Here is a 72,089-nt window from a genome sequence, read left to right as displayed (position 1 = left end):
CCGTGCATATTAAATGATATATACCGACTTGCTTGGTCCATAACTATAGCACAAATGTAAAGGAACATTGACAACTAGGTTCAGTCGTGTTCCGAATTATTTAACCTGTTTAAACTGTCTGTACCATATTTTAACACGGTTGAAGAGTTGTCTAAAAGCTGGAGAGAAATGCGGTTGCAATGGACCAAATGACACAGTTCTTTGTAGTTTTATACCATCTGCTACAAATATTAAGTTTTCTGTTCGTTTTGAAATGCGAATATATATGTGTTTAGAAAACATTTTTTTTTTCGAAGTTATATACATTTTGTTTCTTTTGTTTGTTTTTCTATTGCATAAAAAGATGCTAGGTTTTTCAACTATTTGTCTTGCATAGCTGTCAGGTGAGTCACAGCAAAGAATGAAGGCATCACCTATAAACGTTTACAGCCAATTGCATTGAGTGTGTAGAGAAAGGTAGAATCCTTGATTAACTTGCTTGTTAGCTGAACCGTGAAGTCATTGTTAGGTTAGGTAAACTATCCTCCTATGAGAGTAGACTAGTCCAACAGATAACCAATCTATCTGTCTGTAAGACTAGACTCCTTCGAAAGGAGGGTAGTATACCTTACCTTATAATGACTTCACAGTACAGCTCCAAGCAAGCTAACCAAAGATTCTACTTTTTCCTACACACTTAATGAAATCGGCTGTAACACCAAGTAAAAGTCACTCTGATGTTGTTAGTTTTTTTTTCTTTTTATCAAATTCAAGGCAAAGGAAAGTCTTAATTGAATAATAATAGTATTTGTAAAATTAGAAGTCTATTACAAAAAAATTGTTTTTGTTTGAAATTTATATCGGAATTTGCGATTGATACTTTTGACCTCTGGCTGTATTTGCAGTATTTTGCTTTGAGACATATGAATCTTGTTATTGTTTTGATAATCTTTGTAATCCTTGATATATTTATCTGTAGAATTTTTTGCTGCCTTTTTCAACCCTGACGTATGATCAGGCACATAGAGTTACAACTACCAGTTTATATACCTTTAGGATAACGATGCATCGTCATATCATAACATGTGGAGCAGGATATGCTTACCATTCCGGAACACTTGAGCCTGAGCACCTCTAGTTTTTGGTGGGGTTCGTGTTGCTTAGTCTTAAGTTTTCTATGTTGTATCTTGTGTATTATTGTTTTTCTGTTTGTCTTTTTTTTGTTAGCCATGGCGTTGTCAGGTTTATTTTTGATCTATGAGTTTGAATGTCTCTCTGGTATCTTTTGTCTCTATTTTATAAACCATGATATTAAGTAGTTGTTATTTTCGAAACAACTATTATTTGATTCCATATTGAACCAAGTTTTTTAAAGTATATATTGAATACTGTTATAAAAAAGGTGAGGGTATCAATCTATAATATGAGAGCCGTGGTGTAGACTAAAGTGGTTATAGTGCATCAGACTACTAGCACAAAGGTTCCTGGTTCGATTCCCGTTGCGGGATAAAAAATTCAGGGACTGAATTTTCGGCTCTTCCTTGACACCATTTGCGAGTATGGTCTTGAGGAAACGATGATAGTCTGTCGGAAGGTGACGGTAAATGGCTGACCCGTGTTAAGAGAGAACAATATCTCGATCTTGCACGTTAAAGACACTCTTGTAGATTAAAAAAAAAGAGCAGAAAGGGAATAATATTAGTTGCAAAACTTGTTTCGCAATCCACTATAAATAAATATGTTTAAACTAATCTATTAAATGTATAAATAAATATGTTTAAACTAATCTATTAAATGAAAGGGCATACCTCAGAGAAAAACAGATGAATATCATATCCAAAAGGATAACGACAAAAGTATGAACATTAGTCCACAATACACATCACAGAAAATTGCATTCGTCACAACTCAACCGAATCCGTGCCTTTATCTGGAAGAATAGCGGATTCACCCGAGGATTGCCGATTGAGAAAATTGAAGATGGAGCAATACAAACTCAACATAAACAAATAGAAGAGGATCTAAAGTATTTCCGAAGGGTCAACAGTTCCTGCTCTACTCATGACACCCTTTATATAAAGTTAAGTTTTGCCATCAATGATCATTATTTGTACTGTATTCCCGACATGTTGTCTTTTTTAAGCGGTATATTTAAGATTGACATAAAGCGCGAGGTTTGGTTAGCCACAAAACCAAGTTCAACCCATATTTTTTCATAAAATGGCCTGTACCAAGCTAGGAATATGGCAGTTGTTATCTGATAGTTCGTTTCTATGTATGTTACATTGACGTGTGTTTTTTTGTAGCACTTCAGTGTTCTGTCCTCTATAGTTGATGTGTTTCCCTGGGTTTTAGTACGGAAGCGTATTAGCGCCACACACTTTTTTTTTAATTTTTCTTCCTATGTTTGCGTTGTAACGCAAACCTTTTAACGTTTTGCGTTATAACGCAAACCTTTGCGTTAAAACGCAAACCTTTGCGTTGTAACGCAAACCTTTGCGATATAACGCAAACATTTGTTTTATCTTATTTCTTATTCAAGATTCAAATGAAACAGTAGTTATTAATGGAGGAGGCTGTATATATTAAAATGTATCACCTTTGTAGTCATTGCAAAGTAAAATGCTTGAATAATTATATCATGTCATTGACTAATAATGAGCAGAATAATATAAGAAGATGTGGTATGAGTGCCAATAAGAAAAATCTCCATCTAAGTCACTATTCGTAAAAGTAAACCATCATAGGCTAAAGTACGGTCTTCAACACGGAGCATTGGCTCACACTGAACAACAAACTATAAAGGCCCCCCAAAACGATATCCATGTTACTACTAGTATATATATTACAAAGAAAATTGAGTAAATTGATGTTATACCTGAGAAAAAAAAATCAACCCTGCTAATATAGGTATTACCGAATATAAATATACTTCAAAAGTAAGCTCTGGTTTGAGAACTGTGTAAAGTAGGTTAGATTCAAACAAGCTACCCTGTGACAATAAATGTATAGAATGAAGATGTTTTATTAACAAAATTATGTTCTCTCTATTCAAATTGCTACCCAAGCATCTTAAAAATACTTCATTATATTGAAATGAAAATTCAATGACTTTCTATCAAAGAATCTTGATCATATTCTGAGATTTAAAAAAAATGTTTCCTTATTAATAATTCATTTTAAAGCAGAAAGATCATTTTGTCTATTTGACCTGGAGGTTTCACAATTGTATGACATTATGTTTGATCTTTCGATTTAAATATGACTATATACTATAAAACTATATCTATTTTCTTGTTAAATTATATACTTTTCTGATGCACAAATCAGTCTTAATTTGTGTATAATTGCACTTCAAGTATTCCATTATTCCTATGCATATTTATTATAATGATTTGGCCTTGTATGTATGTTTCTTTTTTTTTTTTTTATCTACTAGTTTAATCACATCCGAAATGAATGGCAGACGGACATATATACGAAAACTTAATGAATAATTGAAATCAAGATATTTGCGTTATATCGCAAAGGTTTGCGTTATAACGCAAACATAGGAAGAAAAAAAAATGTGTGGCGCTAATACGCTTCCGTATTTTAGTTTAATTTGTAACCATGATTTGTTTTCTTTCAATCGATTTATGACTTTTGTTGCCTTTATTAATGACGTGTGAATTGAGTCTAGTCTTTGCACTTATATTTTTTTTATTATACAATTTCTCAAGAAAAATTCGGGCAAACTGGGACGCTACTCAACTACAAAACATTTCTATGATCAGAATGAACATCCATATGATATACTATGAAAGGTTTAGGCGGGATGAGTTATTACGGACATTACAAGACTATTTTGAGATAACATGTGTTAAGGCGATGCCAAATTGACTTCTACTCAACAACTCCTTTCATTCACATTAATATGCCAAATGATTTTTGTTATTATAATTGTAATTATTATAAGTGTCTACCTGTTTGTTTAATTTTTTAGGTGTATAACTTTATAAAGAAAAATATAGGTTTAACAAAAATTTGTATGTACTGAAGTTTTAATTTCTGGATATTATAATTATTTTTATTAGTATATGTCACTGCACTCATGTATGTTTCTTGTGGCACCTGTGAATTGGGCGAAAACAGACATAAGTGAGGTATACCGAATAAACCAGTTTCTGTGCCATTGATGGCAGCTGATGTGTTCTACTTTCTACGTTCTACGTTCTACGTTCTTCACATGATTTTGAAAATTATCGAGTTTTGAAAATTCATTCGAAAAAAAATCAACTCTTCTATAAAAATAAGGAGATGTGGTATGATTGCCAATGAGACAACAAAGTTCAAATAAAGTGAATGTAAGCAATCATAGACAACCGTACGGCCTTGTACGGTCCTGATCCCGAATTCCCGGGCTTAGAAACACTAAATCCCGAGGTCCCGAATTTAAATAAATCTAAATCCCGACATCCCGAAATTCGAAAAAAGTATTCCCGGATCCTGAAAGGGTCAATCCCGAAATCCCGAGCTTAAAAACACCCGATCCCGGAGTCCCGATAAAGGTCCTATCCCCCCTCATAAAATGCCCCGACAAATTTTAATTTAAATTATTTTTAAGGAGTCAGCTGGATATCCTCGCTGCGTTGAAAACCCATTCTGGTCCTATGGCTGTTTTCTGCTCTTTATCTATTTGACACACTCCCTGTTTCAATTCTCAATTCTACTGTAAAAAGTTGAATGTTTACATAACCGATTTGATCTTTTAGAAAACAAGGTGAACAAACGATCTTTTAAATGCCTCTTGAATATTTATATTCATATTCTTATATTTTGTTTATATGTTATGATTATTTTGTCGAGTGAATGTGTATACTTTGAATTCCTCAAATAAACAAGATCAACACTTTTCCATGTATTGTATGCATCTGATGCCAATTACTTATGAATGCCATGACGGCAATCTGTCCTGTAGGAATTTATAGTATCATTGAGAAACAGGTTATTGCAACAATGCCATGCTTGAACCTTAACCTCCTAAGTCTTATAGGGACTTATTATACAATTGAGAAACAGGTTATTGCAACAATGCCATGTTTGAACATTAACCTCCTAAGTCTTATATAGGGACTTATTATACAATTGAGAAACAGGTTATTGCAACAATGCCATGCTTGAACCTTAACCTCCTAAGTTCTATAGGGATTATTATACAATTGAGAAACAGGTTATTGCAACAATGCCATGCTTGAACCTTGGTCTCTGAACCTTGTGTGTTACTATATTGTAATACAGAATTTCTGATCCTAATTATCTCCCAACCAGAAAAGTTAGTAAATGGCACTGAGCTTCACAGGTTTATCCAACAGGATGTCAAAGAGACAACAACCGGACCAAAAAGCAGAAAACAGCACATGGCAACCAATGGGTCTTCAAGACAGTCGGAAAAACGCGCAACCGGAGGCGGGCTTCATCTGACTGCTAGATAAAAGTGTGTGACAGTTAAGTGAAAATATATTTATGATGCCACTATATTCTTTTTTCCACGTAGTGCAGCAATGAAACATTTAGACGTCTATTTGAAGCCAGAGCTCATTTGTTTTCACTTTATAGCGAGGCAAACTATTAACCAAAAAGTGCAAGTAACCTGTTTTTTTAACGATTAGCGTGAAAAAAAGAAGAATTATAACTTAATAATCACACTTATAATTATATAACGCAAACACAGAACGGCTGAAATATGTATTATTACATTATTCACAACACGCGAAAACATCATCATAAAATACAACTAATGGTACCATTTATTAAACCATTTTTACAATAAAATATGAAAACAAGGTTAACAAATGATCGCTGAATTCCAATCTGTAATCATTCTCCAATATATTGTTAAGATGTTACAATTGTTTTGCGAGTGAATGTATGATGTTGGAATTTCTAATTAGATAGGCAAGATCATGAAAATAGCATATATATCATCAAACTGATAAAACCATATGCTTTTGTATTTTGTTTGTTGTTTTCGGAATCTTCTTAAAATCTGTTTAATTGGAAATAGGTCAAGGTATTTATTTTCAAGGTAGAAATGCATGTGTTTATGTTTAAGGAAATATGGTTTGAAATTCCCAGAATTGTTTTAAATTGTAATACATTATCATGTATTTTACCAATCGACTATAACACCTGTGCGGGTCCAAGATTTTGAAAAAATAGGCTGGGAGTGGGACTTGGCATGTATGTTACTTTGTAGCGTCACAAAGTGGACCGGTACCCCTCCCCTAAATTCGCATCAGCAGCAACTTAGACTATAATTATATGAACATAGAAGAGTATTTAGTGTTATAGTTTTGTTTGACGTCCATTTTCACTGAACAAGTACATCATTTTATTTAGGGGCCAGCTGAGGACCACCTGCGGGTGCGAAATTTTCTCACTGCTTTGAAACCAAATGGTAGCCTTCGGCTGTTGTCTGCTGTTTGGTCGAGTTGTTGTCTCTATGACATATTCCCCATTTCTATTCTCAATTTTATGTCAATTAAACGATTTCGATAGAGAACCCCTCTTCCATCGAGTGGCATATAGTAGCGTGCTAGCTTCGATTACAGGATGTCCTATTAGGTCAAATCCTCACCCAGCCGTAAAGCAAAGACGACGAAATTGACTTATTGCTGGTAGACTAAGCAGGTTGCATTTAAGAATAAGAGAAATTGTTGGTCGTTTCGGGGTCAGTTTAAAACGTTACTTGTCATTGGTGCAAGGAACCAAATAAAAAATCTGAAAAATAATACGAGACATTGAAATGATCCTGTGATATTTTTCGCTGGACGTTAACAACCAGTTGAGTGAACTCATATGATGAAATTATGTATAAATTTGAAATAGAAAACTTCAAAAATTGTTCAATCCTGTAGATGTTGACTTATTGGTGAGCAAATTAAATTGGAGGCGCATTAAATACAAAGCATTGTGAAATTAAAACGTTATGATATAAATAAGTTTACTGTACTTTGAAATACCAACAATTATGGTTAAAATGAATTATAATTGTAATGATGACTTCTAAAAAAAAAATTATAAGTATTTATTTATTTATGAATTATTTCTTAATTTACCTAATTTATAGAACAGACTGAGAGAACCGTTCAAATATAACTAAAAATTCCACAAATCATAACAAAATACCTTAGATATTAATGCCTGCAATATAGAACTTATAACAAGATATATCAACATGAAATAGAGGAAAAAGAACAGGTGTGTGCAATTTCGCCGTGACGCAAACTAATAGCAAACTAATACATAAAATAAGTTTATCAAATTATGTTACGAAACGGAATATAGAATTAAAAGTGAAAGTACGATTGTATGTTACTTTTATGAAATAGACTATATCTACAGGTAGTGTTACAGCCGTGCCATATAAGTCGGCTATGACGTAGGCATTGGTAATCATTCTCATCTAGAATGGCGGACAAAATCAAGCAAATACTACCTATCAGTAGAAGAATACTTAAGATTTCTGAGTAATTAACTAAATAGCCTTCTTGTACACGCTATGTAATGAGAAATAATTCAGTCATAATTATATTTTATTGCGATATTGCTGTGCTTTAAAGATAGTGAAAATTAGGTTGTTATGTCGTTAAACTTGTTTTGTTTATAGTTTTTGTGACTTTACTCAAGAAATGTAAGACGATGTTATTGACTTTGAAAATTCATACATTAACTGCTTTGTGGTTAAGTTGCTTAAAAATTGTGTTTCTTGGAAGGATTTTTATATTTTGTGATGAACACTGAACAACAGACCCAATGGGAGTGGTTAGACAAGTTTTGCGCGAAAAAAGTAAGTAGATTTATGCAAATGCGAAATGATGAAACATGCATGTAAATTGCGTTTTGATAGTATACATAGATAAAATGCACACCAAAAATATATAAATTCTAAGAACGATTAAATTGATGAATTGAACACAATTTGGAATATTTAATCATGGTAAGCTTCAAACATTTTAACACAAAATCACAACCTGATAGAAATCTGATTGCGACATATCACAATAGCTTATCGCAATCATCTTCCAATAAGTATCTCAATGGCACTATACTTATGTCAATCTGTGGACGACCAACAATGATTTCGGGTGCAAACTGATGACCTGATAGGACTGAAATATGACAAAGTTACGTATATAGATATAAGAAGATGTGGTATGAGTGCCATTTACTGTACATTGAGACAAATTTCCATCCAAGTCATAGTTTGTAAAAAAACAACAACATCAAAGGTCTAAGTGCGGTCTCCAGCACAAGCCTTGGCTCACACCGAACAAGCAAGCTGTAATGGTCTCAATAATGATCAACAATGGCATTTGTAAAACCATCCAAACAGAATAAGCATACCTACTGTAAGCATAAGAATGACATGGTTCCGAAAGCAAATCTTATAAAATAACAAGTTGCATATTGTCAAACTTAAAGGTACTAAAATCATAAAGTTGAGTTTGATCTGAGGTCTACTTCTCGTTGGATAGAACTGACACATTAGTAAAAAACAAATCAAGCATATATCATGTATATATACTACATGTATAAAGTATTGTGTAGTCTAAGAAAGACATGGTTCCGAAATCAATTCTTAAAACATAACAGGATACATATTATGATTATTTGTTTAATTGAATGATTTGTGTAATTTTTGTTATCCTTCATGTTTTATTAAAAATGGATGGATGGTGAGAAAGAGGTTCACGTTTATGCACGTGAACAAGCAACAGTACAGGTTGTTATAGGAACCAGGTTTAGAGATCTGTGTTCTTGTGACGCTTATTGCGTAAGACAATTACCAAAATGTAAACGTTAGACCATGGACGTATTATATTGACGTCAATGTAATACAGTCCGCCATGGTTAGACCGAAGACACTCCCAATATAAAAACAAAATAAGTAAATAAATAAATCTATTATTATATGTGTTATTGATTCTGATGGAAACGTACATTGTCGTAAGAACAAATGTACTAATTATACAAAAAATTAATTGGCATAACTAAGAAGATTTTTTTCTTCACCCAGACTTGGCAAGAGATATTTTTTCGAGATTATATTTTCACACAACAAATGTATTATTCATTAAGTATCATTTTGCATACATTAGGAGATAATAATTCACACGTTGTTTACATTTCACACATATATATCAAGCTTTATTGCTAAAGCAAACAAGTCAAATATTCACTTTGGTGGTCTACTTCGAATTCGATCACAAATATTTATAGACCTGGTTCATAATTGTTATTACAAGAAAATGCAGCTTGAATATAGAGAGTTTTCAAACTACACTATAGAAATTTGAACTGCTGACTTTTCGTGTTCGACTTAAAACAATCAAGCTGATCTTTGACGACATGCTTTATCTATATTCGACGTGTGTTAAAATCGCTACTAGATTTGAAAAAAAGTGACAGTCAATAAATATATAGAATTTCGCAAAATAAAAAAACCTACTAAAGCCTTTTTTGAATAAAAGGAAATATTTTGTAAACGTCAATGAGACAGCATACTGATATCAAATAGACATGATAGACATTCACTCAAACTTAAGGATGTCTGCTTGTCATGTTTCGGAATTTTTGTCAGATTTTCGAAATCCTCTGGTTTTATCCATTTGAATGCATTAAAACGGTTTGCCCATGGACCCCCATTTTTCTTTTTATTAATCTTATACATGTATAATTATAAGCCGTATGTAAAAGTCTTACAAAATCTTATTTATTTTTTAATAGTTTTTGAGAACTTTGACTGGTCAATGATAAAGCTAAGTAAAACCAAGAGAGAACATTTTCCCGCTAAAATTATGATGGCTAATATCTCGAAAACAAGCACATTGACCCCTTTTGTTTTGCTTTTTTTATTCCTCAATGAATCCTCCATCAATATATACTAGTTTTATGGAAGGTTATTTATTCTGAAACTGAGCAGCGAACTTCCTTAAGATATATTATTTATAGTGCAACACAAAAGTCATCGTATAATTTATTCCAAAACACAATATCAATTTCGTGCGTCCGAACCGCATTCTAGATTTACCTTAACCCGTAATTATCGGAGTGAGATAAAACAAGCCATTTTAGATTTAGGGGTTCGTGTTGTTTATTCTTTAGTTTTCTATGTTGTGTCGTGTGTGCTGTTGTTTGTTTGTCTTTTTCATTTTAGCCATGGCGTTGTCAGTTTCTTTTAGATTTATGAGTTCGACTGTCCCTTTGGTATCTTTCGTCCCTCTTTTTTTTTTTTAACTTAACCCGTAACGGTCGAAGTTAAATAGCAAAAAGTCCCGGCTCATATGCATAAAATTACGTCAGTTTAGAAATCCGATCGCAGTACTAATTTATCGTAAACTAGTCCACCATTCCATCTAAAGCTTCGCACAAATAGGTGAACACAACAGGGGACTCCAGTTTAAATTAATCGTAGGACTAGAAAAAGCCGTCCGTTTTGGAACAAATGTCAACTAAAGAAGCTTTATGCATACAGGCCCAGGAATATATAAATACTAGGAAACATGCGTTGTAAATATAAATGCAAATGAAAAAGCAGTGCCACTGACCATGCACCTGAAAAGATTATAAAGAATAAATATTTTGATGAAAGGTATTTACATATATATATATATATATATATATATAAGTAAAAACGTGTAATAAAAAATAAATAAAAAGTGTTTGCCAAAATGCTAGTCGCCAAATGCAAGGAAATAATATGACGCAGGACAAATTGTGAACATAAATGTATAGCCAAAATCGCCAGTCGTTTTGGTATAGTAACCAAACAATTAGACTGATGATACCAAGGGAATATGTAAAAATCACAGGTCGAAGATAAACTGAAACCTCTATGACAAAAAAATGTAACGGCGAAAAGACGAAAAAAACAACCTCAGTAAACACCGAAGACTGAGCAAACACGTATCAATAGTTTCATATAAGCCCTATATTGAACTATGAGTCCAAGAATGAAAGAGATTCATTTTAAAAACAATTCCTCAAAATAAAGATAGAATTAAAACTTCGGGACAAATTAACGCCGAGCAAAATGGAATCGAAAGTACATATACCAAGTAATTGAGTGAGTATGACCTACCAGTCAGTTTGATCAAAACGTGTTGTTGTTTTTAATCTGATGAAAAGCATACCAGTTTAACGCAGCATAGCTAAGATGTATAGCAGGGTTCAATAACATGTCACTGTTGCATATAAACAACACCCCCTCCACTCAGTAGATATGTATTGTATAATTACAAGTGACTGACAGTTTACAATGGGTTCGAATTGTATAGTAAATCTATATGTAACAACAGTAAAGTCACTCTTAACATAATCTTCGTTTAATGTTGCCTACCCATGCCTGGTAGCAGAGACGGATTTAGGAGGGGAGGGGCCCGCCCCCACTTATGAAAAATTCTGGATCCACCACTAGGTAGGTAGGTAGATAGGAAAATTAAGCGTTCACTATTTGTTTAGTCCTATCATTGAATTTGGTCCATACCTTCAGCCTGAGCTAATTTCCATAAATCTACTTGGTTAAGATTTGTTCCGAACTTGCGGATTTTCTACATGTCCTAGTAAGATAAATTAGGACAACAATTGGATATCTTAGCTTAAGTGGGTTTATGCATATCAAGCCTGTAGTCGAAATTTTGCCTGTTTATGATTCTGTTGCTGTGTGTACCAGTAACTGACTTAAAAAAAATAAGTTTTTTTCACATTTGTTAAACATTTTCTTTCAAAAGCTCTAAAAATCAAGTTTAGTTCCAACATATTCTTTAGACAAATACAAATGGATAATGTGTTCTAAACCCATTTAAGTAAGACAATGAAATATGTAAAAACTAAATATTCACTTTGAGATAACAATAAAGATATACTTTTCAGTGAAATCTATTAATTCATGTATACTAAATCTTTCAAAAAGATAGTGTCCTACAACCACCTTCAACCTATAACCTTGTATTTTCAAGAACTTATATATTTATAGATAATGAACGTGGAAATATAATTATGTATATCTAATCAGGTGTTACTATGCATATTGTTGTGCATTTTGATGCACACTGCTGCCTGATGACTCACTCCCAAGCGATTCCATTTTTATCTTATTTCTACGTTTGTGTTTATCATTAGTGCTATTTTTACAAACGTCAAATATTCAGTATATTTACGAAGGCCACCTCTACGTCTTTATAGATTAAAGCGTATAATTATTTAACAGAAGTGTTTATGACTGGCTAGAAATAGGAGTCGGTCATTTACAAGAATTAGGTTTTGAAGTAGTTGTACTATAAATCAAATGAAAACTACTTGTTTAAGTCTGTTCGTTGATTGCAATGCAGTCATTATGAAGATTTATTCTTGACTATAAATTGAGATTTTTTTAAAGGTTACTACACAGTTTCGGATCAAGGCGGTCGAGGGAGGGGTGGGGGTGGTGGTCCTGAAACACCCCTTTTTTGGACGATCTATACATATGTTTTAACCCCCTCCCTATTTTCCTGGGGTGGGAACCTTGTGTTAAAAGTGGCTGGATCTGCCCCTTCTACATGCAATATATTTTTTTTTTACTGTAAGTTGTGGCCAGCTTGAAAACTAATTATACATTTTTACTTGCCTTTGCATCTACTTGCATCATATGTGCATATTTCCAAAATACACAAACAATACCTTTTGAAAACTAAATGAACCGTTTTAAGTCTCTCCATTATATTTCTTTCCAAAATGTTGGCTGCAATATGTATATATTGATTTCTATATTCATAGCAATTTGATTTTATACGCTTTTTAGGAAAAAACTTATATACTGCATTCTAAATTCATTATTTATTCGAATTGTATTTTTTGAAGAGTTTTCTGGTATGACTTATGACCTTTTTGCATTGGTTGCTTTCAGTGTACGTTAATTGGTGAAGGTTAGTCCAGTAAAAAGTATTTCAGACGCACAAATATGGTCTGTTTTGTTACCATTGGATTATTATACACAGGGTTCTGTATCATTTGCAGTGATGACAAGTGTATAAAAGTGTGGGGTGGTGGTCTGGAGCGTTTGAATCCTCCTTTTTTCGATCAATGCTCACTCATTTTCACGTTACAGTCCAAATTATCGACTTGCAACCCAGCTGACCTCTATAAACGGACCTACCTATTGTATTTATTTGTTAATTTGTTCTCGTTCTCGTTATATGCATGCAATAGTTGCCACTGGACATTAAGCGACCAACATTCATTCAATATAGCACACATTTCCTTTTTTCATATACAACATATTCTACGTGCAGGTAATCACGCCTAGTGCAGCTGAACGAAGAATCATCGAAAGTATACATGGAACTAATTTCATCATTTGAAATAAACTTACTTAACCTGTTTTCCATAATTAGACTATTTACTTAATCGATTTTTACGTGACTGTTTTGCTTATTCCTACCCGTTTTCTGCTCTAAATCATTATAAAAGTAATGAGATGTGTATACAGAATGTATACATAGGAGAACTCATTTCGTCATTTGAAAATAAATAAACTTACTTAATCCGTTTTTCATAAAAATACTATTTTCTACTCGATTTTTATGCTACTGTTTTGCTAATTTTTACCCCTTTTCTTAACTTCTAAATGCAGTTAACTTATTCTCATTTCGGGGCAAATCAGCTGACTTTGCGGTAAGGGTTTACCTATTGTTGAAGGCCGTACAGTGACATATAGTTGTTAATTTCTGTGGAAGTTGGTATCTTGTGGAATGTTGTCTCATTGGCAATCATACCCACATAGTTTTGTATTGAACCCAAACTACGGATTTAGGAGTCCTAGATTCAAATGTTGATACCCATAGAATGAATTACTGTATAATTTCAGTATGGCACAGGCTTGAGATATTTTTCACATACCTCAAGACCACACATGACAGAAACAACATGCCAATACTTCATAATTCCTTTGGATTTTACAGTTTTTGGCTCTTGTCTCAGATTTCTACAGCACTTTTTTTTCTCGATTAATTCCTTATTTCGTGGCATTAGCATATAGTAAAGTGATGATTTGAGGAGGTCAACATTTAACCTGACTGTCAGTATCAAAACCTACATCTCATCTCATCTCATCACTTTACTGTGCTATTATTGTCCAACAAATGCCAAAGGCAATACCATTTCGAAATCTGACCTTGGGATACGTTACGGAGAAAAGCATTATAGATGTGACGTGAACGTTGCTATGGAAAATTGTGTAAACACTTACTTTGCAAATGTTACATAGCAGAAAATAAAAAGGTCGTGTGCAGGTTATGTGTTGAAAATGTGTTAAAATAATAAATTGATGCAAATGATGACTTCAGCATGAAATTATGATTTAAGCTGTCTGTTAATGTATATTTAGCAATTGTTAAAAAAAAAAGATGAAACGGAAAGGTATATGAATTTTCAGCAACAATGGAGCTTACCTGTGCATGTTAGTTGTGGCATCAATCAAAGATCTTAAAATACAACACAATAGTAACAATTGACCCAATTTCCATATGTTTTCGCAATTAAGTAAACTCCGTAGGTGGTTGAAATCACAGTGATTTATATATTCTTTGTAATATTTTTTTTACCAGCATTTTCGCGGTTAATGAATTTCAAAATATATAACATGTCTCGCTGGTGTAGTTGTTGTCGCCTCATTGTATTTTGCGTTCCTTTCAGTTGTTATAATGATAACTTTGACATTTTCTTGATCTGAAATCTACAGTTTTGATACTAGTACCTACCAAAATGTCTAGCCTAGAGAGCTACCCTTTGATTTTTATGGGGGGATTTTTATTTCTATTTTGCCTTTTTACTTTTCACTCTATTCGGTCCTGCCTTTTTATTTTTAATCCTGACTCTTTTTACATAAATTGTCATCCTTCTTGCCAAGTTATTCATCCTGTATTTCTTTATTCAAAACTCCTGTCCTGCCTTTATTTTGTTTTAGATCCCTAAATTAGCTCCCTTCGGTCCGACGCCATAATTAATGTTTATTCCTTACCTAAACTTCTGTAATGATTTTGTGACTTGGTTTATTGTATTGAAATAGAATGATTGGCCATATAGAATAAAACAATGGAATATTTGCCAGTCCAAATCCAAGCACTATTCCGTTTTCAGGAATTAAGAGCGACCACCACTTAACTTAGTCGTAACTTGAACTAAATCTTAATTACTGCTATTCCGTTTCGTACATGTATATTAGGTATCTTTTTTATACTACCCCCCCTCAAACAACAAGATTTTGTTAAAATTCAAGCGAACTATTAATTGTTTATTTGATGCATGTAATATATTTTTCATTTCCCCTAAAAAGTCACTTTACTTTCTAACACAAAATCTCAGAGGCAGATTAAGGGGTGGCAGGGTGACCGGACCCCCCTTTAGTGGGAAAAATTGGTTGGTTTTATAGGTAATAACTAAAGCATGACTGGAACGGCCCCATTTTGGAAGACAGTGATCCCTTTCCGAACATTTCTATAATAGGCCATATGTCATTTGAAAAGGCCAGCAGAAAATTCATTGTAATCTTTTTGTTAAAATTTGATTTGAATACTATATATAGTGGATCGATCTGTAGATGGAATTTGTTTCTCTTTGAAGTTTTGATTTGGACGTTGGCAATGAGAGAAAGCTGAAGGGCAAATCTTCAAAGTAACGAAAAAACGGTATATTCGACAGTAGATATTATTTCATCAAATATGTGCTTAAGGAATTTGCTTGTCATGTTTCGAACTTTTGTCAAATTTTCGGAATCCTCTGATTTTATGCCTTAAAAAAATTTCCCCATTGCCCTCCATTTTTCTTTTGATAAATCTTTTACATGTATTTGTATAAGCTATCTGTTAAAGTCTTATGAAATCGTTGTTATAGTTTTTGAGAACTTAAACTTGTCAATGATAAAGCTATGAAAAATCAAGAGATAAAATTGAGAATGGAAATGGGGAATGTGTCAAAGAGGCAACAACCCGACTATAAAACAGACAACAGCAGAAGGTCACCAACAGGTCTTCAATGCAGCGAGAATCCCGCACCCGGTAGCGTCCTTCAGCTGGCCCCTAAAAAAATATATATATACTAGTTCAGTGATAATGAACGCCATTATGAATTGATATGATCAACCAGAGAACATTTTCCTGCCAAAATTCCAATGGCTAATATCTCGAAAACAAGCACATTGACCCCTATTATTTTTGTTTCCTCAATTAACCCCCTTTCAATATATAATAGTTTTATGGAAAGCTATTTATTTTGAAACTGAGCAGTGAACTTCCGTAATATGCCGAAACATTCCGTACTATGCCGAAACATTCCGTACCATGCCGAAACATTCCGTACTATGCCGAAACATTCCGTATTATGCCGAAATATTGACAATCGTTTAGAAGATGATCTGGATGGGATTTACAGAAAATAGAAAAAAAAGAGCTTTGCACTGAGCGCCCAATACGCTGGTTGCCCGTTATAACTCCTCTTTTTGCTTTACATGAATTGATATGATCAACTAGAAATATTGTGAGCACTGTATTCTCAAGTAGACCCCTTCCCAAAACCCCAAATCACAAAAAAAGAGGTGAATATGCCCAACATCGTGGAACACATTGACACCAAACATGAATAATTTGGCATTAAGTACTGGCCACGATTTTTGAAGAAATACAATTCTATAACCGTCAAAAATGTGAAAAAATGAAGAATTTCTAACGCTTTTTCGACGATTAATGAAGTTTCAGAACTCTGCAATGACTTATCAGAAATAAAGACAAAACTAAAAGGAGCTTATTTCAGATATAAATTAGTGGCCAACTTTTCATCAAAATTAAACTGTCCAAAGCTTTTTTGATTTATTTGTCCGAAAACAACCAACGCTCGAAAACGTAGAATCAGATTTTTTTTAATCGAAAGTCTTATGTCAATACATATAAACAATCAAATCGTTATAGTTTTTGATTTTGATGTTCTCAAGAGCCATCAGTTTACAACCAATTTATGCTTTGATAGGTAAAATAATAGTACCTTGTCAAGCGCTTATACTTTAATTACTTTTTTAATTAATAACTGTGATTTTGTACATGAAACTATTTACGGATAAGTAATGTTCAAGGTTAGTTGATGTAACTCTTTTTGCGATTTAAATATCTGCATAAATTGAGATGACTGCTATGCAAAACGGGGAGGGGTTGGCTAGGCCTTATCATCTACAAAAGCCGTTACTTTTAGATATAGGACTCTGGAAATACCATGTTAAGTTATAGCAATGGGAATCTTAGATCTTTTGAAGATGATTTCCCCGTAATTTGATATGCATTTCGAAATAAAATGGAGATAAGATCCTATTCTCATTTACAGTAGAAAGAGTTGCACAAAGATTTCAATATACAGTATAGGTTTTAACTGAAAACTGTTGAAGCCTCAACGGTGACCTGCTTTGGTTAACATCTTTGGCCTTTCGCCTTCATAGGATCGATGTTTCATTTGCCATCCTACCATATCGCTTCTTTTTATAATGAAACCAGAGAACTCTCTATGTCAGACGCCACTGTCAAAACACTCAAACATACTATCCACCCTGATCTGTCTGTCCTTACTTGTACTGAAAGACTAGTAAAATGGTTGACAAAATAAAATACTTTTAAAGTATTAAAGAAATTAGCAAGAATAAAAACAAATGGGCTCAGACAAAGAAAGAACGCAGACGCGTCTTTATATGCAGTTGCGAATCTAGGATTTCCCCTAACTAATAAAGGGGCTCCGCTCCCATCATGCTTCAGTGATTTCCTATAAAAGCAACCAAAAGTTTCATAAAAAAGGGGGAGTCCCGACATAATCGTCCGCACTTTAGTTCGCCCTTGATATGAACGGTTGTCTAATATTGTCGGTCTGGTAAAAATCAGGATGCATATGTTCTCGTACTGAATATTGTTTAGAAAATAACTACTAGACTGTTTCACACTTAGATATTATAAACATCGTCATTTCTGATATACATACAAGTTATGAGGTGCATTTTTATTTTCTTTAACGAAATCTCAACTTTGGTTTCTTTGATGCTGGCATTTTATATTTCTTTAACGTGATTATCGTTTAATGAACACGTGGTAATAACAAGTTAACGATAGTTTGAATATAAATATCGCATATTATTAAACAATTATGTTATGACGTCATTCAAAATAAGTATATGTTTACTTTGAAGTTGTAAATTTAACTTAGAAGATTGTAGAAAATTGATGCATGCATGATGCACACTGTGTATTATCTTGTGTACATGTAACTTAATATTGCTGTTTCTGTCGTTTTTTATAATTGCGCGCAGTTTTTTTTTTGTGCAACTTCAAGATTATCAATGCGAGATTATATTTCGTTTACTTGCACTTAATTGTGTATGCAAAAATGTTTAAAGATTTTCCAAGTATGTCTAATAGCTAAAACCTCTGTGAGAGAGAATAAGAAAGGCTTAGGGGGAAAAGTGTCAATGGGTTGAAGAATTGGTAGAAATAGATCTAGATATATATAGTATATAAGAGAATTCTATGATTAGAATAGGTAATGTATAGGAGAATTCTATGAATATAATTGGTACTGTATAGGGGCGGTATATGTGATTAGAATTGGTAATGTATAGAGGTAGTCTATGAGTAGAATTGGTAATGTATAGGGGTAGTCTATGAGTAGAATTGGTAATGTTTAGGAGTATTCTATGAATAGAATTGGTACTGTATAGGGGCGGTATATGAGTAGAATTGGTAATGTATAGGAGCATGCTATGAATAGAATTGGTAATGTATAGGGGCGGTATATGAGTAGAATTGGTGATGTATAGGGGTAGTCTATGAGTAGAACTTGTAATGTATAGGATCAGTATATGAGTAGAATTTGTAATGAATAGGGACAGTTTATGAGTAGAATTGGTAATGTATAGGGGTAGTGAATTGTTAGAAATGACAAGGAATAGGAGCAGTGAACGGGTAGGATTGATAAGGATAAGGAGCAGTGAATGCGTAGGATTGATAATGAAGAGGAGCACTGACTGCATTATGGGTAGGATTTATAAGGAAAAGGAGCAGTGAATGCGTAGGTTTGATAAGGAAAAGGAGAAGTGAGTTGGAAGGATTGATAAGGAATAGGAGTGGTGAATGGGATGGATTATTAATAAATATGAGCAGTAAATGGGCTGGATTGGTAAAGAATATGAGTAGTGAATGGGCTAGATGGGTAAAGAATATGAGCAGATAATGAGCTGGATTGGTAAAGAATATGAGCAAATAATGAGCTGGATTGGTAAAGAATATGAGCAGATAATGGGCTGGATTGGTAAAGAATATGAGCAGTGAATAAGCTGGATTGGTAAAGGATATTAGCAGTTAATTGGCTGGATTGGTAAAGAATATGAGTACCGAATAAGTATAATTGATAAGGAATAGGAGCAGTGAATGGGTTGGATTGGTAAAGAATATGAGTAGTGAATGGGCTGGATTGGTGAAGAATATGAGCAGTAAATGGGCTGGATAGGTAACGAAAGTGAGCTGTGAATCGGAAAAAATTGATAAAAAATGGGATAGCAGTAGTGAATGAGTAAAATTTATAAGGAATAAGGGCATTGAAAGGGTAGAATTGATAAGGAATAGGAGCATTGAATGGGTAAAGGCATGGTTGTTAAAGAATAGTGACGTGGCAGTGAATGTACCAGATTGGTAAAGAGCAGCAAATGGGCAGGATTGGTAAAGAACAGGAGCAGTGTATTGGTGCATGGGATAGATGTAAAAGTTGAGCAGCAAAACATTCACTATTCGGTTTCCTATTCCGTACCAATCATACCGATTGATACACCTTCTCCTTAAACAATCATACTGATTGATACACTTTCTCCTTACCAATCATACCCGGGTATGATTAATAAGGAACAGAAGAAGATTTAAATGTTTGATAAGGAACACTAGCAGTGAATCTAGCAGATATGTTTAGAAATATGCGTTGGAAGGATTTTACTAAATAGGACCATCAAATTTCCAGGCTCTTGTATATTTTTGTTCAGGCTCATATATTCAAGGTCAATCATGATTCGTTAATATCGATACCCATCTGTCTACAGTATCAATTTCACCTAACATAGGAGGATTCAGAGGGGACTGACCCCCCCCCCCCCTTTTGTGGGAAACTTTGGTTGATTATTTAGGGAATCACTGAAGTCGGACTGGAACGGGACCCTCTTAGGTCAGCCAGCGCACCCCTCTTTATAAAAAGTTCTGGATCTGCCACTGAATAATAGCATATAGTGGTAGAGTTAATCGTTTTTTAATTTATCTGATATATAAGTTTAATATCATAATAACGCACAGTTTTCTGCTGTTTGGTCGGGTTGTTGTCCCTTTAGCACATTACCCATTTCCTTTCTCAATTTTATTGTTTATAATGTAAAGATAAGGGGTGTGGTATGATTGCCACGAAGGCAGCCTATCAACTAAATTTAAAATTTAAAACTATTTAGGCAACCGTATGGCCTTCAACAATGAGGAAAATTAATGCCGTATAATGGGCTGTAAAAAGACACTAACTTTTGGAAAATATTAAACATTCCAATTGAGAAAACTAACGGCCTTATTTATAACACAATTATTTACGAAAAAAAATATGACAGACATGAACTAGGAAAATAAAGAATGTGGCCGTATTAAGCATGTTTGTTAGCGCTCAACCAAAGCCTAACCTGGGGCAGTGGTGCAACACTAATTTTTTTTTCAGTCCCCCCAAAAAATAGAAAGTTACAAGAACAAAGATTCGGTAGATTTAAACATTGTCATGTTGGTCCTTGAGTAATAATGTCTTTTGTATCATGGTAACTGTATTTGTCCTTGAGTATTTATATCTTTTGTATCTCAGTAACTTAATTGTCATGATTGCATCATCATGGCAGGTCATAGAGTTAAATAAGTATTTATATATGCAAGTTATGCTATGAAAGCGCCATTCCAGATTATTTACAAGAAAAATATTTGAAGTATTCTTGTCTACTAAGAAAAGAACAAACATTGCATTGGCATGTAGGTATAAGTTTTTCTTGTTTTGATATTTAATCATGTTTTATTGGCTCGTCGTTGTTCTACTAACCTCAAAATATAAACATTGGTAATTAGTGGAATTCGATTCTGCTCAAAACAGATACAATAAATCTTAAGAAGAAATGATTTTGTTATGGTTTTTTGCCAATTTCTTAACGTCAAAGTTTGTTTTACAGAAAACGGGGTTATCAAATACTGAAAACAAAGTTAATTTATAAATTGATAATGCGTTTTTCAATGGGAAATTATCAGCAAAATTATTTCAACGAGAAAAAAATTAGACAAATAATAAATGTGAAGAGAAATTGATGTGAAAAGTGCAGATTTAATTGTAAACATTTCCCTGTAACTTTCCACAGTTTAGAATGAGTTAACGTCCTTAGTTAGAAAATAGAGTTTTCTCCCTTGCTCCAAAAAGAAGACAAAAATCAAGGTATGTTGACCAGGAGTTCGACTGACAGTACAAATTAAAATGTTGAAACAAAATCAACGTTTTCATGATAAAAGGTAACAAATAAAGAAACCTCTGAAAAATGATCTATAAATAAAAATGGAAACATATTTTTAAAATCTTAAATCTTTACAGTTATGCAATCACTGTAATATACATGATACCTAACACCAACTAAGAAAGAGGTTCATATAAAAATACTACTCTCCGCCAAATTCCAACTTCCGAAGCAAGGTCTAACGTTGTGTTAAGGTTCCACTAAAGTCAAAATATAGGACACTTCATAAACATCTAAACTTTGCCTGTATTTTTCAACCTATAATGAATAAAGTCATAAACTATGAGAACATATGTTCATTTAAACATATATACACATTGTGTAAATTATAAATAAACTTGAAATTGTTATGTTGTGGCCAAACCGGTTCTTGGGGTGAACACTAAATTTTCAAAAAAATCTGCAGGCCTGCAAGACGACTTAATTTGCTTAAAATTGGTATGGACGAATACTGTTACATGTAATGCAGAGCAAGCGCAAGCTGATTTGTCACATACATATGTTTTAATGGCATATTTGTCCAATTTCTGTATTGTACCTTCGATATTCGTTCACTTAGATACATGAAATTAAATGAAACTCGAAAATCAATACATTTTATAAAAAATCAACATGCGCTTGCCCTGCATTACATGTAATAGTATTCGTCCATACCAATTTTAAGCAAATTAAGTCGTCTTGCAGGCCTCCAGATTTTTTTGAAAATTTATTGTTCACCCAAAGAACCGGTTTGGACACAACATAACAATTTCAAGTTTATTTACAATTTACACAGTGTGTATATGTAAAGTATGTTTAAATGAACATATGTTCTCATAGTTTATGACTTTATTCATTATAGGTTGAAAAAGACAGGCAAAGTTTAGATGTTTATGAAGTGTCCTATATTTTGACTTTAGTGGAACCTTAACGAGATCCCAAGCTTTACTCTGTGCTTGGAAGATGGGTCTTATCTACTTAGAAGTCCTGGCTTTAAAAATCAAGCATTTTTTACGTTATGTCTTTAATTTAATTTGGTCTGTAAGTTAATGGCAGTGACTTGTGAGAACGCTTTTGCGTTTCGTTTTGGATGACTTTTTTTTAATTAATGTTTTAATTCAATAGGAAAATCTTCTGTAAAAAATAGGTTAGAATCCTTTATAGATATTACTGTACTGTATTGTTCGAAAAACCACATGTGGATATAATACATTATCGCAAAAATCCTAAGGTTAAAACCCGATATAAAACTATATGGTTAATCTAAATACGGATGGCTAAATGAGGAATGATAGCTGACTAATTTCAGTGTCGAATTTTTTGTTTGTCGTAAAAGTTGAATGTACTCTTTAGTGAAAATGTCATTACCTGTTTGTAATCTAGATTTGTTTGAATGATTTTAATCAAAATTAGCAGGACACCATAGATGAATTATTAATTCAACAGAGTGTGATCTTGTCTGGAAGTCATTAAACTTTGGAGTCAGTTTATTGTACTCATACTCCGTAATCATCTATTCAAAATGCTGGATTTCCTGTTTCCAGCACGATTGTTGTGCTCCGAGCATTGAACATAGTTTTATGACTTTAACTCCTGTTTGTGATAAAAAAAAAATTATAATAATCATAGGGATGAAATTTAATCCCGTTTGTCCGAACGCACTCTTCGGTGAACTTCGCACGTGGACAGATGATGATCTGAAATGTCAGAATCCGATTGAGTTATAATTTGTTGGAATGTATTTCTATGTACAGCTATTACAACTGTTGACATTCCTGCTACCATTCCAATCAACATATTTATCTAGTATAGCATAAATATACATATCAAAATAATTGTATGCATTACTTATAGATGTAATTTAACAACACCCTGCTGCACAAGTATTCCGACATGAAAACAAGAACTTAAAACCTACATGACCTTTTATTCGCATATAAATATCCAAATATTCATTAACACAGGCACTACTACATGACCGTTTTGTTCCGGCCCCCTTTCATTCTTTTTTTACCAAATCTATTGGTTTCATGATTTTTATGCCCCCGCCAATTAGAAGGGGACATTAAGTTTCACCTTTGTCCGTCGCGTACGTCCCAAAGTTGGTTTCCGTTCTCTATAAACTTTAGTTCGCCGTAAAAATATATTATGGAACTTACACATAATGCTTATTACCACAAAACACAGATCAAGTTTGAGTTTTGGTGGTGTCACTTTATAGATATTATAACCGTTCTAGAGTTATGCCCCTTTACAAAGGATAAAGATGCTCAATTTTTCTTTTCTGCTCTCTAACTTAAGTATGCCTCAATCAAATGTAATTAAATTTATACACAATGCTAATTACCACAAAATACAGATCATGTTTGAAATTTTGTGGTATAACTTTTACTGTTCTAGAGTTATGCCCCTTTGCAAATGGAAACAATGCTGGGTTCCGTTTTCTAACTTATTAATAAGTTTGCCTACACCAAATGTTGTGACACTCTTACACATTGCTAGTTACCAGAAAACTCAGACCCTTTAACTGACTTCAAGTCCAGATATTTCGGTTTTTTTTCTTGGGGTCGTTGGGTTGATATATCATTGACTAACGTAGATATCCCAATTGTGTTTTTATTCATATCGATTAGCCTACTACGGTAGTGTTTAACGACCTTGACTTGCTATAAAGCCGTCGGAGATAGTTCTGATACATGTTATATTTTATTTTTGATTGCATTGAAAAATCAAAAACAGGTTTAATACATTGTTACCAGTATCTTTTTCTTAAAATGTATACTGAGAATACAAAGCCAGCGCCTGTTTATTTCTTAGTTTTATTAAGTATCTACAAGTTTTATCTAAAATGTTCATCATAAAATCCATAACTCAAAAATGTTGTTTTTTTTTTTATTAAAAAGTTGTAAACATATCCGGGGCTAGAAGTTTACATAAAGGACAGCTTATGTTTCGAGGATGACCCAGATGTGATTATGGAGATATTATCATCTGGTTATCGGTCATTTTATGTCATGGGATTGTCCAGCCCTGGGCACTAATAGTGTTAATAAGTACACAAATATGTAGTTACACATTTTGATATATATATTCACGGCTTCAAAAGGGAAACTGAGTCAGAAGAAAAATCTTTCTTTTATCCAATTTATTTGTAAAAAAAAAAGTAGTTTTTAGGAAGAAAATGTAATGTGTTGTCCTGAATCAACCTGTAAAAAATATTTATTGTCAGTGATGATAAATATACATAATGAATGTACGAAGATGAAACATGTTTTTTAGACTTTGAAGAAAAAATTAAGTTTCAAATTCATATAAATAACAAGATTTTAGAATAAAGAAAAAAGGTCAGTTATTTTCTTAAAACAAACTGCAATAGTGCTTTCCCAAATTCAAATGCAATAATCGTCACAAAAATTGTGGTTCCAACTAAACCCCCCCCCACCCCCGGTTCCGCCACTGTAACCCCATAACTCTTAGAGAAACTTGAGAGATTTTAAAGTGGGACCAGAGCTATCTGTCCGGTCTTCACTTGCGATGCAGCCTCGAGGGTGTAGCTTATCTCAAACAAAACCGTTTCGTTTTTCATTTTTTACAATCGTGACAAACCATAGAACAATATCACATGGGTTAATTGTTCAAACAAATTATCTTTTACCCACAGTTTGATGTCAAGCTTTTTTTTTACACCATTTTCTAGTATGGTCTTGAGAAACGATGATAGTCCGTCGTAAGGGGACGATAAAAGGCTGGCCTGTGTTAAGAGGGAATGAGATCTATTGCACGTTAAAGAAAACCTTGTAGATTTCGAAAGAGAACAGGCTAATGTCGCTACAAGGCAGCACAAGCCAAGTGGAAAGGAATTCATATAAGTTGCAATAACGTGTTTCCCAATCCACTATAAATAAATATGTTGAAACAAATAAAGCTTTAAAAATGAATGACGGCAAATGACTTATTTTTATACGACCGCAAAATTTGAAATTTTTTTCGTCGTATATTGCTATCACGTTGGCGTCTGCGTCGTCGTCGTCGTCGTCGTCGTCGTCGTCGTCGTCGTCGTCCGGCGTCCGAATACTTTTAGTTTTCGCACTCTAACTTTAGTAAAAGTGAATGGAAATCTATGAAATTTTAACACAAGGTTTATGACCACAAAAGGAAGGTTGGTATTGATTTTGGGAGTTTTGGTCCCAATATTTTAGGAATTAGGGGCCAAAAAGGGCCCAAATAAGCATTTTCTTGGTTTTCGCACTATAACTTTAGTTTAAGTTAATAGAAATCTATGAAATTTTGACACAAGGTTTATGACCACAAAAGGAAGGTTGGGATTGATTTTCGGGGTTTTGGTTCCAACAGTTTAGGAATTAAGGGCCAAAAAAGGGCCCAAATAAGCATTATTCTTGGTTTTCGCACAATAACTTTAGTATAAGTAAATAGAAATCTATGAAATTTAAACACAAGGTTTATGACCATAAAAGGAAGGTTGGGTTTGATTTTGGGAGTTTTGGTCCTAACAGTTTAGGAATAAGGGGCCCAAAGGGTCCAAAATTGAACTTTGTGTGATTTCATCAAAAATTGAATAATTGGGGTTCTTTGATATGCCGAATCTAACTATGTATGTAGATTCTTAATTTTTGGTCCCGTTTTCAAATTGGTCTACATTAAGGTCCAAAGGGTCCAAAATTAAACTTAGTTTGATTTTAACAAAAATTGAATCCTTGGGGTTCTTTGATATGCTGAATTTAAAAATGTACTTAGATTTTTAATTATTGGCCTAGTTTTCAAGTTGGTCCAAATGGGGGTCCAAAATTAAACTTTGTTTGATTTCATCAAAAATTGAATAAATGGGTTCTTTGATATGCCAAATCTAACTGTGTATGTAGATTCTTAATTTTTGGTCCAGTTTTCAAATTGGTCTACATTAAGGTCCAAAGGGTCCAAAATTAAACTAAGTTTGATTTTAACAAAAATTAAATTCTTGGGCTTATTTGATATGCTTTATCTAAATATGTACTTTGATTTTTGATTATGGGCCCAGTTTTCAAGTTGATCCAAATCAGGATTCCATATCAAGTATTGTGCAATAGCAAGAAATTTTCAATTGCACAGTATTGCACAATAGCAAGAAATATCTAATTGCACAATATTGTGCAATAGCAATTAATTTTCAATTGGAGTTATCTTTCTTTGTATAGAATAGTAGTTGATAATATATGTTGGAAATTTGCCAGACATGACTATGATGTCATTTTCTATTTTTATTTGCCAATAACTTTATGTAAATAACTTCATTGGAAATTTGCCAATATAAAATGTTGCTGATGAAGCTTTTTTTCCTTATCTTATCTAAAATGTTTTAGATAATGTATGTTGGAAATTTGCCAGACATGACTATGATGTCATTTTCTATTTTTATTTGCCAATATAAAATGTTGCTGATGAAGTTTTTTTTATTGTTTTATACAATAAACAATGTATATTCACTTTTACTACCAACCAATCTTTACCATTCAGTGATAACAAGCACTTTATTTTACATTTTAATATTTTATGATGTATTTAAAAGAGTAGTTATTGTTGCAAACTCCATTAGAAATTTGAATTGATATCAGTTTTGGAAAAAGGGAAACGGGTTTCATAAATAAAAAGAAAATTTCTTCAAACATTTTTTTGAGAGGATTAATATTCAACAGCATAGTGAATTGCTCAAAGGCAAAAAAAAAAACTTTTAAGTTCATTAGACCACATTCATTATGTGTCAGAAACCTATGCTGTGTCAACTATTTAATTTTAGATTTAAATAAGAAGAAATCTTTAATTGATTTGTAAAATCTTGACATTTGTTTTGTGTAAAAAAAACATGTAATGTCAAAAATTTGATCACAATCCAAATTCAGAGCTGTATCACGCTTGAATGTTTTGTCCATACTTGCCCCAACTGTTCAGGGTTCGACCTCTGCGGTCGTATAAAGCTGCGCCCTGCGGAGCACCTGGTTGAATATTTTCGTCACTGGATTTTACTGCTTACAAAATAATATTGCAAGCTATTGTGTAATTATTATGAATGAACATTTATAGCAAATCCTAAGAAATCATTCCCATCATTGAATTTTATAAATTCCGGCAAAATCGTATTTAAACCTTTTATGTACTTTGTTGGTAACAATATATAACAAAACCTTACAAATGTTTTCGTCATTGAATTTTAAAATCGTTCAAAATATGATAAAACATATATTACTGGTATTTTTTTTTTGTATAATTCATTATCCACTTATGTATTCAATTACATTTTAAGTGTATATCTACAAGATCTATGTTTGTATACCAGTATATTGATACCTTTTTGTGTTGATAATTGATTTACAAGACACTCTGAAATGTTTGTTACTCAATTTTATCACATGTTCTGTAATAGTCTCGTATCCGGAATCGCATTTGAAATAAGTCACGCGAGAGTGGAAAGTTATTTTGATGAATAACTATTAGACAGTATTATGGGTCTAAGGGTGTTAGTGAGAACAATATAATATATACTAAACAAAGGTATCGATACACAAGTCGGAACCGTATACGTAATTACCATAAAATAAAACAAATAGGAGAAAATTAAAAGTTTAAATTATCCAATGATAATCTAATCGTTTCGGACTGAGGTTTCAGAAGTAACCTGACCAAATAGGAAATGAACAAAAAAAAAACGTGTTATTAAACACACGGATCACATTTACCGGTATTTTGCAGTATATGATGATCAAATAATTCATCGAAAATGATGACAAAAGGAGTCCATTTTCACTTAACTAGTACACATTTTTGTTTAAGGTCAATCTGAAGCCTCTATCCTGGTGCTGAATTTTCTCGCTGTGTTTTAGACCCTTTTGTTGTCTTTGGCTGTTTTCTGTTCATTGGTCGGGTTCAACGGTTTCTTTCATACATTCTCCCTGTTCAAGTTCTGTTCATTGGTCGGGTTCAACGGTCTCTTTCATACATTCTCCCTGTTCAAGTTCTTTTCATTGGTCGGGTTCAACGGTCTCTTTCATACATTCTCCCTGTTTTCTGTTCATTGGTCGGGTTCAGCGGTCTCTTTCATACATTCTCCCTGTTTTCTGTTCATTGGTCGGGTTCAACGGTCTCTTTCATACATTCTCCCTGTTTTCTGTTCATTGGTCGGGTTCAGCGGTCTCTTTCATACATTCTCCCTGTTTTCTGTTCATTGGTCGGGTTCAACGGTCTCTTTCATACATTCTCCCTGTTTTCTGTTCATTGGTCGGGTTCAACGGTCTCTTTCATACATTCTCCCTGTTTTCTGTTCGTTGGTCGGGTTCAACGGTCTCTTTCATACATTCTCCCTGTTTTCTGTTCGTTGGTCGGGTTCAGCGGTCTCTTTCATACATTCTCCCTGTTTTCTGTTCGTTGGTCGGCATTGGTCGGGTTCAACGGTCTCTTTCATACATTCTCCCTGTTTTCTGTTCATTGGTCGGGTTCAACGGTCTCTTTCATACATTCTCCCTGTTTTCTGTTCGTTGGTCGGGTTCAACGGTCTCTTTCATACATTCTCCCTGTTTTCTGTTCATTGGTCGGGTTCAACGGTCTCTTTCATACATTCTCCCTGTTTTCTGTTCGTTGGTCGGGTTCAACGGTCTCTTTCATACATTCTCCATTTCCATTCTCCATTGTATTCAATTTCGCGGGAAATTATAATATCTACAACATAGCTGCATTCAAAATTACAGAAAATTTCACCATCTACGGAAAATGCCTTCAATCGTTTTTTTTTGGTGACTATTATATTCCCCCCTCTTATGTAATCGTACATAACAATGCAAATTCACAATTTATACTTTGCACTTTTAGAGCTAGTGTACTCAGTGTAAATAAACACCCTGTGCAACAAAAATATATATCAATATTTGACCAAACAGTTTATAAATAGACATTATTAGTATAAAATATATAATAGTATTTCATATGGCTCATTTAAAGAACTCTATCATTTCTCTAGCCCCTACACAGAACGTTGACATACCAAATTATGAACAATTTCGACAATTATTTCTCTTCAATTTAATTTATTCATTGAACCACTATGTATTTGTACAAGTAATTATTATTGTTATGATTTTTTCCATACCTTTATCAAACCAAAGAGGTTTTCTTTGATAATCTAGAATATCAACAAAGACTTAAAGTCACTAGTTAGTTCATCTGGATTCATTGTCAGTGTGAAATTAAAACCACAGTTTTGACACACGCAGAGCCAATTCTTCAAGATTTAAGTTAATAAGGTATTATTGTCGATTTTTTGTTGTATTTCTGAACATAGATATCGAATAAATCATAAATCGAACCAAATTAGCACGGTCAGTAGTCGCTATAATTGAGGCATTTCTAAATAGGTGTACAGGGCTTTTAAAATGAGAACCTATAATTATTTTGCTCTTTAAATGTGTTTAAAATTTAAAAAAGATGTAAATTTTGTAAGAAGTATGAAGGTATCACTGAATTGTGATTTATTTAGACCAGTGACACTAGCTATACGTCTTTTTTCTTTTCTCATCTAATAAATGGCTTTTTAAGAATTCATACAACCGCTTATCCTGATCTGCTGCTGGATCCTACCCCTAACATATATATCAAGTTTTTTTTTGGGGGGGGGATACATATTCCAACCCTTATTGAATAATAAAAATTGACACACAAACGCGGATTACTTTTCATCAACTACAAACTTTTTTCCCCATATTATTTTCTGCATATCAATTTATAATCTTATTAAAAAGATTTTTTTAATCCACTGCTAAGATCAAAGATAATTCTAGTGATTAGATAACTAAGTCTATTATCAAAATCAATAAAGAGTAAACATTTCTGACAAATATGCTTAAATATATTACATCTTTTTATACCTTATTTATTTCCAACATTTACGTGTGAAATCGGATTAGAGAATTAATTTAGGATGCCATAAGTTATCGTAATTAAAACCAAATCTCGTTGTGAGTAATCAAGTTCAAACACGGCACTACTTTATTGTTTTAAATTTTAACAGCTCTATTGAATTGAGCCCTCTATTCATAATAAGCGTCAAACCGAAAAGTATTTGTTGATCCCCGTAGGAGGCCTCAATGTAATTTACTTTTTATGAATATGAGGTTCATTACATCCATTTATGTGGGTCATGCTTGAGTGACACTTTATGAAGCCTCGTTTCGCAGTTTGGTTTCGAAGCTCCGCCTCTTAAAAATATAGTATTCCTCTAACCGTATAGTTTATTCTACTAATTTTGAGCCGACATATCGTATATTAATTCAAAAATCGATTGAAGGATATTTTTGAAAACAAATACATAATAATTATTATTATGGGGAATACTCCGATAAAATAATGTGTGCATAAATAGTGTTATAACAGGAACATATAAATATAAATATTGACACATTGGAGTGGAACAGCGTTTTGTTTACCTACTATTCAATAAGGCGTGAAATAGACACCCATCTTCTGTGCGAATTTTTAAATAATATCGGATTTATAATATGTGTACATCAAATTTTAATAGTCCATCGTGAAGTGTGTGTCATAAATGTTGAAGAACGAATTTTATTTCCGTATTTAAATATCTGTTTGATAATGACCGTCCACGGTCAACAAGAAAAGCCTAATACACATCAAAATGGATTTGTTAGTAAAATGGTTTACCCAGATAGTGAAACAATGATGAACCGGTCTTGGAATGGATATATGTTTCATGTGTCCCCTCTTAGTTTGCCAAACGGGAACATTGCAACTCCCCAGAAGGCACACGGACCACCAAAATTTAGTAATGAAATGCGAGCAAACTTTTCAATGAGTTACGATGGGGATGAATCTTCGCAATTTGACAGTTTGGATTCAGAAACTGAATACGTCACTTTAGACAATAATTATTTCTTGAGGACTTTTTCTCCCCCTTCTAGACATTTATCTATTTTGGATTTTAAACGAAACGAATTGAACGATAATAAAACAAATAGTTTGACAAGACAATCACATTCACAATCATTGATCAGCGTTAAATCGCCATTAAAAGATAGGAAATGGCAGAAAAAAAGTTTGCGAAAACTTGCAACAAACATTGGTGCTGTTTTAAGCTTGAGTCCAAGAGGAGGCGAGAGTCTCCGACGATTCCCAGAGGAATACGTGCCAGTTAAGAGAGAGCGTAGCAAGTCAGTTGGGGATATAGTTGAAAATGCAAAATATGAAAAAGAGGATAGTATTGAACTCTGTTTAAGTGATGATGATGACAATGATGATTTTGGATTTATAAATTATCCAAAATGTTCTTCTTCTCTATCTTTAGCGATGAACAAGACGAAGTCACCATCTTCCACGCACAAAATTCTTCCAAAAAGATTTCGCAGCAAAACACGGCCAGTCCCTGTTGTCAATACCACGTTATGGAGCCCTGAGGTAAGTAGTTATATTTATCTAAGTTTGTGTATCAAATGTATTCGTCCTCATATTAGTAAATTTGGTTGAAATGTAGATTAAATCTACATAAAACATCCTTAAGCGAAATAATTTCCCGCCACATTTTCGATGACCGAATACATATTGCTCGGTATAGAAAGTGAATTGTCCTGGTTTGGTTCAGTTGTGTCAGTAAACCTATTATATCATCAATCAGGATAGACAAAAATCGATTGACAATTAATAGGAAGAGTTTCCTTATGTCAGGATTATACAGACAATATATTGATATGGGGGAAACAAATCATATTCCAGATGTCTACGGACAAGAGGTCGTTCACTTTTATCAATGAGTATCATTCTTAAATGATTCTATAAATAGAACCTAAAAAGAAAGTTGCTGACAAAATTCTATATTCTTAAAAAAAAAACCCATTTATTATAAAGTACTACATGCATTTAGCCATATACGGTTGGCCAAGCCTTTGCCTTTGAGTAGGTGGCGATGTTATAATTAGAATGAACACCAGATGCAAAGGAAACAGTACATTTCACTAGTTAGGAAACAACGATAGCGTATACTTATTTATAACTAAAACAGAAAAAGGTCTAAATGGAATTAACATTGTATGCCAGTACGATACATTTCCCCGTATAAAACCAGAATTTTCAAGATATTCTTTAGCATAAAGAAACATAAATAGAAAGTCATACTTGAATACTAAGTAATTGCATATTTTATGTAAATGTATATTCCAAAAACAAGTCAATTAGACATTAATTATAATTAGCTAAAATAATTGTCGTGTGCATATAACAAGACGGACAGGTTTCATTTGACAGCTGGTGTTAGAACATGGGTTGTACATTAGCCATTATTAGTGGTAAATCCAGAATTTTCTTAAGGGGATCTCATAGGCTGTCGAAAGAGGGGGTCCGGGCCGCCGGTGACCTGTCACCTACAATCCGCCTCTGATTGTATTCGAGAATCAAGTTTATACATTCACAATAGGAAATCTTTAATCTTCACAAAGGTAGCTTTTTAAATATATGTTACATGTATGACAAAATATGAAAAATGCAAAGTTTCAAATTTAGAAGACTAAAATACATTGTATAGTAGGATCAAGTCTAAACCATGTATAAGGAAACTTTATTCCTAAATAATATTGTTGATTATTATGACAATTTTTAAATGTCCTATATGAATGTGACAAAATGTGAAAAACGTATAGTTTTTAATTTTGAAGACTTAAAAACATCTGTATTCTAGAATCAAGTTTAGATAGCAACAATAGGGAAACCATATTCTTAATGAATGTAGCTGTTTATTAGGACAATTTTTAAATATCCTGTATATTAAAATATGAAAAATGCATTGTAAAAAATTTATAAGACAAAAATACATCCAAACAACGGTTGACGCCGATATAGAAAGATGGTATAGACTTCAAATGATGCTCAAACAATTGTTACTTTAAAAACTGATAAAATCAACTATTATCATATTTTGAAATTATAGGCCCTGTTCTATATTTATTCGTGACAAATGCAGTAAATCTTTCTAATCTGACAGATCTTTAAACTATGAAATAAACACCTTTATTAATTACACCATTCAAAGTATAAAATGCGAGGCAAGAATACTGTCTTCAAATTGAATATTATAATTTCATCTGTCATGCTTTTGTCTGGAAGGGCTTTCGTAAGCATTTATTTACTGTCACCAGTTTTATCAACCTGTTCAAATAAAGGCTTATCATAAGTGGTGACCTTATCACAACCCAATGTTTATATACTTATCAATATCTATTGGATCTGATAACCACCAAAGGAACATCTTTTAAATCGCATTTCAATATTTTTACATGCAAACGACATGCTTAGGAATGTCTCAGCCATGCGCATGACTCATTGAATGGTCAACGACATGAGATATCACCTGGACAACTTCAAAAGTGACATGTTGTCATCTCAAGTAGATTTTTATAGTGCATTTATATGCTGTGATAAAGATTATATACCAGAAAGCTTTCAGTAAATGACCATTCGTATTTGTAAGGTTGGATGTGGGGGTTCCCCCGTAATGAGTTGACCACACTTTTTTTCTGGCAATAGAGTTAATTAGTAAAATTATCAAATGAAAATACACTTCTGATAATATATTAAAAGCACCAATTCGGATACTAACTGTCGTGATGATCCAGATTTTTGAAAAAGAGGTCCCCTAAATATACAACCGGCAAGTCAAGTAGAACATGCATTTACTATATATATAGCCTCTTAAGGGGCCCTACTCCTGTCCCCATAGTCCGCTTCTGCCTTTTAATGTCGTCATATTCACTGGTCTTCTAAAATTAAGTGTAAGTGGTTCAATATATATACATATTGAAATTAAAAACAGAAAAAAAACCCATACTGAAACTTAATCATGTTTAGAGCTGTTGTTTTATTGTGTAACCAAACCTGCATCAATTCCAATTTATTCGATCAAATATCGATCTGATGACATAGATGTCCTTCATTTTCCAATCATTAGTAATATGAATAAATAATAAACTGGGATATCACGGTGATATGAATAAGTACAATAAATTTACAATATTAATTATCTCTTTGAAAATAAAATTTGATTAATATTCACAAAGTGTAAATAAAAAGTCTGCATTAAAAAGAAAGGCCAGAGATATAAAGTAGCTTAGGTTTATTTGATTTCTCATAAACATTCCGATAGAAAATTGTCTTTATAAAAATATGACGATGTGTATCAAAATGATAAATTGGTGTGACCCGGTCCCGTACTGTGTATTTTAATCCAGATAGAAGATGTTTAAGGTCTGTCATTTTGACAGTTATGAATTATTATATTTGATAACGTGTTGTTTCTTTATGTATTCATATAGTAGTTCTTTTGTTTGATGGTTTGATCGAAAAGACGTGTCTAAAATAAAAAATATAAAAAAGTGAAACACAGCACTTTTTGTTATAGAAAGAAGTTACCGGGTTTTTTTTTATATAGTGGTTTCACTATTTTAAACTCATCAGAGACTAGGCTTATAACTAGAATGTTTTCTGTTGATATGTCAACAACTATTAGACATAATGAATTATACTAAAATCCTGTTATTTCTCTTTCATCCCTTTGAGACTTCCGGACAAAAATGGGTTGATTGCAGTTTTGGGGTTTGAGATTATAGATGCTATACTGTGGATTAATTTATTTTCGTGGATTATGGAAAATATGCATTTTCGTAGACGAAACCATCGGAAATTAGTAGATATTTTTCAAATCACACAGCAAGATGACATATATTGAAGTCATATGTATTTAAGTATTTTGAAAGAGGAGATGTTAGCCAAACGGCAATTATTATAAATACTGCTAAAAAAGTGACCAATCTACATAACATAGAAGTATGGTTGGTCCAATGTATGCATATATATAAGAATATGTGGTATATGAGTGCCAATGAAACAATTCACCATCCAGGTTACAATTACAAAGTACGGTCTTCAACACGGAGCCTTGGCTCACACCGAAAAGCAAGCTATCATGAAAGGGGCCCCAAAATTAATAGAGTAAAACAATTCAAATGTACCTATATAGCTAGAACCAAAAGTATTTATTGCAATCTTACGACAATAGGTTAACTGAAACCCGATTTGTAGCTTGAAATAAGTGGTCACTTTTGAAATAGATTTTGTGGATGGATTTTAAATTCTGTTCGTGTATACAAATGGTACCTAGTTAACTGATGCTTAGCCAGCTGGTAGAGGCGGATTTAGGTGGGGGGCAGGGGGCCAGGGCTCCCCCTTTTTGGGAAAAAAATTGGTTGCTTATATAGGGAATCACTGAAGCGTGACTGGAGCGGGCCCCCTCTTAGGTCAGTCAGTGGGCCCCCACTTATGAAAATTTCTGGATCCGCCACTGCCTGGATCCAAGCTACCATAACCGATGAGGTCCTAATTATATTTACATATTTTCCGAACCGAATATGTCAATTTTACGCGACCATCATAAGTTTACACAGGTTTTTCGCAATATTGGCACATTAGTTCAAGATTAAATCGTTCATCGATCACATTATAAATTTACACCGGAAATAAATGTCAGATAATGTTAGACAACCGTTATTTATTTAACGGGTACTCTAAAAATCAATGCAAATATTAAAAGTATTTTTGGAATAAAGTCATAAACCATTTTCCATATTCAGTTGTGGTTAACCGTAATGTATTTTTTTTTACACAAACCACATTTTACACAAAGTTACATGAATTGTAAATCTACTGTTTTTCTCTATTTTGTTTACATTTACTATACGTCTTTCATCACATTTTCATTCGAATTTAAATGTCTAAATTTGAAAACAACGAGGAGCTTAAAATGCAGTTGAATTATCAGATAGGCTGATTAAACAATGGTAGAATTTTCTCAATCCCTGTTCTATTTAAAATATCGTACTTTGGTCAAATTTTAAAGATTTTTGGACCCATGCCGAGATTGAAACAATGATTGTAATTTTTCTTAATCTTTACTCAAATTATCAGAAATAATGACCCAATTTCTGTTACATCAGGTAAAATTAATATATTTCACGGTTTTATGAGTAATATTGTACAATCGAAGATGGTTTATAATCGATGCCTTCAAACATATAGAGATGTATATCATTGTCACATTGGCTGATTGAGTTGAAACTTTTTAATTAAACGAGGCGCCAAATGAGAGGACTTTCTCTAATTTTCGAATGTGAAGGAATTGAGACAATGTTTTAGGTTAACCCAACAAAGTAAAACAACAACCACCTGACCACAACAACCACATTCCCAAATATCAAAACAACAAAGCTCACCAAACAATCTTCTTGAACAAAATATTGAAAATGAAAATGATAAATACAAAACATGTTTTAATTAAAAAAAAATGCGTTAACACTGACATGACTGATGTTTTGTTAATTTTCATTATCATATTCTCATTATAATTTTGGTCATCTGGAAAATGTTGTTTGTGCTATTTTTAGACCCCTCTTTACCAATGATTTTGTCAGTTTTGCATGCACACGTATAAACATTGCGGTTTTTATCCAACGCAATCATAGGTTTGAACGTTGTTTTGAATTTATAATTGCATATGCCCGACAAGGACAGCTTCGCAATTAATATTGCAAAGCGTGGAAATATTCTCGAATTTGACCACCAAAGATTACACAACAGGTCAAGTCCATGCATTCCAATTGAAATTTGACATGTATATTATCAATTTTTACATGAAAAAACCTCGTCACCTGTCATGTTTTACATGTTGTAAACCACTATTTTTGCACCATAGGTCTTCGGTCTGCACTAGAAAAACCAAATCAAAATGTCAAAATACCTATGATACCTGTCACGTGTACTCTATTTAAAAAAGTAAATATGTCATTATGTGGCTATCGGCTGTTTTCGATAATAAACAATCCCAGTCATTCACTGGATGGATAGAGTGATGTGTAATGAGGAGACAGTCATTAAGATACCAGTATTCCTGTTATGTCACGTGGAGACATTATCTTGGTTCCAAATGTGCAATGGCTGCTTATTCATAACAAAATATAACTCTGCAACCTATTTACAAGACTACCTCTTGGTTCAAAATGTTCAATGGCTACCTTTTCATGACTAAATATAACTCTGCAACCTTTTTAGCAAAACGTCTCTTGGATCCAAATGTTCAATGGCCACCTTTTCATGACAAAATATAACTGTGCAACCTATTTAGCAAAATTAAAAACAAATCACAGAAAGCTCTCTTTCAAGACAGATTTTTATGTTTCGAGTTTAAAGAAAAATGCATACAAAACTGTTGTCTTTATCGCATATAGCAATCAACCATGCTTGCTAATTTTAGTAATAAGTTTTCGAAGTGTGCCAAACTTTTTTATAATACACGGCAGTTCATTGTTTTTCACGTTGTTTGAGTTCATTTCAAGTTAAAGCATTCAGATATTTTTTGTTACCTACGTGTACTTGTCTATTATAAGATAAATAGAAGATTAAGAAGATGTGGTATATATGCATGAGTGCCAATTAGACAACTCTCCATCCAAGTCACAATTTGTAAGTATGGCTTCAACACGGAGCATGGACTCACATCGAACAGGAAGCTATAAAGAACACCAAAATTGATAATGGAATGGGGTCAAAACATTTTGGAAAAGTCTATAACTATTAAATGTTGCACAGACAAGATTAACAGTTTTATCAGGCATGTTTAATTTTTGTCTTCATGATTAGATAATGATGTACTTGAGCTAAAGATAATCTTCTGTAATCCAGACACAGCGACCCTAATGTTCGAAGTTCAAAATTACAAAATCTCAGTGTTGCCACATTTATATCGTGTATTGTACTTGAAAGTTGGTCTTTCAACTAATGGAGCAAAACACTCCACAATTGAAGGACACGAAAGACATAAAACCAATTTATCAAAATCATCTATATTATCTATTATATTATAATAGATATTTTCAATTTTCTGTAAATATTCAAGTCTCAAATCTTCATTTTTTTGTACATTAAAATAAAAAACAATTCTCGGAAAATTAGGCTTAGTCTTGTTAAGGAGGAGGGTGTGGATGGGGATTTAATTCAGAAATAAGAATAAAAAGAATAAAGGGGGTACTCAAAATTAAGAACAACTGGAAAAATTAAAGAATTTAGTGAAAAAAATTAGGATTACAGAAAAGACCATGTCCAGAATACAGACTGGGTTATCAAGTAATTACAGAATAGGCAGTATTTTAAAAAATAAAAAATATTGAAGAAGCGTAAAAAAATTAAAAGAATACAGAATAAAGGATCCCTCCCAAATCTTCACTCTCATTCAGTGTACATGTACCTGTATACGTATATAAATACCGTAAATAGGAATTTGTCTTTTTTGATGTCGTGTTTTTTATTGTATTTGTTGCAAAATGAATTGAACGCATAAAAACGTGTTAAAACTAGTTCATAATAGATGACCCTTCAAGACGCATCACCATCCTTCTATACTAAATGTTTTCTTTATAGTTCAAAGGTCTGATCATTCGAGTAACTAATTCGATCTTCTTTCAAATTTGTCATAAGCCATTACACAAAGGTCTGTACAAAAGAAAGCTCTCCTAGTTTAACCTCCGACGTGTTTTTGCCGTGTGTTTATGATATATTTGGCCAAGAGGTTCGAATTATTAACTATCCATCAAAAAGCTTGTTTTTCACATTTTTACTCCTTAATATTTATCATATATGTGATCAGGGGCATGAATAATGTATATGAAAGAAATAGCTTTTTAACTACGCTAAAGGCACTAAAAGCCACACACTTTGTTAACATAAAACGATACATTTCATTAAGTTGGGATTGGGTTAAAAAGAATGCAAATGACATGTCTCGTACATGTATATATATACCATTACCCAATTAAAGCAAAAGGTATTTTAATTCAATAGAAGCGAAAACTCTTCAAATCAAAATGTACTTGAAGCACAGCAATATTTTAAATTTCTTAAAACAGAAGGAATAAATTTTATTTTAAAAGATTACATAAACTTTTTTAATGTATAAATACGCAGCAAATAATGTTATTTCTCTGGCCTTGTCTTATTTCAACCATTCACTGTTTAGTCAATGAGTCCTCTACGTAAAAATAATTTTATTTTTAGGTTGAGAAGCAACATAACCCCAAACACCTCTTTAACCTTTCTGTTCATTGAACAATTTTTGAAAGCCAACCTAAACCCCATCTGAAATCAAGTGTTTACTTTAGTCTTGCAAAGAAAACATTTTCCTGGCGTAGCTAGACTAAAACTCTAATATTAATTAATTTCCCCCATACAGCTCGTCTGCATTCATTCATAAAAGATTACGAAATGTAAGAATACCAACTGAGTTGAAAAACAGTACCAATTTGACCTTCAGTGGCTCCATAAACAACTCTCTCGGTGGAGGTGATATTCGCGTGCTATATTGGTAAAAAAAATACATAATAAAATCTCGACTCAGTACATACATTGGCCTTACAAACTACAAAATGTACATAAATAATTGGTTGTATCACCATTAAATCTACTGTTATACATAGAGCTTGAAGGCTCAATTCGATCCCCTTTATTTGAATCTACCATGTAATTATTTCCTAATAGGCGTGTCATTGCTTTTCAGATAAGAACACTGGAAATATTCAATTTTCGAATGTCACATCCCACGTTATTTACTTTAAGTTAAGTTTTACCACGGGAAGTCTTTAAGTAATAGAAAAAAACTGCCTGCAACAATACAGGTTCTCAGTATAGAAAGAAGGATTTAATACACTTTTTAGATCAAAGGGCGAAAGCTTAAAAAGTTGTTATTAATTCATAAAAAAAAATCCAAAGTTTGACAGTTGAGACATGACACAGCATAAAACACACGAAGTAGTTACTGAAGGTTTATTTTGGACATCATGTCATGAAATATTCAAAAATATGAAAGAACTATGGCTCTTGATTGTGAATGTTTTAATATACACACATACGTATATGACTTTTGAAGTCTGGGGTTTTCTGCATATACAAGGCAATTTAAGTATTATTTCACTTTGACAGTGTTCACGTCAACATAGAGAAAAAAACAACTAAACGGAAAGGCAGATGGCGTTTCATGCATATATACTAAAGGTACACATTGAGAGAGAAAAAAACCAAAACCAAATGTCATGTTAGTGCTATATATAGTAAGGTTAATTTCATCTCAGTGTAATCATCTACATGTTTTTTTGTATATTTATGTAACATTATGCAATAACTGCAGAATAATTGTGTGGCACTTTTAGTTGCCGTTAGCTTAGATTGGTTTCTAGGTCCAAACCTTTTCATCCCATTTTTTTTTAAAAAGTTTTGAGTGAAACTTGAAAATCAACCATCTTTAAATGTGAAATATATCTGCAGGGAATTTATGTATGTTGTTTTTGCTATATTTTTATGCTGTTTTTTTTTTGCTTGACGGACGCTGTTTTTTGCTAATTTTATGATTATTATTTTTTGCTAAATCTATGCTTGCTGTTGTGTTGTAAGTTTGGTTTCCAGATCTCATTAAGGTTTTGTGTTTGGCCGTCTGACGGTGCGGTTTTTGTGGTATTGATTGCAAACTTAACAGTTTACGCACAAGTCACATAAACACAACTGTATAAACCATAGTTAGCTTCATCTAAACTTTATATTAGAGATTTTATAAACTTTAAAATAACAATTGTAAGCTACACCTGTTGGTTTGACGGATTAAATATATTCTTTGTGTAGATTAACCTTTAATTCACCGTTCCCCTACTAAGTAATTATGTAATTAAATCCACGTTTACACCATACATCATTTCATAACTGGAGCGAATTAAATTATTTCCTTTCAATAACAAAAACCTTGTATAAATTTGCCATGCTTTCTTTCTTTATAATTTCAAGAGGAAAATTAAAATCATTTTCACACATGCGATACTGATCGAAATTCAATATTTGATAGTATCGCAACAACTGCGACAATTCGTCTCATAATAAGATTTTTCAATTGTACAATTATAAAATTACCTTATGTCAACAAGTTCACCACAGTATTTTCAACAAGTACCTTTAAAGCATCTGACTGCAGTCATAAGATATCCCTTGAAAGACGCACTTCTTTTATCATATTTATAAATTTCTATTGAATGCATATGGCGACTGCACAAATATGTTTTTTTACGGGAACAAAATAGATATAATAATGAGATTTAGATATTATCTTAACCGAATTATAAAACAAAATGTAGTTTAGGACTTCTCTGATGTTTTCTTTTACTGAATGCAAAAGTTCAAATGTTTATCTCGTAATTGTCTCCTTTTGCAATTGCACGTACATGTACTTGTTTTACTTGCACCTTCTATTTTGCAAGCTAATTGACGTTTCTCTATTGCTATTCTTTAGTACGTATGCTTACATAAGCCTTTATCTTTATGATACATATTTATTATTTAAACAAAACTACAAAATGATTTAGCATGTTGATGAATATGCCGGTCTACGTATGTGACATTTTCCTTTCAGAACATTTCTGCTTTGATCAATGCATATCTGTGTTTGGTTTTGGCTCTGTTTTGTTTCTTTTGGTTGAGTATTCTGACTAAGATTGCTAATTTTACTTTGGCATCAATGTCAATTGGTTCTCCTGTCTGTTTTATCAATCAAATGCATATATCCTTTCTGCTCTTGTTGAGATACTGAATGAAACAATATGAAAGGTCTGAATGAGGGTTACTTCATTTCTGTATTGTTAAGATTGCATACACCATATTTCTCTTTCCTTTATGTGATTTGTCGATTATTCTCTATTATTCATACAGTGAAACCTGGCTAAACCGAATCCTGCATTTATAAACAAAAAAAAAACCGTATAAACCAAACATGTTCTAAAGCACCGTCATATCAAATTGTATGCGTTTAGAACCTGATTAAACCGAATATCTGCCAAAACCGATCAAAATCTGAAGTCCCAAAGAGGTTCGGTTTAAACAGGTTTTACTGTATATTTTAGCACCCAATTATTCTGTATTTTTTGTTTTAGTTTGCCTAATTGTTGTCTATACTTTATTAATTGCCTTTTATTCTGCACGTTTTCTTTATAAATCTCTATATCTCTAAACCCCAAGTAGATCCTCTTTCGTAATCTCCGTTTGGACCTTTTGCATATGCTAATTAATAGTTTGGACCTTTTGCATATGCCAATTAATAGTTTGGACCTTTTGCATATGCCAATTAATAGTTTGGACCTTTTGCATATGCCAACTAATAGTTTCGACCTTTTGCATATGCCAATTAATAAATTTGAGCCAGTTCTTCAAAGGATGGCAAATTCATTAGAGTTGAAATAAATTGACAATGGGCACTTTTTCATTAGCAAATTCCAAACATAATTTGTCCGTTGCACATACGAACGCCCTTGAACCATTGTTACGGTCCCTGACCACAGATTGTGAATAAGTGCTGAAGTATGCCATTTCGTGCAGGTGTGCGACATTTGACAAACTACTGTCATTAGTGGTCTACTTATTACAAGTTTCACTGACCAGTCACAATAAAAGGCACGCATAATTATAATAATTCAGTCAGAAGAAATATTATCCATTTATGAAATTTTTGGCTATTTAAAATTTTCACGCTGTTGAGATAATGGATATGATATAAATTGAAAGAATATAATTGAACAGAATACTTTGCATTCTTTATTTCTATCTAAATTTACAATTTACAAAATATAACTTATTTCGTATTAAAAACAAATTTATAATAAAAAAAACATAAAAGAAGTTACCGAGAAGGAAGTTTTTTTAAAAACCCATCCTAATTCGGCTTTTATTCGAATTTCATAACTATGATAGTTTTAATACTACCTTTATGCTTGGCACGAAAACATCTGTCACAGTTTATTACTACGCTAGAAAATAGGTCACCATTCGACATTATTTCATATTATAGTCATTTACACGTCATAAAATAGTATTTAAAATTTTAAATTATAGAAATTTTATAGAAATTTTTAAATGCAAAAATTAGAACACCATGACAATCTAGAATTTTATTGTGTCATCCAAAATCTGATACAAAATCCATAATTTCTATCTACATGTATTGTGATGACTTCTAGATTGTTTGAAATGTAGCTCATAAATATGTTATTATAGTTTTAATTATGTCTTTACGTAAAAATAAACATATCTGTTTGTCGACCTCATTGGTTGAAATGAAATCATGACTGATATAAGGAAAATTAAATGAAACGAATAATAAATAGGTCAAATTAATCGACGACAACATGCACCATTGGGGGAAAAAAAGGGACGACTCCTCCTGTATGAGACAGTTTTGAGAATCGAAAGAAAGCAAAACAAATATGTAAGAATCTTTTTTTTTTTAGAAATAGCTATTTATAAGCGTTTAGCTACTACATTTACCAAGAGATAAAACACCGCCTATATTGACATACATCTCTTAAAACTGGTACGGTTACGGTTCTAAGTTTTATCCTCTTGTTGTAAGATTCTGGCGCATGACTCGAAAACAAAAGACAAAATTAAGACATCAGAACTTTGAACAAAACGAATCCAAAACCTGATTTGAGGAATAACATCATATAACTTGTATTGTTATTTTTTCTGAATAGATGTTTCTTCTTCATAAAAAGGATATTTAATAAATTAATAAAACCATTATATATCGTGAGAAAAAAATCGTTTTAACTATATTTTAGATGTATAGTATGTCTATAAGCCGTTCAAGCACTTATAATATATACATCGTACATCGAATGGTTCACACGCATTGATGAAAGATATATTTGATAAAAGTACATCTATCTTATGATCATACTCCATGCTTCATTAGCAAAACGGTTAAAGACGTGTTTGATAAGTTAAAGTGTTAAAAAGAGTTTCATTTACGACCATGCAGTGAAAAAGCTTATATATATTTCTTTTTGGTTATTCATTCTGTTTGTCTGAAAACACAAAGATACTTAGATGAAATTTGGGAATTTGGGATTATTCAAACATTTTAGTGGGTTCATAATTTCAGAATTCCATGGTCTACAATTAGGTTTTGAAAACCGAACTTAGGCATTCATTGAAAAAAACCCGAAGGAAGGAAATGGTATTGGATGTTCAGTGGCAACACTCTCTTTCTCTTCTATTAGATGCCATCTTAACATTTTAATTTTTTTTTTTAATTTTATCAAAATTGTTTAGTTATAAAATGATTTACATGTCAACCTGAGGTAGACACATGTTGTATTGTTATTTGAATTTCAAAAGAGATATATTAAGACCTCAAATTATATATATTACCTAGAAAAATATGTATTTATATAAATAAAGATTTCTTAGTAAAAATGAAGTTATCAACACGAATACACACCATGGAATCATGTCGTCATTATAGTTTGAGGCCATACAGGGAAAACGTTTTTGATAGGCATTTCTACTCTATGTAAACAGTATAGTGCAATACATCAAACTGTTAGGTCATGTGTCAGTTCTATCAGATACGCTTGGACACTCCTCGTTTGATAACTCGGTCAACTGACCTCCGGCTGTTGTTCTCGAATGTTAACGCGGTACTAAGTTATGTCAATTATGAAATTATTCTGATATTTTTCGCGGGATCATTCTTGCTTGTAAACATCATTTAGCTAAGGATTTTGAAAACCACTTGCGTATATCCTGAAATTATGTCCCTACTAGTGATTTTCAAGGCTGACAAAATACCAAGACGCTGTCACTACCGAATAGGTGAAAATCAGCACCAAAGTTGTCTATAGAATGAGCCAATATCTTTGAAAAGAAATAAGGCCAAGTCTTGCTTAACCAATAGATCCATTATTTAGCTAACAAAAGTAAAGTCATAGCCGACTAAAGAATCAGATCTTAAATAGACATGTGAACGTTTGTCTGTAACAACCGCTGCTCACTATGTACTTGTTAAAGGCACTTAAACTGTGGGGTCACAAAAGGTTCTCAACACCTAAATAAAGAAATTAGAAAAACTAATCAGGAATAACACGATGTTTTGATTTATATCAACAATATAAATCAAAACATAAAGTTATTCCTGATTAATTTTTCGAACTATTTTAATATTAAAGGCGTTAAGAACCTTTGGTGACCCCACAGTTTAAATTCTATAATAAGTAAGTAGTGAGCAGTTGTCGTTACAGACACACGTTCACCTAATCTGCCCCAGTCAATGGGATAATTTAAGGTTGTCAATCAATGGCCACAGCTACACTGTTTTGAATATGATTCTATCTGGCTTAGAAATAAGGTCAAAACTGGTTAAAGAATCAGAGCTATAAAGAAATACAGTCAAAGTCGACTACCGAATCAGAGCCAATATCTAAATAAGAAAAAAAGAGTCAAAAGCGGGTAAAGAATCAGGATCAAGATCCTGCTAAAACTCCAGTATAAGAGCTGTGAACAAGGGAGATAAAAATGTATTTCAAAATCTATTGACGTCTGTGTATTATTTGATATAGAAAGTTCACGGAAACATTACACATACGTGGAATTCAAATGTTTTAACATTACTGTAAAAGGAATTCTTTTCAACCTCAGTTTACCAGTAAACTTATATAAAAAAAACTAAATGTTAAAAATTAGATTTAACATGTAAAATAGTATGTATAATTTAGGCGTTCTTATTAGATAATTACTTTTTGTTAGATTTTCAACTGTGACACTTTGAAAATTTAGAAATGGCAAATATTTTAAATTATTACGATTTTTGTTTTTTCAAGGTCAGGTGGAATAACATTATAAGTGGGCCTAAATTGACTCTTGGTCTTTAGAAAGTAGGAGATTTCGTAATTTAATAATAACATTTTCTGGCACGTGTATGGCGTTTTAGCTATACCCATAAATTATATCTTCCAATATATGTTTGTTTTGATCTATATTCGCTAGTTAAATGGGAGGGTTTGACCGTAATTTTACCCCATATATTCTAAATAATTAGCATTTATAACATAATTACACTGGGGCATAATTTATCATCTAAAAGGACCTTGCGCGGTATGTTTTATCCTATAAATACCATGTAACTTGTCAGGATTTGTGACAATGTTCACTGCTTGACCATTTATCATCTGTTTTGAACATGTAAGAGGTGCATGTTACACACACGACAAAATGGGGCAATACATATTCTTTTGATTGGCCAAATGCATTTAGTATCCTGAATCCGGGGCGTAATACTTATTTTGCGTATAATTTCTAATTTCGCCGTAATATTGACTCTAACTATGATTGAGAATACGGATACATAACGGAAATGTGTCAAATATAAAAAGTTCATTACAATAGGAATACGAAATTGAAAAACAACCAAAGCAATCGTATTGAAATGTTTTTAATAGTAAGAATATTGAAATTCCCGTCTCCTTTATTTCTTTAAGGAAATGTTCTTCAATTTGAACAATTATTTAAAGAAACATCACCACAAATTGACCAATTACTATTATAGTGAGATTCCTCTTAAATTTCGTTTTCTTCAAATGTTTGTTGGTGTGGTTGCGTTAAGTGTTTGATTCTGTTATAAAACTAATTTTTGCTTTATCCGTATACTGCAATTGTGAGGGGGAGGACAGGGGGTACCCTTCTCCCTTCTCCCACCCCTTCTCCTTTCTCCTACCCCTCTTCTCCTTTCTCCTACCCCTCTTCTCCTTATTTTTTTTTTAATTTACCGGAAAAAGAGATATTTTATTTTTTCATATTTTATTTTTGTCTCCAACTTTTTCTCCTTTCTCCCAGCCTTCCTCTCCTTTCTCCTACCCCCTTTCTCCCCGTCTTTCTTACCCCTGTCCTCCCCCTCAATTGTGTGAGTGCTAGTAAGTAAATATTGTTTTTTTCTCTCAATGCTTTTGTTGTATACAGTTATCAGTCCGTTTTTTGTCTCGCTACGATTTAGCCTTTTTTGCCGAGACGGCGCAAAGCAACCAGCAATCAATCCGTTTTATGACCTGTTCGTAGAATGTGGCGTATGTATTACATTGTATATCTTGCGTATATAAGTCCTATCAAAACGTCTAACAATAACGGTAAAAATATAAAAAAGGCAGCAAAATTTAACAAATATGAAAAATAGATTTTACTATTATCCTATTTTAAATATTGACATTCTGACGCCATGGTGGCATGCTCAATTAAATCCTTTTGCATTACTATTGGATTGGCTTTCAAATCCCTAAATATTAATATGACTTATTTAAACTATCTCTTAAGATGAGATACCGTATATAAATGATTGGTAGTAGGGGGTCTTTTCGTTTTCCTATCTTTAAATTATATTGTTATGTAAAATCAGATATTTTAATAATGACTTAAGAATGATTTCGTTGTTCGAGTTGCTACTTGGAGGCACTCTTAAAATAACAGAAGGGTCCCACGCACTAAAGTAGAGTCAAGACGTTTTAGACATTAAATCGTTTGACATTTTAGGAGTGATTTAACCTTAGAAAACTACCATCTAGAATTTAACATTTGCGACATTTTGAATTCCACCTCTTTAAATTTTACGGGCATATTATAACCTTTCAATTTAACAAAATAAAAATAGAAAGACATAAATCCTTTCGTCGGACACAAATGTTTTCGAAGGGGGTTTTATCATGGAGATGCATGCATTTTGACAGCACCTCTAGAGAAAAATGAAGAAATAATCTTATGATCCTATATTAAAGTGATTTGACGAAGGATAAATGTGATAAATATATTTATAACACGTACATTCCATTATTAGCTTCACAACAAGGGCATTGGGGATACATTTTAATACAGATAGTATATCCTTGTAACTTAATTCACCTTTGTCTTCAAACCGATTATGATTAATTCAAAAATTTATAAGTGGCTTATTGAAGCACGATTACAAATCTCTATATTATTCCTTTTGCAGCTGTCTCGTTTTCGACTATGAGTAATTCAAAAATAGAAGAACCCAATTAAAGCACGATCAAAACTGTATTTATTAATCCGTTTGCAACTTTCCATTTTTGGAACAGAAATGTTTCATAAAGCTTAAAATAAATTGATATCAACTGAATTCGATATTTGAGTCTCCATTAAAAAGGGAGGGTCGGGTTAACGATGCTAATTTGCCAAAGAAAATTTTAAATCAAGGACTTGAAGACTACCCGGAAAATACTCTGATATAACTATGTTGATTTATCAAGTTATCATTAGTCGGAAAATATAAAACAAATCAGGCCATTGACATATGTATAACCTTTCTGAGGATATACTGGGTACATTTTATGACATCTATTTTTCGAAGATGTCTAACGTTAGACATTTGTATGGTCTATATTGAACTGTTGTACTGTTGTACTGCCCAATAGTTTCTGGTGAACCCTACTTCCGTTTTGTGTATCATTCTGGAACCAGAAAATCGATGATGACAGAAATCCATCTTAAAGGCCAAATGCTACTATTTCAAAGTTAATAACTAAACGGAACGACTTTTTAATTAACAATATATGTGCCGCGAATGGTTAAAAGCTACATATAATATAGGAACGAGGGTGGTTCATAAACCATGTATTAAATACGTTTCATGGGAGGGGGCGGTTATAGTGTGCTGATGGTCGAACCGTCTATATATGAATTTCCTTACTAACAAGAACGAGGGTGGATCATAAACCATGCATTAAGTGTCTTTCCTCGGAGGGCGGTTTTTGAGGTCTACATGTATACTGTACGTACGGCTGTCATCGACAATCTTTCTATAACGCAATTAGTAATTAACAAAACATAAACAAGGAACAACAACGATTCTAAAAACAAAAAAAACATACAACAGTAAATAACGGTTTTTACCGCCATGTTTACGATCATACACCATTTTTTATTACACACAGATCGTCATTTCTTCGAAATAGGTTATAGAATATGTAATGATTTACATAGAACTTGTTATCAATAACAAATTTGTTGACAGTTTTGTCCCTTTCTATATATATGTAAAAAAAATCTTATATTTTATGTTTTACTAGTGTTTCTAGTGAAAGAAACAGTTGTAACGCGACAATGAAAATATTTGAGGTAAACTAGAAAAAAAAACATTGTAAATTCAGCGTTATTCAAAAAACAAATGTTCATCATGTGCGTTATTTACTGTGTTATTTATATTCATACTCTATCTTTGCAGGGTAACTGCTGCTGGTGCAATGTCAGTGGAAGAAAAGTAGTTCTCAAACCATCCAGTTTACTTCAGTTAACTAATGCCGAGAGACTTGCCTTACAGAAAATAGTGCTATCAAAACTTCAGGCGTTGGACCTAGGGTGTTCGATTACAATTCCAAAAGGTAAACAAACAATGCTAGTATTTAATTATGTTTTTTCGTTCTTGATGGGTACCACATGAATTTGCTTATGACGTATTCAAAATTTAAATTAATTCCACCACACTCATAAATAATATGAAACCACAAATATCAGGAAATACAAAACGTACTAATTTATTCTTTGTTGTTAGTTCAAATTTATTCTCTTTCGTAATCGATCTAATTGATCTACGACCTCCATATAAGTAATTTCAATTAGCCAAAAAATACGAAATTTCCAGCTGAACTTTTTTTTATAAACATATCCAGAAGGGAAAAATAAATTGAAGAAAATAGAAACATAAAAGTTTTGTCACGATAAACCTTTTTTTTTAGTGTATACTCGAAGCATTTATGACACTTCAAATAAATGTTATCGTCATCATAAAAAAGTTGAAAATATATAAAATGTACTAAGGAGAGGTCCAAAAAAGGGTTCATGTTTCACCTTTTATTTGTTTTTAATCGAGCGTCACTGATGAGATTTTTTTGTGAAGACGAAACGTACTTTTGACGTTCAAATTTTTAATCCTGTTAAGTTTGATATTGTGTAAATGAAATATTTTGTTTTGTATATAAAAAAAACCCAAAAAAAAACGAAACGACAAACGTGCATTAATTAATTTCTTAAAACTTGACTAGACACTAGTCATTTTTCGTCAGACTTCGAGACTAAATACGAATATGAGTCATATTGTCGTAGATCATTTAAACGGCTTCATTAATTTAAATATTAATAGACTTAAATTAACATGATATCATATTTTTAGACTTTTCCAACCACAGGTTTTTTTTCCAAAAATGTGTCTTATAGCTTGATACATATTTCGTATAAAATAAACAATATAAAAAAGAAGATGTGGTATGATTGCCAATGAGACAACTATCCACAAAAGACCAAAATGACACAGACATTAACAACTATTGGTCAACGTACGGCCTTCAACAATGAGCAAAGACAAATCTATTGTTGAAACGCAAAACAAGAACGATATTATATATGCATGTAGTATTTATATGTTTCTAGACGCCAATAACTAGACTAGCTTCCCTTGGGACCGTGGACACCTTTAAACATGAAGGAAAAGACATTTATGTAGACATAATTGTGACATTTGTTTGAAAAATACTACTTTTTATATTTTATGTTTATATATCAAAAGTTTGTTCCTAACATTTTCTACGTATTGGTGATATGCAGTCTATATTAATAGAGCATACAAATGTACAAATCAATATCAATAATGTAGAAAGGATTAAGGTCAATTTTCCCCTGAGTTTGTGTTTTTCATGTGGTCAATATCCGATGGTTATTAAAACCAAGTGAAGTTCGAAAATTAAGAGTCTGATCCCCAATTTACTTTAACGATTTTACTAAAAATTCTCATTAATATCAATCGAAATGATTTCTGGTGCTATGCATACAGTATCGATTAAACGTCAAATTTTGTAAAATATTGCAAATTTTACATGTTTTTGTAAATTTTAGCTTCGAAGGAGCTTCTTTTACCAAAGTGAATTATTAAGTAAATTTTAAACAATACAAAGCATGACCTCCGTTTGAGTTGTGATTTTGTTTTAGAATTTCACACTCGTTCAACTTGAGGATTAGTACTCGAAATTTGCAGAAATTTGTCAAAACTGCAGTTTTGAGGCATTTGTAGACCTGTATAATTGTTTAATTAGTTTAGAAATTCTTCATGATGTAATATTGTTTGTTTTAACCGAAAAGAGTACATAATATGAAGTGATATACTATAATTCGTAGTGAAGATAGAGGAACATAGTGTGAAAAAAGGAGGGAGTACTGGCCTTTCCTCTTTAATCCTAAACGAACTTTTGAGAAATGTTTTTGTCGAATACTTTAACCAACAAACATATGTATCATCAAGCACTAAATGTGTCAGTATCTATTAATTCATAAGCCGATGACTGATGTTGTTCAATGTTTGCATACTTTAAGCTAAACAAACACCAGGATAAGCATACCTATCATTTAAGACCAAGTTTCTAACAGCGTCTGCACGGAGACCACTTGCGGTAATTGAGTGCTTACGGTAAATCAGTGCAAACAGAAGCTCAATCTTTTGAAAAACAATAGCTCTCTGTCATGAATAAACTATAGGAACTCATCGCAGTTCTGTAATAAGAAATATAATTTAATTTGAGTTTAAAGAAAAACTACGAAAACACATTTTATTCCAATTTTTGACGTTTTTACCTACTATGCCTCTTTGCTTTCCTCACACATTTTTGAAAAATATTATGGAATTTAATGCAACTGTCATACAAGTGCGAGGTTTAGCTAGCTATAAAACTAGGATTACTCCACCATTTTATACATAAGGAAATGCCTGCACTATATATATATAAGTCAGGAATATGACAGTTGTTTTCCATTCGTTAGATGTTTTTGAGCCTTTGATTTTGCCTTTTTATAAAGGACTTTCCGTTTTGACCTTCTCTTGCAGAGATCGATATTTTTGTTTATGTTCCTCCGTTTTATATCAAAACCTCAAAATATTAAAGTTATTTTAAAAAAAAATATAAACTTGGGAACGTGATGGATATTGTTTAAAATACAGATGTATAGATGTTTTCGCGACAATTATTAAAAAAAAATAGGAAGAGGATATCACGCATTCTTTAACAAATTGACCTGTTTGTATTCTATTCAAATGGTTATATAAATCGGACATTAAACCTTGTTGATCTGGATTATCGGGTGTTTGTGTTACCTATTTAGTCGTCTCGGTATTGTCAGCACACAGAGGGGTACCAGTTACAAGCAGTAGGTTACATAAAATTGAAACATAAGTGTTTCGGCGTTATACAAAACAAACATTGTGACAAAAAACTTGATTTGAATGTTTGGGTTTATATCCCCACCTGACACTTTACGGATCGATAGAAAAAACGAATAACAAAAAATGTCACGCCAATTCTAAATGTCAGAAATACCTATTGTTAAAAATCGTATATCAGCTTGAAAGTTATAGGGAAAATGAAAAACAATTATATGTTTAAAGTTTAACTTAAATAATTTATTTGGAAATTAGTAGGAAAAACTTTGTCGGTTTGAAACTTTAGAACTTATAATTAAAGTAAATAAAAGAAATAAATAATACGCTTTGAGCAATTTTTTTTCCATGGCATCTTTGTGATTTAGATTTTAGACACTTATTGGCTTGATCAAATTTCGCATTAAGTTGGTACTGAAAAGTATTTGGATACGAAATTTATATGAGATGAAATTTGTTCTATGTTAGGTCTTCTAAAGAGATTAAATATCAAATGATTTTGAAAATTTAACCAAGAAAATGTTCGGTGTATCAAATATGCACTGCACTTGGGCAAGCATTTATAAATTAATTTATTGGTAATTTGAAAAATAAAAATCATAATTATTCAGTTTATAAACAAAAAAAAAAAACAAAAAAATAATATTAAAATAAAAATTATCTTATAATTGAAGATTCAATATATATAGTAATTAAACTTCTTGAATATTGTTTCTTGTGTCTGCAAGTATTTGGTTAAGTCACACCATGTTGAAATATAGATCTGTTGTTTTAAGTTTTCAGGTATATTCATACATGCATCATTCATGCTCAAATGTTTTATTTCAAATTTGATACTCTCTTTTTTTTTTTATAGTATTCATTAATCGGCAATATTACCTATAACCTATAACGTCATTTTTTTTTTAATTTAAAATTTTAAAGCTACAAAAAATCTTTTCATTTGCGACTGGACAATCAATTTCTCATTCAAATATGCAAACTTGTATCCGTCGCAATTGAAATTTTGAATGTCGATCTTTTGTTTTAAAGATTTAAAAAGTATACTTCAACATGCCTTTCATGGGATGCCAATTGTAGACCACACAATGTTAAGAATGTCAATTATCCATGTAAGAAGTCGGATTAAGACCGAAAGTCACAAATGACCACTACGTACTTAAAATGCTTTAAGGTGAAAATTCCATTGATAGTCGATTATGTTATGTTTATATTATTTATGAACCTATATACAACCACAAAAATGTTCTTATGAATGAAATCAATAAATTGTTTTTAGGAAATATTAACACGTTAGTTGTTTTACAGTTGTTTTTGTCTTGTACGAACAAACCCTCTGTTTTATTTTGTCACCTATCCAAAAAAACATATATCTAATTGTACAATTACGTGGGTTAAAATGTGTAAAAATAATAGACCTCAAGGTCTTCGAAAAGCAATCAATTTTTATTGTATATTAGTAATTTACCAATGAGCCGTGACCTACATCGATCAAATCGAGCATACATGTACCAGATATTTTAGATATTTGTGGTAATACTTTGTCTGTGAAAAACATTTTTGAAAGGCTGGCGTTTTATGACTGAGGATCGAAGTCCAGTTGCCTGGTTCATGTTTATACTTATTGGTCTGATATTAGAAATGATATCTACTAAAAAGTTTATTTTCCATTGTTTATTTTCCATTCGTTTTGGTATTTAAAATTAAATCAAATGGCGGAACTATCAAAAAGTTTCATACATTATACAATAAAAAGTAAAAGTCGTCTGGCGTTGATTCTTGCATCGAAGTCCAGTTTTCTTGTTCATGTGAACATTTATTGGTCTGAAAAGGCTGGCTCAGTTTTTCAATTTTTGTATTAGGAATTAAATAAATGTCGGACCAATTTTTAAGTTACATATATTCCACAATAAAAGGTAAAGGTCGTCTGACATTTATTCTTGCATCGAAGTCTAGTTTCCTTGTTCCTGTGAACATTTATTGATCTGAAAAGCCTGCCCGGTTTTTCATTTTTTGTATTAATGTCAGACCTATTTTCTAGTTACATATATTCCACAATAAAAAGTAGAGGTCGTCTGGCGTTGATTCTAGTACGTTGTCTCCTATTTGACCGTATTTGTCAAATGTATAACTTGTGATGGCTTTTGACTGTAATTCATGAGTTGTGGTCCTTACCATTCATACGAACCGACGAGCTTCTGTTAGTTTATATACAAAGTCATGTTAAAGAAAAAGTAAAACACATATTATCATTACTTAAAGAGGGACGAAAGATAAGAGAAGACTAAGTTGCAACCGACAGTCGAATTTGACCTGATATACTTTAAGATTTGGACATTTTGAACTCTATGACACTTTTCTAGTTTTATACACCCCATGGCTACTATTATAGTTTACATGCTCAAAAACATTTTGAGTTTTAAACTTTCTAAACAGTTTTAGTCTCATGAAAGTTGTTCAAAGTACACGCTTCTACATTCAAGATATATGTGTATGTTTATTGATAGGGTTAAAAAAGAAACTGTCTTATAATTGGAGTTATCGATCATAATTGACTGACATATATACTTGTAAGCATGTTATTTTTTTTATCACGCGGTAGGTAAATAAATGAATTTTGTATAGTGTAACTATAGACACATAAATATTAAAAATGTACAACGTCCAGAGGCCTATTTGATAGCTGTAGAATATAACGCTGTTTGTCTTTGCGTTTTATTGAAAGTTTCACTTTTATTATGTTTGAGCTTGATGAAGGAGTCATTAACCCTGGTTTACAGATGCATCAAATAAACCACAAACCCTAATAAATAACTAGGAATGATACAGAAAAAAATATATCGGTAGATCAGAGGTGTCGTCACTACATATGTGGACTGGCTTAAAGACATCAGTATTGACTACTGAAAAAACACGTTTGATTGACAAGTACGAAATCTTCGACGTGAACAAATAACGCACAAACACTTAAGTTCAATGAACAGTGATATATATATAAATCTTACCTATACGGAAACAAGTTGTCATAATTACATACACTTGTCATCTTGTTACGTCATAAAAATTGAATTAACTTGTTTCTTATTTAAAACGAAATTTATGATCCTCCTGTTACTAATTAAAGTAATGACTAATTAATTAAACGAGAAAAACTTAATTAGTAATCAGGAACAACAAAGATTGTCTGTTAACACTACTTGTTTTTATGGGGTAGTGCGTAATATTAGGTGCTATTTCACGTTTTTTATAGGGATGTTTTGGAATATGACAGAATGCCTATTAAATGTCATTGTTTAACAAAATTGTCCGAAAGCCAGTCTAACGTTTGAATTGTTTATCTGCTTTATCAGTATATAGATGATTGAATTGTTTCCAATAATATGAATTTTGAATTTCAATAAAATGTCTTAAAGCAAAATAAACTGTTTTCTTCCTTGTTATCTTTTCACTCTTTATAAGTATTTATGATATTGTGTCTATCAATCAGTTACAATTTAGTTTAAAGAAATGCTAATATATTTCATTGTTAGACCACACATGTAATTGACCACGCCACAATACTAAAACCACAATGAACATTACAATATAATCTGTCCAGAATTAACCCTTAAGTCATTCGTTTGAATTTAATATTTTGTTAAGATTTAAATAGCACCAACATGCATGACAAATTAATTCACTACTTTCTGTTTTAATTGAATTATATGCTTCTGCAATGAATACACATGCACACAATATCGCTTTGTTTATACTTGAGTTTTTTCTAATGGATAATTTTATTTTTTCCAGAGTCACCTGATACGAAGCGAAAACGAAAAGTTTTAGCGTTTAAGAAATCCCATTCAGCAAACCTTGGTGCCTTAATAGATAAAATCCATGATACTAAAGATAAAGAAAATAAAGGTAAGAATAGTTGAAGCCAAACACAACAGACATGTTAGTTAATAACTAACACGCATGATCTTCAATCCTACAATATATACCATTTTATAACTTGCTTTTCAGTGTGAGCTAGGTTTTTGAAATCGTACTTCGACCTGTAATTTTTTTTTTTATAAATGACGACTTCAATGGAGACTTGTCTCATTGACCCTTATAACACATCTTATTGTTAATATTAATTGTTCTTTGGTTCTTAGCTAATTATTTCACCTTTTGTCAAACACAGCGCTTTCATGCTTTACAATTGGGTATGGGCTTTGCTCAATGTATATACTCTCACGATGAAATTGAAGTCTTCATATCGTTGACCTTTGATGTCTCTTTGACAATTATACCACATCTCCTTATTTTCATATCACATAAAATGTGATGATTTTAATAAATCATTATCAATCACAAACATTGAAATATTTTTAAATAAGTTTTATAGTAAATTTTTGCATTACAGATTCCCAGCCTGTTGGCCTTGTGTTCGGAATACCTCTCGCAAAGTGCATCGCTAATGACAATGAACTTCGAAAACGGCGAGCGGCAACGAAAGAAAAAGCAAATGATGGGGACATTGTGATAACTAGAAGAGATCAAAGGTATGATAACGTAATGATGGGTTTTTATTTAAAGATATTAAGATTGAAGATCTTTCAGTGTTAAATGTAATAGAAGCATTTTATTGTTGCTTTTTTCTTTGAAGATTGTAATAACAATACATCCTAACTTATAACTATAAATTTTGACCAATTTGATCTATTAATTACTATAAACGGTTACATCCATGTAGAAAAATAATTGAAAAGTCCGAAACCCGAATCAGATACATACTTTTAGTATTTGAATATGTAGCCAGTAATAATTTAGTATGACAGTTGTTATCCATTCGTTTGATGTGTTTGAGCTTTTGAATTTGCCATTTGATTAGGTGATGAGTCTGGCGTACTAGATTATAATCCTGGTACTTTTGATAACTATTAGGTACTTTTCGTTTTAATTTTTCCTCAGAGTTCAGTATTTTTGTATTTTTTTACGTTTTACCAGTGGAAAAATTGATTGAGCATACTAAAGTTTTTTGTTGTATCTTTTTTATAGGAAATCCAGTAGTTCATCCCACGGTTCCCTTGACAACTACACGCAAAATGGTGGTTCAACATTGTCACCTGATAAACTCACCCGGGTAAGTAAAAAAGGATTATGGGATTGATAAAACACATGTTTTTTGCCAAATAAAATAGTATGTGTGGTTCCAGTTACATAAATAAAAGTAGTGTTAGTAAGTAGGATTTTATTTATTTTTTAATTTTTTTACATTGAGTCTATGTGAATAATATTCTGACTTAAGCAGTGCTTAATGAAAATGACTGAAAAATATCTTAAGTGTAGGCTATTATTGGGACTACAAAATAGGGTAGGTAAGATAACTGGAACCTCAAATTATTTTTCTATCTGGCTACAGAGATCTTTGTGATCCACACGTAGCTTTGCAATGTCAGATAAACGTGTAAATGAAGTCAGAAATCCTTTTAGATATTTAAGAAATATGAACAGAATACGCGCAAAAATCATTAGTTGTTATTAGCTCTTTCAGCATGGCTGAGAAATGTGTATTTTGGCATACACTAAGTGCATTATCATCTGTATATCTGTCTGAAGGTGATCAATGTATAGAAGATGATTCAGCTTCTATTTTAATCTCTACATTTCTATATAGAAATCACTAGTCTTTTAATTTCCCGAAAGCAGTAAATCTTGTATAATTTTACAGAGTCATCAGAAAGCAGACACATACTGTAAACAAGTCGATATAAAATAATTACATTACTTGTAGTTAACGTAGTTTAATAAATCCAGATTATCCGGTTGCATAGTTATGTCATAATATGTATGTTAGTTTTATACCAGTTTGATATAAATGAATTATATCGTATTTTGGAGAGGCATTCCGAACGGCTGTTTACATTTTACTTTGACATTCTTGAACAAATGTTTTGTGATAACGATGGTTAAATTTTTACACAATGAAATACTTTAAAAAAATTATCTTATACACTAGTTAACAAATTTTGTTCCAAAACATTCCATTCGATCTAAACAGCTCTTAAAATAGACTCAGCAATATTTTATAAAGTCATTCACAGACTTTCATGCAATTTTTAAACTGATCCACAAGTTGGTACTGTTCCGACAATTGGCTTGGAGTGAATTCAGATCTGTTCAGTCTATGTTCAGACTGTTCGATATATATAAACTAGACATGCTGTATACTCTATGTTTACAATTATTGAAAAGCATTTCATTTGATGCATATATAATTCCCTGTAGTAGATAGATCAACATGATATTACTCATCAACAGCATACTGAATTGTCACAAAAGCTACATGACAGTTCTGAATTGACTTCAAGCGATTTGCCTGGCCAGTATTTAATAAAACTGTCAAGAATGAAAATTGACAGCAAGACTAAACCTGACTTAAATAATATTGTTGATAGGTTCCATACCACGTTTAGATCAACATGACCGTTTAAGACTTAAGTTCATTTGCTAGTGATGTATTCTTTACATATTGTTTTCATGTTTTCAGTGTGCTGCAAGCTCAGATTCGCTGTCAGAATCGGATTGCAGCCGACATACAACTAATTCAAGTCTAGTAGATGCCTTGTCATTGTCTACGTCATCACGACAGGGGAGTTTACTCACAGATACCTTGCCAAATGTGTCTTCAGATAGTCCACAAGTGCCACATATAGTCAATTGTTGTTTTAAACATATAGAAACTTATGGTAAGTTTGTAAAGAAATATATGCTCACATGAAAGTCAATACATTTTATTATCTGGTAATGATATTGAAAAAAAAATCAAAACTTTAGCTGAAACTAACACCAATTTCCCAAATATTGATTCCATGTAAACCTATAACGAGATAAGATAAATAAATTTATAAAAAAATGTGTACATAGAAATCTAACCAACTATAAGTATTATCAGAGGTGATGATATTGCAAAAAATATCAAACAAACACCGTTTTCTCCAACATTGATATCATGTAAACAGATTACGAAATATAAAAATTCAACGTAAATATTAATACAATATTTAGAAGATCGTTACAGACAATATAATTAACAAACTGGTGTGATATAACACCCATATTTGTTTTTCAAAATATGACCAAACAATCTATGGGAGTAGAATAGCCTTATGCAGTTATAGAGTTTAGGATAATTAAACAATTTATGAACAGTCAATAACTGTTTTGGTGATTTCGCGGTTCTGTTAAGGCCCTTTCTTTTGTTTTGATGCTGAAAAATGTTATTCAAACGTAAAAGCAATTTTTGACGAACCTGAGGTTGATTTTAAAATTACACATCTTGGACACTGATATCGCTGTACACTCTATGTTAACAAGTATTGGAAAGGATTTCAGTTGATGCATATCTAACTACCCTGTAAAAGATCGGTCAGCTTTATTATTATGATGATCTAAGTGTACTGCTTTGCGGTCCCAACATCACTAACGTTCATAGGTACTTACGAAATATTGTCTTATGACAAGACTTACGGATCAATAAATTCCATTCTTTTTTGTTGATTCATACTTCAACAGATTAGGGATATATAATGTTCAACAGCTTTCAGATCATGACATATAAATGACCAATTTTATGAATGAGTTATTTTTATGGCCCTTATGGCACAAGATAAATACTGAAAATAAAAAGCAAAGGAATCTCGATGACTTTTGAATTACATGAATTTATTTTACATTTTGTTTGATAAGAAATGTGAAAATATTGTAAATATGGATGACCGATATATTGGTTGGGTACTGACCTTGTGACCTTCCAAGTGAACTATGAAGGCTATTCTGTTTTACTCAGTCCCAGAATACTCAGAATCCAGCAAATTTTGTAGTGTTCTTTGGTACTTTTAATTGCAAGACAAGATTACTTTTTAAACAAATATTTTTCAATTATTTATATAAAAAATTTCCTCAGAGTTGGTATGTTTGTTATTTGAATTTTTTTCCGATTTGTGTGTTTTCCATTTTTAATTGAAGAGGAATTGTTGTAGTTATTTTAACTGATTTTGTCAATCTTTAAGGAATTCGTCGTTTTGAATTTTGAATTTGAGTTCGGTAGTTTTGTTATGCTTTTTATAGACATTTGGTTCAGGAATAGGTTTAAAAAATGAACCACACATTTATACACAAAGTCTCATTATTGTAACCTACTTTAATTAATGACCATGTTTATTTTTCAGGATTACGGGTATTGGGAATTTTTAGAGTTGGTGCTTCTAAAAAACGTGTGAAACAGGTAAATAGAAGAAAACTATGTCATAAGATGTTTTAATGCTCGAATATGTATACAATATTAGGTCAATATCAGAAAAATATCAACTTTTTTGTATGAGTCTGAGAAACTGGGGAAGGGCGAGGTTCTACCGAGCCCTTTTCCTGTTTTGCGCCGAGTACAATCAAGTTGATATTTTTCTGACATTGACCTAATATTGTTTTTATACTGCAACCTTAATGAATAAATTGATAGTTATTTAAATTGTTACACAAATTTCAAACTTATTTTCATCCCTCAATGAACCCCTAACTGTGAAAAAGTGTTCCATGATGAAATTGACATTGCACAAAATAAAGCTGTGTTACTAAATGTAGGATATAAACACAACTAGTTGCAGTATAAAACATTTTATCAAAGAAAACATGAGATTATTACATAACACTTGCATCACCGTTCTGTAGGAGTGTTGAGTGTATATACTATATGTTGTAGATTGTATTAATTAAGTCTTTTTGGAAAAAATTGCAAAGTGATAACCGATATACACTATATATATATATAACAAAGTTTTGCATGCAAAAAAAGGACAGGGTAAATAGTTATCAAAGATACCAGGATTCTAATTTAGTACGCCAGACTCGCGTTTCGTCTACACAAGACTCATCAGTGACACTCATATCCAAATATTTATAAATCCAAACAAGTACAAAGTTGAAGAGCATTGATGATCCAAAATTCCAAAAAGTTGTGTCAAATACGGCTTAGGTAATCTATACCTGGGATAAGAAAATCCTTAGTTTTTCAAAAAAATCAAAGTTTTGTAAAGAGGAAATTTATTGCGATAACATGAAAGGATGAAACACTCAAACAATAAAAGCTAAAGAAAGAAAAAAACATGTTGCCCTTATGTTTCTACCCAGATATCATTATCAATGGTTATTCAAGAATAATGGGTGATTGCATATCACATAATTTAGACAACATTTCATCTGTTAGAGAACTTACAACATTATCTTATTATTTCAATGAAATAAAGTATTTCTAATGGTCACTGAAATTCGAACTCTTCCTTTATGACTTTGAATACTTGGAAAAATGAAAATAATTACAGTAATATTCGGACGGTTGAACGAAAGGTATTCATTGTTAGTTTCATACATAAATTCTAGTGTTTTAAATTTCTTTAGATTCGAGATGAATTTGACAGTGGAAAGGATGTACATTTGGACGATTCTCACAGTCCACATGATGTTGGGGCTTTACTCAAAGTGTATTTCCGGGATTTACCAGACCCATTACTCACGAGAGATTTATATACCCCATTTGTTGCAACGAGAAGTAAGTATATCTTATACTTTACATTTTCAATCTGTTGTTGTGTCTTGTGTACTTTTATTTGTCTGATTATTTTAGCTATGGCGTTGTTAGTTTATTTTTGATCTATGAGTTGACTGCCCCTCTGGTATTTTTCGCCCCTCTTTAGTCAAATGAGCAAATTTTAAGAATAACAAATCAAGTCTTTAAAAAGCTTACTTAAACATCAAACTGCTATATAGTAAACGGAGATACTATTTTTAGTTTCGTATTTACACAATTTGTACAATGATAAATGATACAGTTTGTTCCATTTACATAGAAGGCAATTACATAAATGCTAAATTTCATTTTTTTGCAGAACTTTCTTCACGAGAAAATCAGTCGGCTGCAATGCAATATCTAGTCGCTTTACTTCCAACATCAAGTAGGGATACTCTTCAGTCACTGCTGAATTTTCTAGCCAAAGTTGTTCAACATTCCACAGACACTCTCGAGGCAGATGGAGAAACGGTAACTATTTTGTTAAACATAATGCTTAGTCCGTTTCTGTGTGTGTTGCATTTTAGGGTTGTGTCGTTGTTCTCCTCTTGTATTTTTTGGTTTGTTGTCCCGATTTGTTTTTTTTTTATCCATGGATTTGCGAGTTTTGAACAGCGGTATACTACTGTTGCCTGTATTTGTTAACTATAAATGCATAATTTAAGAATATGTTCTTGAACTTCTTATATAGACCTATACATCTTATGAAAAAATATCTATATTTTCTTTTTCTTGTGACCTTTCAATCTTTGCTTTGTTGCCATGTATATATATGTCGTTATCATGCATATAATTATGTTTGTGTACTATTAATTTGGTATAAAGCCAAATACTGAGGTTATTACTAGACAAAACAGTTTACTTTCTTGCTGTAATTACTCGGTTTCTCTGATAATGGCTTAATATATTCGATTTTTAAGCGCAACATTGAAGTTATCACTAGAAAAACCAGACTCTTAGTTCTGGAAAGTAGTGAGCGTTTTGGTGACTGGTTTAAGACAACCACCACATTTAGCTTCCTTGGCTGCAGTTACTGATATGACCAACTGACCGTATTATTCTAATTACGGGACTCTTGTTTCAGTATGCTTTTCCTGTCATCATTAAACACCACCAGTTAACATATTTGCACTGTATAGATAAAGTAAAGCTGTTCTTTTTACGGTCGATGTTTATAGGACAGAAATATGACCAACATCAATGTATTTACATGTACTTGCTCCTCTTCAGAAACAGTCATCATTATTCCCCCACATACGGTTGACCATCAATCATACGCTTAAGACGATTTATGATTGTAGTAAACTTAAGCAGACATTAATCTTACACTTCAGTATCATACTGTTACGCCATTAAATCTGTTCGGATTATTTAAGGTAGTTTACGATATATCGGTGTACTTTAGCCCCGGGATATTGATTTGGGACACAATGGGCCCACAACATTCTCTCTAGTGAAAAGTGAAGCATGAAATCCAATGACCAACGTTATGGATAGTGAATGAAGGATACCATAGGTGCCATGAGTGTCCACGTACGGTCATAAATAAATCATATTTTGATATCATTTAATCTTTTTATGTCATATTTACACCTCAAGCCCTATACAGTCAATAACACTAGGACAGTGAAAAGGGATAGTAATGATCAACAAATCATGAGGATTTTTTTTATTAAAACGTTTTAATAATTGATTCAAAATGCTGTTACTATTAGCACGGACCAGAGCACGAATTATTATCTAATGTTATGTGTTTGACTGAGGGGTAGAATTTAGATATCATGATGATTTAACAAAAATTGTAAACTTCATCTTAAACAGTTTTAAATGTCTATTATTTTGGGTGATTTTGAAGATTAATGATAGTAAATAAAATAATAACAAAATAAACTTTAAAATTGTAGGAATTAAAGGTTTTGAGAACATAAAATGTATTTTAATTTAAGGATAGTTTTGTTTACTTTTTATAGCTTGTCGTATAATAGCAAAAAATATATAAAATGGGTTAAATGAAACAGAAAACATTTAAAAGGTATAGGTGACAGTTATGTGATTGTTCAGCTAAACTCAACTATACTTCACTGCTTCGTAAATGTGATAATTGTAGATTTATGAATAAAATTAATGTGGGAAAAATCTAAATATGTAATTATATACGTTATATATACTAAATAATAAGTAGAGTAACAAGGTCTTTTTTAATGGAAAAGTAGGTGTTTTCCACAATCCATCATTTTTGAGTCGTAAATTTTATAAAATTATATATGATTTGAAAGCTCAAATGTTTTATAGGTGCAGATATCATAAAATGAATAATAAAGGTTAATGGATTTAAATGTATATATTTTACCATGTACTAAGCCTTGAAATTAACTATATTCCTCACCTTGCACGTAAAACAATCATTTTGAACAATTCTTTAATAAAGCACGTATTATTAAAATGTCAAAAAAAAAATCGAATGTAAATTATACAAAATTTATAGTTGGATATTTAGATGAATGGATTACATGGAATTTTGTACATTTTGTAACGACACCGCATTGGCTTGAATTTAACAAAAATATATTTACTATTATCACCAATGAAATTATAGATTTGGATATCACATAAGATATCTAGTACAAACATTCAAATTTACATTTTTGTTGCAAATATATTCTTAAGTCCTTTTGGTGGTCAGTTTTTTCATAAAATTACGTATTCTTGTTGCAAGTTATAAAATTATTTCTTTTAAGTCATTATCTTATATTTTGTCATAAAAGAAGTGAACTCATTCGATACTTTGAAACCCAGTTGGTTGACTGGGGTAAAGATATATGCTCATTCTTGAACTTCTGTTTTCGACCGATTGTATAACCTCCGATTGTATAATCCACGTTTGCGAGGGATTTTCGCGTTGATGTATCTCGGGATGGACATGCAATCACATTCGGTCGGAATAGGGATGTCCTTTTCAATGCCAGTTGTAAATTGTAGGGATAGACTAGTGGCATGCTTTCACCATCCGTCTTCTTTGCAAAGCAGACATCTTTAATGCCCAAGACTGAAAACATCTGTCAAAATTGTTTAAGAATTATTCTCTTAAAAAGACAATAATTATAACTTGATTTCTCATCTCATTTACAGCTTCCTGGAAACAAGATGGATGCACACAATCTTGCCACTCTTTTCGGTCCTAATATACTACGGAAAACAAAGGGATCTGAAAAAGAGTTTAATGTAGAGAGTGTAGAAAGATTAGAAGAAAGCAAAGAAGTTATAGAAGTAGTGAAGGATATGATCGAGAACTATGATAAAATGTTTGAGGTAATATTCAGTTATGCTATCTTACCTCCTATACATTTCTGGAAATATGATTGGTTAAAAGCAACCGCTTAGAGTCTGTGTGTATTTCATATTAGGTTTTTGGTTCGGCTTGTTTCAATACTCAGTTAGTAGTGGTGTTTCGTCTCTTTATAAAAGAGGAGACTCAACTTTGATGAAGGGACGATCATTTGATTTTCTAGGGTATAGAGGAATTTTGAAAAAAAGAATATACCAGAATGGTAAGAAAATAATTAACCTTGCATATTACAGGATGAAAATTATTATTCTGCAACAAAATCTATGAAACAAATAAACTCATCATATATACCAGGATTGAAATCGTGTTCAAAAGTATGAATAAAGTTTTGTATGTTGCTACGACGTTTGTACATGTACTTGTGTATTACACTATGATAGTTTTAATATAAAGCCCCTTTTATAAAAAAATAAGGCTTTGAATAAACAAGCGTGCTTAAATGTCAAGACATAGCGACTTTAACGTTTTGCAAGGTCAGCTGGAAAATAAGTCTATCTTAAGGTTATTGACTATAGATATAATTAAAAATATTAAAGGAAGGCTTTTTCTTGACTGATAGTTTAGAATAATAGATAGATTCCTTCCGACTGCTCTTCTGAATTAAAATATAATAAAAGCAATGTGTCCTTAATGATTCTTTTTATTATATAGGTTGTCCTACTCTAAATATTACAAAAAAGAGATAATTTTATTATGTTTATCGCTGTAAAATTATCATTAAACTAAGATAATTTCCAAAAGTATGAGAATAAAGGGTGTTAATTGCAAATTTTCAAGAGTATATCTTAATTTTTTTTTCAATTTTTAAACTTTAAAAAATCCTAAAATATTTTTTTTTTACCAAAAAAACATGAATTTTCAATTTAAAAACGAATTTTCAAACATTTGCTTTATCATTGGCCTTAACATAAAATGTTTAAAGATAAGTATCATTTTGTTTTGTGTTCGTCACAGAAAAAAAGTATCATCACATTTTAAAAATGATTGGATCACTATGTTTGACAATATAAAGGACATTGATATATTGAGTATAATGATAAGGTCATTTTTTTGGTCCATTGAAATGTAAATTAAGAAATAGTTGTAAATCTTTTGAACTTTTCAAAAAATATTTGTAAAATTTTAATAGATTTTTGTGGTAGATTTTTAAATTTTGTATTGCATATTCAAACTAAATGCTTATGACACTGAATGTTTTTTTTACAAGATCAGAATACAATACGTTGGCCTTGAAGTTTCCTGTAGTGGACTTGTTAGGCGACATAGTAAAAAAAACCCGGATTGAAAGTTAATTATAAATTCAGAAAGCTTGCATTTCATCCTAAAATTATACCAGAATAGAAGCAGGTCATGTGACGATCAGATAAACACATTAAATTGGATCCGTCATAAATTATAATACTTTATGATGTCCATGACCTACTTTAAAAATATTAAGTGCTGAATTGTTATTTTTCGCATCCAGTTGACAAAGAAACTGAAAAAAGTTTTAAATGTTGCTTTCTTAAAAGAATTCAAACATTTTAAGAGTTATTCTACACTTAACCTTAATTACAATTACAATCAAAGTTCAAATAATTTTTATTATGGTTTGGGGACTTCTGAAAATGACCAGCACAACAACAACAAAAAAACTAAACGTTTGAATCTCAATCCATACCCTAGGTTCTAAGTACTTGATGTTTCATTATTTCAAATCTACAATAACGTCATCCCTTTTATTACCCCCCCCCCCGTACCATGACTGACAATGTATTTTCAGACTATCTAAATTGTTAATAGTAAGCATTTTGTGTCTACTTTGTGAACTGTCCACTAGAAGGGACAGTAGGTTACTAGTTTAAAAGAAATTGAAATTCAAAACTTTGCCATAATGTCTGCAGACGGTTCTATTAAAAGTAACATATTAAATGAATCTGTTCTTAAATATCGTCTAGATACAATTAATAAATCCGATACACCTCTTCATATGAGATATTAAAGTATATCTAGATAATATAGATATTGTAATATAGTATATCTGTTCTAAATGTCGAATCGACATATTGTATTCCTTTAAATATATATATCAAATTTATGTATATATTCATAACTTTTTAGCTGATGACATAGCACAGAGTTTGTTAAATGATACGAGCTAGTACTATTACTATCATAAAAAAATATAATTAGTAACTTAGTGCCTATTTAGCATTAAGTAAAGATAAATGACTTTTATTGAATTGAATGTCATTCTTTAAATTTGCATACCGCAAGGACAAATGATTGTGTTACTTATTAAAATGCAGCGAATTTGAATTAGATGCTTATTAAATTTTCAAAAATGTAACCTCACAGTGCACTTAATTGTAATATATTAAATTCATACTTATGGTTTTTGACCCGAACATAATACAAAATCCATTTGTATTATATGTGTTAATATGTTTTTGCTACTGGCATATGCATTGGTATATTTTTATGGAAGTTCTGTAATAAATCATTCATGGAAAATAATTATTTATCTTAAGGCTTAAAGAAAAGTACATGCACTGGTTTAGTTTTAAATTTATTTGTAGAATAAATAAAGATCTAATGTATTCACAACAGATTTAAAACTTAATTCCCCTAGTTTTAGCTTTTTACTGTCTTTGTCCTTAATTTTATTAAGTCCGAGCTTTGATCAAAATAGAATTACCCCTAGGTATCTTCTATTTTCAAATCGTGAAATAAATTCTTTTGCGATAGCCATTTATTTGGAACAAAATTCACGAAACTCCATATTATATCTTAGTCTGAAACAATCATATACATTTCTATTCTTTGTCTTTTAGGTACCTGCCATTTTGAGAGATGAGGTTTTACGGTTGCTTTTGGAGACCGACCCAGATACTGCTGATCACCTTTTGAAATCTTTCGGAAGTGATGTCAGGTAAATAATTTTTACCAACTTATGATCTGATTATTATACAGATCATGGGTCCACGCTTTGCTTGCAAGGGTCTGAAAACGCTCAATTTTACTTTCTATTTGAAAGATTTTTCGGGATCCTCAGGTTTTTCGTAATGATACACACCTCCAAAAATTTGGAGTTGATATACAAAAATTAGTAGAGGAAGTATGACGGAGTGTTGTCAAACACTTGGATTCAAACGTATTATTATTATTTGAGACTTTAACAATATAAGATGCGAGACGATTCTAAAGTGGAAAAAAACAGGAAATACGCTGTTGATCGCTGTAGAATTAATTGAAGGGTAGCTGTTAACTTCATATTTACTCAGCATATGTTATCTATGTATCAAATGTAAAGAACGTTGAATGTTTAATTCGTACGAAATAAGTCAACAAAAATGTTTTTTGTGTTCTTTAGTTGCCCTTAACCTGCAAAATTACCACTTAAATCTTCACATATGTAATCTAGTAATTAAACATATAGAGAGTAAACACAGATCTACAAATCTACACCAGTACGCGGAACTACTTAAAAAACACACAATTTTTTACACGAAAAAAGCACTAGAATATGATAAAAAAAAAGACAAGCAAAGAAGATGCCCATGCCTTTTTTTCAAATTGGTGCACTTCAAAAATTAATCCTCTCTCTATATATATATTGGTTATAATATTCACTGCAACTTTTGTCATGTTGGTCACGGAAATTTGTATATCGTGTAGTGTGCCATTTAGTCCAGTCTATTTTTGTTCAGTTAACTACATAGACACTAAAAACAATTAGCATTAAAAATAACCTGTTTAAACCAGTTTGTTCTTCATTTATTGTAGTATTGAACCGGATCCAGATACAACATCAAGTAGTATTTACGATGACAGCGACACAGCCTCGATTCCACGATCTCCGTGTAGTGAAGCAGAACTTAATCCACAAAGACAATATGATCACACACCTTTACGAAATTCCAAAAGTGAAGAGGTCATGACACCCAGAACGAGGCGGAGGTTTTTCTTTTTATCAGGAAACGATAATAAAACAGAGAAGAATGATAATAATAACACTGAAAAAGAACGGCCTCAATTTCGTCTTGATAGAAGTCCTAGTCCGCAACCTTTAAGAACTCCAAGGTCAGCTAGACCTCCCAAGGTTAAAATAACGAAAGAAACATCTAGCCCAGCCGTTGTGCGAAGGCATCGATCAAATATAACAGATAGACCTCAATCAGAAAATTTAAGTAATTGTCTTGCCATTCCGAAACCTCAGTATTCGCGGCAACTCAGTACATCTGCAATAAACAGTCAAACAAATACCTCTGCTGATGAAAATCCAGTCAGTGGCGAGGGTGGACAATGGATGCAGCCATCATCGCCGTCAACACCATCAACGGCAGGTAGTACACCACGAACACCCAGGGCTTTTTCATCGAGGCATAGGCCTCTTGGACTTGGCGGAATTCCTAGGATGCCAAGAACACCATTCGCCAATTCTGATTGGGAGCGAGAACGATGGCGTCAATGGGAGCTATTAGCGAAGGAAAATGTTGATGAGAAATATGAAAAAGAAACACTTGTTTGATCTTTTGATTTGTTCGTTTATTTATTTATATTACCATAAATGTTCTAGACAGACACAGAGTGCATTTGTTAAAATATCAATCAAGAACAGTTATTAATAATTGGACATGTTATTTATTTGTTAACTATTCATTGGGGGGATTCACAGGCAGTTATATAAAATAGAATAAAATTATATTATTATATTTTACGCTGTATGTCCTATTGCCAACATTCATGTTTCATACCTACTTTACATACTGTAGTCGTAATATCTTCAACTTCAGATATCAAGGTTGTACCCTATTTTTGACAAAATAAAGGCATCGGAAGTCTACCGTTGTTCAACAGTGATAACTCGTTTAAGCGGAAACAAATCCTTGTCACAAACCAAAACCTAACCTATTTATGGACTAAATAAAGGCAACCGAGGTCTACCGCTGTTCAAAAGTCATAAATCGATTAAAGCGAAAACAAATCTTAGTCACAAACCAAAACCAAGGGAAACACATCAACTATAAGAGTAAAACAACAGAACAACAGAAAAACTGTACTGCTTCAAAAACAAACGCCAACATACATAGAAAAGGAAAAAAGCGGTCTTAAAACAAAATTGTATTTATTTGGATAATATATGCTTTAAACAATATATCATATGCCAGTTGATCAATATCGCTACTTTTGATGTCATACAGTTGTTCTGTCCTTAATTTATTTCTGTTATTGGGTTTCTCACTGGCTTTGCAAAAATGTCTTCAAACAATACTCCTTGACCACATGAGGTTTGACCGTGATATTTATGATTTGGTATAGGCACTTTGGAAGGTGAATGCTTAAACCAGGGCAATACACTCGATATAAGGGAACGTCTTCAAATAAAGTAACAGTAGTATACCGCTGTTCAAAACTCGTAAATCGATGGACAAAAAACAAAATCGGGGTAACAAACAAAAACTGAGGGAAACACATTAAATATAAGAGGAAAACAACAACACAAAATTAAAATGTAACACACACAGAAACGGACTTAGCATTAGACAAAATCCGATGGGAATAACAAATATAAAAATATAACATCAAAACCATATACATGAATTTGGGATATAAAAGTACCGTGACACGTCTTATAGTAATGTGAATTCACACAAATATAAGAGAAAACAAACGACACAACGTTAAAATGTAACACACACACACACACACACACACACAGAAACGAACTATAATATAACAATCGCCATATTCCTGACTTGGTACAGGACATTTTTTAAAGAAAAAAATGGTGGGTTGAACCTGGTTATGTGGCATGCCAGACATCCCGCTTTAATGGCAATGATAAATATAACACTAAAATGACAACATAACATTACAGGACTACAATAAAAATAAATAAGAGAACATATTAGACAAAGAAACACATGAATAATAGTTAACAAAAGGCACTAGGTTTAAAATCCAATTCGCAAGAAGCGTTCCTTGTCCACACAAGACTAACCAGTGACGCCCAGATATAAAAGTTCGAAAGTCAAAACAAGTACAAAGTTGTACAGCACTGCGGATCAAAAGTTAAAAAAGGTTTTGCCAAATACGGCTAAGGTTTTCTGCTTGGGATAAGAACATCCTTATAATTTAGAACAATATATAATATTGCAACCAGTAAATTTTATCAAATGAACATAAAAGATAAACATGATTAAACTGAAGTATTAACTAATTACAGAAACAAACAACGGATACATTACATAAACCAACACAAAAAATAGACACACCCGACTTAGTCAAGGAAGTGGTGAAAATGCACACAAAATGACGTTAATTTGAGATTCTAAAACAGCACACAAAAATGACGGCACATTTGAATGGGTAAAACTATTTTCCAAAAATAAGATAGAATTAGGATTGATTTAAGCTTATATTTGAACTAAATACTGATATTAGCAATTAACTA

At 32.1% G+C, this 72,089-nt stretch overlaps 1 protein-coding gene across 1 annotated transcript; it reads left to right on the top strand.

The window, feature by feature from the left end:
* Window positions 1-30,776: 30,776 nt before the first annotated feature.
* On the top strand, window positions 30,777-70,347 carry LOC139486396 (rho GTPase-activating protein 6-like). Its single transcript, XM_071271271.1, has 12 exons — window positions 30,777-32,014; window positions 49,743-49,899; window positions 56,508-56,621; window positions 57,109-57,247; window positions 57,744-57,828; window positions 59,236-59,434; window positions 60,917-60,972; window positions 62,139-62,289; window positions 62,627-62,778; window positions 65,437-65,616; window positions 68,467-68,564; window positions 69,419-70,347. Exons 1-12 carry the CDS (start codon window positions 31,196-31,198, stop codon window positions 70,161-70,163), a joined length of 2,895 nt encoding a protein of 964 aa, XP_071127372.1. The 5' UTR covers window positions 30,777-31,195; the 3' UTR covers window positions 70,164-70,347.
* The last annotated feature ends 1,742 nt before the right edge of the window (window positions 70,348-72,089 follow it).

The sequence above is a fragment of the Mytilus edulis genome, chromosome 8, assembly GCF_963676685.1.
Source record: "Mytilus edulis chromosome 8, xbMytEdul2.2, whole genome shotgun sequence".
Lineage (NCBI taxonomy): Eukaryota > Metazoa > Mollusca > Bivalvia > Mytilida > Mytilidae > Mytilus > Mytilus edulis.
This window is presented reverse-complemented; position numbering and strand designations above follow the sequence as displayed.

Bases quoted from the DNA above. Each gene is read 5' to 3' on its own strand.
- LOC139486396 (XM_071271271.1), top strand. From the start codon at position 31,196: ATGACCGTCCACGGTCAACAAGAAAAGCCTAATACACATCAAAATGGA. The intron at 62,290-62,626 runs GTAAGTATATCT...ATTTTTTTGCAG, and splicing joins CCCATTTGTTGCAACGAGAA to AACTTTCTTCACGAGAAAAT. The intron at 68,565-69,418 runs GTAAATAATTTT...CATTTATTGTAG, and splicing joins TCTTTCGGAAGTGATGTCAG to TATTGAACCGGATCCAGATA.